The sequence below is a fragment of the Triticum aestivum genome, chromosome 1A (assembly GCF_018294505.1).
Source record: "Triticum aestivum cultivar Chinese Spring chromosome 1A, IWGSC CS RefSeq v2.1, whole genome shotgun sequence".
Classification (NCBI taxonomy): domain Eukaryota; kingdom Viridiplantae; phylum Streptophyta; class Magnoliopsida; order Poales; family Poaceae; genus Triticum; species Triticum aestivum.
Window position 1 is genome coordinate 459,926,588 of NC_057794.1, and position 72,089 is coordinate 459,998,676.

At 45.0% G+C, this 72,089-nt stretch overlaps 2 protein-coding genes across 2 annotated transcripts; both read right to left on the reverse strand.

Moving 5' to 3' along the window:
- Positions 1-30,422: 30,422 nt before the first annotated feature.
- LOC100136964 (MADS-box transcription factor 21) lies at positions 30,423-34,898 on the reverse strand. Its single transcript, XM_044479910.1, has 8 exons — positions 34,794-34,898; positions 33,737-33,932; positions 31,939-32,020; positions 31,596-31,660; positions 31,409-31,508; positions 31,254-31,295; positions 31,078-31,119; positions 30,423-30,963 (listed from the first exon to the last, which is right to left on the reverse strand). The coding sequence occupies exons 2-8, from the start codon at positions 33,916-33,918 to the stop codon at positions 30,721-30,723; spliced, it is 756 nt and encodes a 251-aa protein (XP_044335845.1). The 5' UTR covers positions 33,919-33,932; positions 34,794-34,898; the 3' UTR covers positions 30,423-30,720.
- Positions 34,899-40,224: 5,326 nt separating this feature from the next.
- LOC123056350 (uncharacterized) lies at positions 40,225-43,867 on the reverse strand. The gene is made up of 3 exons (XM_044479911.1): positions 43,564-43,867; positions 41,271-41,521; positions 40,225-40,477 (listed from the first exon to the last, which is right to left on the reverse strand). The coding sequence occupies exons 1-2, from the start codon at positions 43,655-43,657 to the stop codon at positions 41,310-41,312; spliced, it is 306 nt and encodes a 101-aa protein (XP_044335846.1). The 5' UTR covers positions 43,658-43,867; the 3' UTR covers positions 40,225-40,477; positions 41,271-41,309.
- Positions 43,868-72,089: the final 28,222 nt, after the last annotated feature.

A 72,089-nucleotide genomic window follows, 5' to 3' on the forward strand; every position in this document is an offset into this window, starting at 1 on the left:
CATTGATATCTATTGATGGGCATCTCCATAGCCCGTTGATACGCCTAGTTATGTGAGACTATCTTCTCCTTTTTTTTGTCTTCTCCACAACCACCATTCTATTCCACCTATAGTGCTATGTCCATGGCTCATGCTCATATATTGCGTGAAGATTGAAAAAGTTTGAGAACATCAAAAGTATGAAACAATTGCTTGGCTTGTCATCGGGGTTGTGCATGATTTAAATACTTTGTGTGGTGAAGATAGAGCATAGCCAGACTATATGATTTTGTAGGGATAACTTTCTTTGGCCATGTTATTTTGAGAAGACATAATTGCTTTGTTAGTATGCTTGAAGTATTATCATTTTTATGTCAATATGAACTTTTGTCTTGAATCTTTCAGATCTGAATATTCGTATCACAAGTAAGAAGAATTACATTGAAATTATGCCAACTAGCATTCCACATCAAAAATTATCTTTTTATCATTTACCTACTCGAGGACGAGCAGGAATTAAGCTTGGGGATGCTTGATACGTCTCCAACGTATCTATAATTTTTGATTGCTCCATGCTATATTATCTACTGTTTTGGGCAATATTGGGCTTTATTTTCCACTTTTATATTATTTTTTGGACTAACCTATTAACCGGAGGCCCAGCCCAGATTTGCTGTTTTATGCCTATTTTAGTGTTTCGAGGAAAAGGAATATCAAACGGAGTCAAAACGGAACGAAATCAACTGGAGAAGTTATTTTTGGAAGGAAAACCACCTGATAGACTTGGACCCACGTCAGAAGATATGGGAGGTGCTCCACGAGGGTGGGGGGCGCCCCCCCTAGGGCGCGCCCCTGCCTCGTGGGGCCCCCGTGGCTCCCCTGACGTACTTCCTGCACCCATATATACTCATCGTACCCTAAAACTTCCAGAACGGAGAATAGATCAGGAGTTCCGCCGCCAGAAGCCTCCGTAGCCACCAAAAACCAATCTAGACCCCGTTCCGGCACCCTGCCGGAGGGGCAATCCTTCTCCGGTGGCCATCTTCATCATCCCGGTGCTCTCCATGACGAGGAGGGAGTAGTTCTCCCTCGGGGCTGAGGGTATGTACCAGTAGCTATGTGTTTGATCTCTCTCTCTCTCTCTCTCGTGTTCTTGAGATGATACGATCTTGATGTATCGCGAGCTTTGCTATTATAGTTGGATCCTATGTTTCTCCTCCCCCTCTCTCTCTTGTAATGAATTGAGTTTCCCCTTTGGAGTTATCTTATCGGATTGAGTCTTTAAAGATTTGAGAACACTTGATGTATGTCTTGCCGTGCGTATCTGTGGTGACAATGGGATACCACGTGATTCACTTGATGTATGTTTTGGTGATCAACTTGCGGGTTCCGCCCATGAACCTATGCATAGGGGTTGGCACACGTTTTCATCGTGATTCTCCGGTAGAACTTTGGGGCACTCTTTGAGGTCCTTTGTGTTGGCTGAATAGATGAATCTGATATTGTGTGATGCATATCGTATAATCATACCCACGGATACTTGAGGTGACATTGGAGTATCTAGGTGACATTAGGGTTTTGGTTGATTTGTGTCTTAAGGTGTTATTCTAGTACGAACTCTAGGGCTGTTTGTGACACTTATAGGAATAGCCCAACGGATTGATTGGAAAGAATAACTTTGAGGTGGTTTCGTACCCTACCATAATCTCTTCGTTTGTTCTCCGCTATTAGTGACTTTGGAGTGACTCTTTGTTGCATGTTGAGGGATAGTTATGTGATCCAATTATGTTATCATTGTTGAGGGAACTTACACTAGCAAAAGTATGAACCCTAGGCCTTGTTTCCTAGCATTGCAATACCGTTTACGCTCACTTTTATCACTTGCTACCTTGTTGTTTTTGTAATTTTAGATTACAAATACTATTATCTACTATCCATATACCACTTGTATCACCATCTCTTCTCCGAACTAGTGCACCTATACAATTTACCATTGTATTGGGTGTGTTGGGGACACAAGAGACTCTTTGTTATTTGGTTGCAGGGTTGCTTGAGAGAGACCATCTTCATCCTATGCCTCCTACAGATTGATAAACCTTAGGTCATCCACTTGAGGGAAATTTGCTACTGTCCTACAAACCTCTGCACTTGGAGGCCCAACAACGTCTACAAGAAGAAGGTTGTGTAGTAGACATCAAGGAGATTCAGTTTTTGAAGTAAATTTCTCAGCCAACTTCACAAATCTGACTTTGGCTCCAAGTCAGTCAGTGCGGTAGACGTTGAATTCATCACTGAGTCCTTTGATCTCAGTTTGTATAGCAACAAGTTCATCAGTTGTCATGTTGACAAAATTTTTCTTCAGAAAACGCTCCTTCTTGTACTGTGCTTTCTTCAATTGTCTGGCCTTCTCAAATTTCCACTTTTCTTCACCAATGAAGGCGGTCAGCATGTGACTTTGGTCAGAAGTGAGATTGAAGTCAGGCAAAGGTGTGTTAGGGCTGACAATAGAAGGAACGTGGAGACACACCTTTGCCTGACTTCAATCTCACTTCTGACCAAAGTCACATGCTGACCGCCTTCATTGGTGAAGAAAAGTGGAAATTTGAGAAGGCCAGACAATTGAAGAAAGCACAGTACAAGAAGGAGCGTTTTCTGAAGAAAATTTTTGTCAACATGACAACTGATGAACTTGTTGCTATACAAACTGAGATCAAAGGACTCAGTGATGAATTCAACGTCTACCGCACTGACTGACTTGGAGCCAAAGTCAGATTTGTGAAGTTGGCTGAGAAATTTACTTGAAAAACTGAATCTCCTTGATGTCTACTACACAACCTTCTTCTTGTAGACGTTGTTGGGCCTCCAAGTGCAGAGGTTTGTAGGACAGTAGCAAATTTCCCTCAAGTGGATGACCTAAGGTTTATCAATCCATAGGAGGCGTAGGACGAAGATGGTCTCTCTCAAGCAACCCTGCAACCAAATAACAAAGAGTCTCTTGTGTCCCCAACACACCTAATACAATGGTAAATTGTATAGGTGCACTAGTTCGGCGAAGTGATGGTGATACAAGTGCAATATGGATAGTAGATAATGGTTTTTGTAATCTGAAAATATAAAAACAGCAAGGTAACTATGATAAAAGTGAGCGTAAACGGTATTGCAATGCGTTGAAACAAGGCCTAGGGTTCATACTTTCACTAATGCAAGTTCTCTCAACAATAATAACATAATTGGATCATATAACTATCCCTCAACATGCAACAAAGAGTCACTCCAAAGTCACTAATAGCGGAGAACAAACGAAGAGATTATGGTAGGGTATGAAACCACCTCAAAGTTATTCTTTCCGATCAATCCGTTGGGCTATTCCTATAAGTGTCACAAACAACCCTAGAGTACGTAGTAAAATAACACCTTAAGACGCAAATCAACCAAAACCCTAATGTCACCTAGATACTCCAATGTCACCTCAAGTATCCGTGGGTATGATTATACGATATGCATCACACAATCTCAGATTCATCTATTCAAACCAACACAAAGTACTTCAAAGAGTGCCCCAAAGTTTCTACCGGAGAGTCAAGACGAAAACGTGTGCCAACCCCTATGCATAGGTTCATGGGCGGAACCCGCAAGTTGATATCCAAAACATACATCAAGTGGATCAATAGAATACCCCATTGTCACCACGGGTATCCCACGCAAGACATACATCAAGTGTTCTCAAATCCTTAAAGACTCAATTCGATAAGATAACTTCAAAGGTAAAACTCAATCCAAGACAGTAGAGGGGGAGAAACATCATAAGATCCAACTATAATAGCAAATCTCGCGATACATCAAGATCGTACCACCTCAAGAACACGAGAGAGAGAGAGAGAGAGAGAGAGAGAGAGAGAGAGAGAGATCAAACACATAGCTACTGGTACATACCCTCAGCCCTGAGGGAGAACTATTCCCTCCTCATCATGGAGATCGCCGGGATGATGAAGATGGCCACCGGAGAGGGATTCCCCCTCCGGCAGGGTGCCGGAACGGGTCTAGATTGGTTTTTGGTGGCTACGGAGGCTCCTGGCGGCGGAACTCTCGATCTATTGTGCTCCTCGAAGTTTTTAGGGTATATGGGTATATATAGGAGGAAGAAGTACGTCGGTGGATCACCGGGCTGTCCACGAGGTAGAGGGGTGCACCCCCACCCTCGTGGGCAGCCCGGGACTCTCGTGGTCCATCTCCGATACTCCATGGGCTTCTTCTGGTCCAAAAATAAGTTCCGTGAAGTTTCAGGTCAATTGGACTCCGTTTGATTTTCCTTTTCTGTGATACTCTAAAACAAGGAAAAACAGAAACTGGCACTGGGCTCTGTGTTAATAGGTTAGTCCCAAAAATAATATAAAAGTGTATAATAAAGCCCATAAACATCCAAAACAGATAATATGATAGCATGGAACAAAAAAAATTATACATACGTTGACGACGTATCAGCATCCCCAATCTTAATTCCTGCTCGTCCTCGAGTAGATAAATGATAAAAACAGAATTTTTGATGTGGAATGCTACCTAACATATTTATCCATGTAATTCTCTTTATTGTGGCAAGAATATTCAGATCCATAAGATTCAAGACAAGAGTTCAATATTGACTTAGAAATAATAATACTTCAAGCATACTAACTAAGCAATCATGTCTTCTCAAAATAACATGGCTAAAGAAAGCTATCCCTACAAAATCATATAGTCTGGCTATGCTCCATCTTCACCACACAAAGTATTTAAATCATGCACAACCCCGATGACAAGCCAAGCAATTGTTTCATACTTTTGATGTTCTCAAACTTTTTCAATCTTCACGCAATACATGAGCGTGAGCCATGGACATAGCACTATAGGTGGAATAGAATGGTGGTTGTGGAGAAGACAAAAAGGAGAAGATAGTCTCACATCAACTAGGCGTATCAACGGGCTATGGAGATGCCCATTAATAGATATCAATGTGAGTGAGTAGGGATTGACATGCAATGGATGCACTAGAGCTATAAATGTATGAAAGCTCAACAAAAGAAACTAAGTGGGTGTGCATCCAACTTTCTTGCTCACGATGACCTAGGGCACTTGAGGAGGCCCATTGTTGGAATATACAAGCCAAGTTCTACAATGAAAATTTCCAACTAGTATATGGAAGTGACAAAACAAGAGACTCTCTATCATGAAGATCATGGTGCTACTTTGAAGCACAAGTGTGGAAAAAAAGGATAGTAGCATTATCCCTTTTTTTATTTGTCCTTTTTTTGGGACAATGCTCTATTAATGATGATCATCACACTTCTATTTATTTGCAACTCAAAGATTACAACTCGATACTAGAACAAAGTATGACTCTATATGAATGCCTCCAGCGGTGTACCAGGATGGGCAATGAATCAAGAGTGACATGTATGATAAATTATGCATGGTGGCTTTGCCACAAATATGATGTCAACTACATGATCATGCAAGGCACTATGACAATGATGAAGTGTGTCAAAGTAAACGGAACGGTGGAAAGTTGCATGGCAATATATCTCGGAATGGCTATGGAAATGCCATAATAGGTAGGTATGGTGGCTATTTTGAGGAAGGTATATGGTGGGTGTATGATACCAGCGAAAGGTCCGTGGTATTAGAGAGGCTATCAATGGTGGAAGGGTGAGAGTGCGTATAATCCATGGACTCAACATTAGTCATAAAGAACTCACATACTTATTGCAAAAATCTATTAGTTATCGAAACAAAGTACTACGCGCATGCTCCTAGGGGGATAGATTGGTAGGAAAAGACCATCGCTCGTCCCCGACCGCCACTCATAAGGAGGACAATCAACAAACAAATCATGCTCTGACTTCGTCACATAACGGTTCACCATACGTGCATGCTACGGGAATCACAAACTTCAACACAAGTATTTCTCAAATTCACAACTACTCAACTAGCATGACTCTAATACCACCATCTCCATATCTCAAAATAATTATCAAGTATCAAACTTCTCTTAGTATTCAATGCACTTCATATGAAAGTTTTTATTATATCCCTCTTGGACGCCCATCATATTAGGACTAGTTTCATAACCAAAGCAAACTGCCATGATGTTCTAAAGACTCTCAAAATAATATAAGTGACGCATGAGAGTTCATCTATTTCTATAAAATAAAACCACCACCGTGCTCTAAAAATATATAAGTGAATCACTAGAGCAAATGACAAACTACTCTAAAAGATATAAGTGAAGATCAATGAGTAGTCGAATAATTATGCAACTATGTGAAGACTCTCTAACATTTAAGAATTTCAGATCTTGGTATTTTATTCAAACAGCAAGCAAAACAAAAGTAAAATAAAATGACACTCCAAGCAAAACACATATCATGTGGTGAATAAAAATATAGCTCCAAGTAAAGTTACCGATGAACGGAGACGAAAGAGGGGATGCCTTCCGGGGCATCCCCAAGCTTAGGCTCTTGGTTTTCATTGAATATTACCTTGGTATGCCTTGGGCATCCCCAAGCTTAGGCTCTTGCCACTCCTTATTCCATAGTCCATCGAATCTTTACCCAAAACTTGAAAGCTTCACAACACAAAACTTACTAGAAAACTCGTAAGGTCCGTTAGCGAAAGAAAACAAAACACCACTTCAAGGTACTGTAATGAACTCATTCTTTATTTATATTGGTGTTAAACCTACTGTATTCCAACTTCTCTATGGTTTATAAACTCTTTTACTAGACATAGATTCATCAAAATAAGTAAACAACACATGAAAAACAGAATCTGTCAAAAACAGAACAGTCTGTAGTAATCTGGATCAAATGTATACTTCTGGAACTCATAAAATTCTCAAATAAATTTATGGACGTGAGGTATTTATCTATTAATAATCTTCAAAAAGAATTAACTAAATATCACTCTCCAATAAAAAATGGCATCAATTCTCGTGAGCGCTAAACTTTCTGTTTTTTACAGCATGATTGCAAAGACTTTCCCCAAGTCTTCCCAAAGGTTCTAGTTGGCACAAACACTAATTAAAAGCATAAAACCACATCTAAACAGAGGCTAGATGAATTATTTATTACTAAACATAATCAAAAAGCAAGGATCAAAAATAAAATTGGGTTGCCTCCCAACAAGCGCTAACGTTTAACACCCCTAACTAGGCATGATGATTTCAATGATGCTCACATAAAAGATATGAATTGAAACATAAAGAGAGCATCATGAAGAATATGACTAGAACATTTAAGTCAAACCCACTTCCTATGCATAGGAATTTTGTGATCAAACAACTTGTGGGAACAATAATCAACTAGCATAGGAAGGTAAAACAAGCATAACTCCAAAAATTTAAGCACATAGAGGGGAAACTTGATATTATTGCAATTCCTACAAGCATATGTTCCTCCCTCATAATAATTTTCAGTAGAATCATGAATGAATTCAACAATATAACCAGCACCTAAATCATACTTTTCAAGATCTACAAGCATGGAAATTTTATTACTCTCCACATAAGCAAAATTCTTCTCAAACGGAATAGTGGGCGTATCATAAGAGACTCGAATACTATAAATTGTTTCCACATTAAAAGAGTAATGTTCATAAAAAGGGTAATCATAATAATGACAAGTTCTATAAATATAATCATCACTATTTTTATAGAATATGTATCATCACAATAATTATCATAAGTAGCAACTTTGTTCTCATCATAATCGATTGAAACCTCTTCCAAGATAGTGGAATCATCACTAAATAAAGTCATGACCTCTCCAAATCCACTTTCATAATTATCATAATAAGATTCAACATCCTCCAAAATAGTGGGATCATTATAAGTAGGAGGCATGCTATCATCATTATAAATTTGCATATCAAAACTTGGGAGACTAAAAATATCATCTTCATTAAACGTAGCATCCCCAAGCTTGGGACAAACATTAATTGCAGCAAATATATTCTCAAAAACATCATATTCATCAAACATAGCATCCCCAAGCTTGGGCCTTTTCATATCATAAGCATAATCACCCTCATCATTAATAGTATGGATAGCACCAATAGTATAGCAATTATCATATTCTTCCAAGCAAGTGCCAAAAAGATTTTCAAGATCATAAGAAGTATCATTATCTTCCCAATCATAATCATCACAACAAGCAATAGGCATAACGAGATCATCATCAATTGCATCATCTTCCACAATTATATTTTCATGAGGCACAACAGTAATAGGACCAGCATTATTTGGGAGAGATATCTTTTTACCTCTCTTCCTTTTTCTTTTCTTCTTCTTCACCACATCATGTGTGGGTTCAATCCTCCTTTTGGAGCTCCTTATTAATGAGATTGGTTGAATAGAAGGCTCCTCCTCGTTACATGATTCATCATAAGAAATAATAGGAGGATATTGGGAAGTCTCTTCCCTTTTATTAGTATTCTCTTCATCTTCTATTTGTTTTCTTTTCTTTATGTAGTTGGCAATATAAGGATTATCAATACAATTCACTGCACAATACATATAAATTTCCTCTAGATCAAAACCAAGAAGTTTATCACGGGCAAATACTGGAAGATAGTTGGTTATACATTTCATTTCTTCATAACCCATAAGCAAACTAAGTTCATTATGATGTGCAAGAGAAATCAAGTCATCACAATTTTTGGAAACGGTTATATCATGAAACAATTTGCATCGGATGGTTAAATGACCACGTTCATTGCAAAGTTCACAAGTACGGCCAAGAAAATTTAAATTTTCAGCACAAACATCTAGCCTTTCTTGCAACCATTTAGTTTCTAAACGCTTATGCCTCTTGCAATATATATCTTCCCTATTTGGTGTGTTCTTGCAAACCCAATGCACTCCACAAAAATTGACATGTTTATAGGAGGCATTTTCATCATAACTAGTGCAATCATTATTAGTACTATGGATATTCAAAGAGTTCATACTAATACCATTGCAATCATGCTCATCATTCAAAGATTTAGTGCCAAACATTTTAATGCATTCTTCTTATAACACTTTGGCACAATTTTCCTTTCCATCATACTCACGAAAGATATTAAAAAGATGAAGCATATGAGTCAAACTCAATTCCATATTTTTTTGTAGTTTTCTTTTATAAACTAAACTAGTGTTAAAACAAGAAACAAAAAGATTCTATTGCAAGATCTAAAGATATACCTTCAAGCGCTAACCTCCCCGGCAACGGCGCCAGAAAAGAGCTTGATGTCTACTACACAACCTTCTTCTTGTAGACATTGTTGGGACTCCAAGTGCAGAGGTTTGTAGGACAGTAGCAAATTTCTCTCAAGTGGATGACCTAAGGTTTATCAATCCGTAGGAGGCGTAGGATGAAGATGGTCTCTCTCAAGCAACCCTGCAACCAAATAACAAAGAGTCTCTTGTGTCCCCAACACAACCAATACAATGGTAAATTGTATAGGTGCACTAGTTTGGCGAAGAGATGGTGATACAAGTGCAATATGGATAGTAGATAATGGTTTTTGTAATATGAAAATATAAAAACAGCAAGGTAACTAATGATAAAAGTGAGCGTAAACGGTATTGCAATGCGTTGAAACAAGGCCTAGGGTTCATACTTTCACCAATGCAAGTTCTCTCAACAATAATAACATAATTGGATAATATAACTATACCTCAACATGCAACAAAGAGTCACTCCAAAGTCACTAATAGCGGAGAACAAACGAAGAGATTATGGTAGGGTACAAAACCACCTCAAAGTTATTCTTTCCGATCAATCTGTTGGGCTATTCCTATAAGTGTCACAAATAGCCCTAGAGTTCGTAGTAAAATAACACCTTAAGATGCAAATCAACCAAAACCCTAATGTCACCTAGATACTCCAATGTCACCTCAAGTATCCATGGGTATGATTATACGATATGCATTACACAATCTCAGATTCATCTATTCAAACCAACACAAAGTACTTCAAAGAGTGCCCCAAAGTTTCTACCGGAGAGTCAAGACGAAAACGTGTGCCAACCCCTATGCATAGGTTCATGGGCGGAACCCGCAAGTTGATCACCAAAACATACATCAAGTGGATCAATAGAATACCCCATTGTCACCACGGGTATCCCACGCAAGACATACATTAAGTGTTCTCAAATCCTTAAAGACTCAATCCGATAAGATAACTTCAAAGGTAAAAATCAATCCATTACAAGACAGTAGATGGGGAGAAACATCATAAGATCCAACTATAATAGCAAAGTTCTCGATACATCAAGGTCGTACCACCTCAAGAACACGAGAGAGACAGAGAAAGAGAGAGATCAAACACATAGCTACTGGTACATACCCTCATCCCCGAGGGAGAACTACTCCCTCCTCGTCATGGAGAGCGCCGAGATGATGAAGATGGCCACTGGAGAGGGAGGGATTCCCCCTCCAGCAGGGTGCCGGAACGGGTCTAGATTGGTTTTTGGTGGCTACGGAGGCTTCTGGCGGCGGAACTCCCAATCTATTGTGCTCCTCGAAGTTTTTAGGGTATATGGGTATATATAGGAGGAAGAAGTACGTCGGTGGATCTCCGGGATGTCCACGAGGCAGGGGCGCGCCCCCACCCTCGTGGGCGGCCCGGGACTCTCCTGGTCCATCTCGGATACTCCGTTGGCTTCTTCTGGTCCAAAAATAAGTTCCGTGAAGTTTCAGGTCAATTGGACTCCGTTTGATTTTCCTTTTCTGTGATACTCTAAAACAAGGAAAAAACAGAAACTGGCACTGGGCTCTGGGTTAATAGGTTAGTCCCAAAAATAATATAAAAGTGTATAATAAAGCCCATAAACATCCAAAACAGATAATATAATAGCATGGAACAATCAAAACTTATAGATACGTTGGAGACGTATCACTCCTCAGGGTGAAGCATCTGCTCAAACGACTGAAGAACATGCCAGCACCGCCGATGAAAATCAGGCTGCTGAAGAAAATGCTAGTACCAGGGCTGATGACTACATTACAGCCGCTAATGACATTGCGAGGGTAACCACTAGTGTTGCACCTGAAGAACAAGCCAGGCCAGCTGAGGCATCAACCGTTGAGCCTGAAGAATCTGAACCAACCAGGCAAAATGAAACAGTTGTGCCTGAGGAAACTGAACTTATTTCCTCTGCTCCTCCTGCACCAACACCAAGTACAATTCTTCCTTGTGCATCAGAAGCGAAGACAACTAGAGCTGCGGAGCAAGCAGCAGTGAAAAAGAGGAAAGCACCTGCTTCATCAAATTCTTCAGCCCCAAAGAAGATGAAGATATTGACAAGCTCTTTTGAGAATCCCATAGATGTTGTTCCCGTTTCAAGCATGCCATCAAAGGAACTCGTTCCCTTTGGTGAAGATTATGAGATCCCAAGCGGATCTGATGAAGATGTTCCTTTTGCTGCTTCTTCAGAGCAGTTGGACGAAGAAATTGAAGTGGATAATATCCCTTCAACCCCAGTTACCTCATCGCCTATGCCTCAGTTCACAACTGAAGAGGTAGGCGTTGAAGAATTGAATGAGGAAGACGAAGACATGGACACTGGGTGCTCCCCTCCAGTGCTGAATGATGACTATTGGGATAGTCAGCACCCCAACTCTCCACTCTTCACCCCACTGCAACAAATCCCTCAGTCCCCAGTACACACCGAAGTTTAAATGGGCTCTGCAGGTCATCACTCCACTCCTTCCATCCATGAAGAAATTCCAGGTGTTGATGTCAATGTTGATGAAGAATTGAAGGCCCGGGCTACTACTGAAGTAGAAATTGAAATTCCTCAGCCTGTGGTTCCGGAGATTGTGATGCCTGAGGCTGTGATGACTTTGACTGACACTCCTCAGCTCAAGCCGAAGAATCCCTTCTCCAAGAAGCAAAAATCCAAGGCTGCTGACTTCTTCCATGAGCACGTATTCTTCACATATTACAACCCATATGACTCTGATTGTCTTAGAAGGGAGCATTTCTGGACTGCCAGCCAAGCAAACTTCTATTCTTCACTCCTTTTTGATAAGGACAAAGTCTTCAACCATGCGCATATTCCTCATGTGGACGTGGAATCAATGCCTTGCTTCACGCCAGTCCTCAGTGTTCTTCACGATGCTGGACTGCTCAACTTCTGCACTGATATATGTGATTGGAATGAAGAACTAATTCTTCAGTTCTATGCAACGCTGCACATCATAGGAAATGCTGAAGATGTGAACTCTTGGGTATTGGACTGGATGACAGAGAATACTCACTTCAAAGCACCGGCCTCTAAATTGCTTCATGCCCTGCCTGTCAGTCCTCCCCTTGAAGGTGTGTGTTGTATATATCATGAACCTAAACTTACTGACCACTATATGCAAGTGTTGATGAAGTCGCTGAAGCCTGGTCAAGCCTCAAGGACCAAATTCCTCGTGAAGGAATTGTTGTATGTGCCACGGACTGTCTATCGCATCTTGACCAAGACTTTGAGTCCAATCAAGGGCCACGACTCTAATGAAGAAGAGGTCGTTGGTATCATGAAGAATCTGCTTTTCAACATCATTCATGGCATTCCTGTTAACTACCATGATTTCTTCATGAGGACTCTGGCCAATGTTGCGTTATCGCCTTTTGAATTGAAGCCTTACGCTCCCTGGATCATGAGATTCCTTAGATCAAGGTCTTTAATCAACTACAAGGCTGATTTGCAGAATCACGTCAGCTACTTGCCCCCAATAGAAGTCCTCAAGCGGACATTTTCCTCAGCTGATGAAAAGGGCAAGGCTACTGCTGTTATTGATGACAACATTCGTCCATTGGATGGTAAGTTTCGCAAAGCTGCATCTTACTCCATCAATGACGACTCTGCCACTCATGACGCTTCCGCCAATGCCTCAAAGGAAAATCCTCAAGGCACAGCTCCCAAAGTGATGACTTATCGTGAGCTTCTCCTCAGTCTTCACCAGAAGGTCGATCGCAACCACAAATAGGTTAAGCGTCAGTTTGGTTCCATTCTTCACAACATGACTGCTACACACAATGTAGTGAAGAAGAACCACTTCTACCTCCATGAAGTATTCAATCGCACCTGGGCTGTTCTGTCTCATCTTTATGGTGAAGAAGATCTGAAACAAATGGGCTTCAAGCAGGACTTTGACTGGTCTCAGCCACCGCCAAAGAAATTCAAGAAAATCAAAGTTCCTTCCTTGGTAGCCAGATCATACTCTTCCTCGCGCGAGACTGATGAGCATGAAGATTTGGACGACACTGCGGCGGGCCCTACTCCAACAACCGACCCCAACAACGCTGGCGCTCCTCCATTGACTCAGTGATGATATTCTTCAGGGGCGTTAGTCCTCACTTTTCATCCCTTTTGGTCATTCGATGACAAAGGGGGAGAAATTTGAGTTAGTTTTCAAACGGGTCTACTTATATGGGCGTTTTTTTGCTAAGTTACTGTTGGGTAACGTAGTAATTTCAAAAAAATTCCTACGCACACGCAAGATCATGGTGATGCATAGCAATGAGAGGGGAGAGTGTGATCTACGTACCCTTGTAAACCGACAGCGGAAGCGTTAGCACAACGCAGTTGATGTAGTCGTACGTCTTCACGGCCCGACCGATCAAGCACCGAAACTACGGCACCTCCGAGTTCTAGCACACGTTCAGCTTGATGACGATCCCCGGACTCCGATCTAGCAAAGTGTCGGGGAAGAGTTCCGTCAGCACGACGGCATGGTGACGATCTTGATGTTCTACCGTCGCAGGGCTTCGCCTAAGCACAGCTACAATATTATCGAGGAGTATGGTGGAAGGGGGCACCGCACACAGCTAAGAAAATGATCACGAGGATCAACTTGTGTGTCTATGGGGTGCCCCCTGCCCCCGTATATAAAGGAGTGGAGGAGGGGAGGGCCGGCCCTCTCTATGGCGCGCCCTAGGGGAGTCCTACTCCCATCGGGAGTAGGATTCCCCCTTTCCTAGTCCAACTAGGAGTCCTTCCATGTAGTAGGAGTAGGAGACAAGGAAGGGGAAGAGGGAAGAGAAGGAAGGAGGGGGCGTAGCCCCTCCCCCTAGTCCAATTCGGACTAGGCCTTGGGGGGGCGCGCGGCCTGCCTCTCCCTCTCCCCTAAAGCCCAATAAGGCCCATATACTTCTTCTCCCGTATTCCCGTAACTCCCCGGTACTCCGAAAAATACCCGAACCACTCGGAACCTTTCCGATGTCCGAATATACTCGTCCAGTATATCGATATTTACGTCTTGACCATTTCGAGACTCCTCGTCATGTCCCCGATCTCATCCGGGACTCCGAACTCCTTCAGTACATCAAAACTCATAAACTCATAATATAACTGTCATCGAAACCTTAAGCGTGCGGACCCTACGGGTTCAAGAACAATGTAGACATGACCGAGACATGTCTCCGGTCAATAACCAATAGCGGAACCTGGATGCTCATATTGGCTCCCACATATTCTACGAAGATCTTTATCGGTCAGACCGCATAACAACATACGTTGTTCCCTTTGTCATCGGTATGTTACTTGCCCGAGATTCGATCGTCGGTATCTTAATACCTAGTTCAATCTCGTTACCGGCAAGTCTCTTTACTCGTTTCGTAATACATCATCTCGCAACTAACTCATTAGTTGCAATGCTTGCAAGGCTTATGTGATGTGCATTACCGAGAGGGCCCAGAGATACCTCTCCGACAATCGGAGTGACAAATCCTAATCTCGAAATACGCCAACCCAACATGTACCTTTGGAGACACCTGTAGAGCTCCTTTATAATCACCCAGTTACGTTGTGACGTTTGGTAGCACACAAAGTGTTCCTCCGGCAAACGGGAGTTGCATAATCTCATAGTCATAGGAACATGTATAAGTCATGAAGAAAGCAATAGCAACATACTAAACGATCGGGTGCTAAGCTAATGGAATGGGTCATGTCAATCACATCATTCTCCTAATGATGTGATCCCGTTAATCAAATGACAACACATGTCTATGGTTAGGAAACATAACCATCTTCGATTAACGAGCTAGTCAAGTAGAGGCATACTAGTGACACTTTGTTTGTCTATGTATTCACACATGTATTATGTTTCTGGTTAATACAATTCTAGCATGAATAATAAACATTTATCATGAAATAAGGAAATAAATAATAACTTTATTATTGCCTCTAGGGCATATTTCCTTCAGTCTCCCACTTGCACTAGAGTCAATAATCTAGTTCACATTGCTATGTGATTTAACACCAATAGTTCACATCATCATGTGATTAACACTCAAAAGGGTTTACTAGAGTCAATAATCTAGTTCACATCGCTATGTGATTAACACCCAAAGAGTACTAAGGTGTGATCATGTGTTTGCTTGTGAGAGAAGTTTAGTCAACGGGTCTGCCACATTCAGATCCGTATGTATTTTGCAAATTTCTATGTCAACAATGCTCTGCACGGAGCTACTCTGGCTAATTGCTCCCACTTTCAATATGTATCCAGATTAAGACTTAGAGTCATCTGGATCAGTGTCAAAACTTGCATCGATGTAACCCTTTACGACGAACCTTTTTTTTCATGTCCATAATCGAGAAACATATCCTTATTCCACTAAGGATAATTTTGACCAATGTCCAGTGATCTACTCCTAGATCACTATTGTACTCCCTTGCCAAACTCAGGGCAGGGTATACAATAGGTCTGGTACATAGCATGGCATTCTTTATAGAACCTATGGCTGAGGCATAGGGAATGACTTTCATTCTCTCTCTATCTTCTGCCGTGGTCGGGTTTTGAGTCTTACTCAACTTCACACCTTGCAACTCAGGCAAGAACTCCTTCTTTGACTGTTCCATTTTGAACTACTTCAAAATCTTGTCAAGGTATGTACTCATTGAAAAACTTATCAAGCGTCTTGATCTATCTCTATAGATCTTGATGCTCAATATGTAAGCAGCTTCACCGAGGTCTTTCTTTGAAAAAACTCTTTTCAAACATTCCTTTATGCTTTGCAGAATAATTCTACATCATCTCCGATCAACAATATGTCATACATATACTTATCAGAAATGTTGTAGTGCTCCCACTCACTTTCTTGTAAATACAGGCTTCACCGCAAGTCTGTATAAAACTATATGCTTTGATCAACTTATCAAAGCGTATATTCCAACTCCGAGATGCTTGCACCAGTCCATAGATGGATCGCTGGAGCTTGCATATTTAGTTAACACCTTTAGGATCGACAAAACCTTCTAGTTGCATCGTATACAACTCTTCTTTAATAAATCCATTAAGGAATGAAGTTTTGTTTATCCATTTGCCAGATTTCATAAAATGCGGCAATTGCTAACATGATTCGGACAGACTTAAGCATAGATACGAGTGAGAAACTCTCATCGTAGTCAACACCTTGAACTTGTCGAAAACCTTTTTCGACAATTCTAGCTTTGTAGATAGTAACACTACTATCAGCGTCCGTCTTCCTCTTGAAGATCCATTTATTTTCTATGGCTTGCCGATCAACGGGCAAATCCATCAAAGTCCATACTTTGTTCTCATACATGGATCATATCTCAGATTTCATGGTCTCAAACCATTTCGCGGAATCTGGGCTCATCATCGCTTCCTCATAGTTCGTAGGTTCGTCATGGTCTAGTAACATGACTTCCAGAACAGGATTACCGTACCACTCTGGTGCGGATCTCACTCTGGTTTACCTACGAGATTCGGTAGTAACTTGATCTGAAGTTACATGATTATCATCATTAGCTTCCTCACTAATTGGTGTAGTAGTCACAAGAACAGATTTCTGTGATGAACTACTTTCCAATAAGGGAGAAGGTACAATTACCTTATCAAGTTTTCTACTTTCCTCCCACTCACTTCTTTCGTGAGAAACTCCTTCTCTAGAAAGGATCCATTCTCAGCAATGAATAACTTGCCTTCGGATCTGTGATAGAAGGTGTACCCAACATTTTCTTTTGGGTAACCTATGAAGATTTACTTCTCCGATTTGGGTTCGAGCTTATCATGTTGAAACTTTTTCACATAAGCATCGCAGTCCCAAACTTTAAGAAACGACAGCTTAGGTTTCTTGCCAAACCATAGTTCATACGGTGTCGTCTCAACGGATTTAGATGGTGCCCTATTTAACGTGAATGTAGCTGTCTCTAATGCATAACCCCAAAACGATAGCGGTAAATCTGTAAGAGACATCATAGATCGCACCATATCAAGTAAAGTACGATTACGACGTTCGGACACACCATTACACTGTGGTGTTCCAGGTGGCGTGAGTAGTGAAACTATTTCACATTGTTTTAACTGAAGGCCAAACTCGTAACTCAAATATTTTACTTCTGCGATCATATCGTAGAAACTTTTATTTTTGTTACGATGATTCTCCACTTCACTCTGAAATTCTTTGAACTTTTCAAATATTTCAGACTTGTGTTTCATCAAGTAGATATACTCATATCTGCTCAAATCATCTGTGAAGATCAGAAAATAATGATACCTGCTGCGAGCTTCAATATTCATCGGTCCACATACATCAGTATGCATGATTTCCAACAAATCTGTTGCTTGCTGCATTGTTCCGGAGAATGGAGTTTTAGTCATCATTTCCATGAGGCATGGTTCGTAAGCATCAACTGATTCATAATCAAGTTATTCCAAAAGTCCATCAGCATGGAGTTTCTTCATGCGCTTTACACCAATATGACCTAAACGGCAGTGCCACAAATAAGTTGCACTATCATTATTAACTTTACATCTTTTGGTTTCAATATTATGAATATGTGTATCACTACGATCGAGATCCAATGAACCATTTTCATTGGGTGTGTAACCATATATGTAAACAGAACAACAATTTATTCTCTTACTTAAATGAATAACTGTATTGCAATAAACATGATCAAATCATATTCATGCTCAACGCAAACACCAAATAACACTTATTTAGGTTCAATACTAATCCCGAAAGTATAGGGAGTGTGCGATGATGATCATATCAATCTTGGAACCACTTCCAACACACATCGTCACTTCACCCTTAACTAGTCTCTGTTCATTCTGCAACTCCCGTTTCGAGTTACTACTCTTAGCAATTGAACTAGTATCAAATACTGAGGGGTTGCTATAAACACTAGTTAAGTACACATCAATAACATGTATATCAAATATACCTATGTTCACTTTGCCATCCTTCTTATCTGCCAAATACTTGGTGTAGTTCCACTTCCAGTGACCAGTTCCTTTGCAGTAGAAGCACTTAGTCTCAGGCTCAGGACCAGACTTGGGCTTCTTCACTTGAGCAGCAACTTGCTTGCCGTTCTTCTTGAAGTTCCCCTTCTTCCCTTTGCCCTTTTTCTTGAAACTAGTGGTTTCGTCAACCATCAACACTTGATGTTTTCTTGATTTCTACCTTCGTCGATTTCAGCATCACGAAAAGCTTGGGAACCGTTTCTGTTATCCCTTGCATATTATAGTTCATCATGAAGTTCTACTAACTTGGTGATGGTGACTTAGAGAATTCTGTCAATCACTATCTTATCTGGAAGATTAACTCCCACTTGATTCAAGCGATTGTAGTACCCAGACAATCTGAGCACATGCTCACTAGTTGAGCGATTCTCCTCCATCTTTTAGCTATAGAATTTGTTGGAGACTTCATATCTCTCAACTCGGGTATTTGCTTGAAATATTAACTTCAACTCCTGGAACATCTCATATGGTCCATGACGTTCAAAACGTTTTTGAAGTCCCGATTCTAAGTCGTTAAGCATGGTGCACTAAACTATCAAGTAGTCATCATATTTAGCTAGCCAAACGTTCATAACGTCTGCATCTGCTCCTGCAATAGGTCTGTCACCTAGCGGTGCATCAAGGACATAATTCTTCTGTGCAGCAATGAGGATAAACCTCAGATCACGGATCCAATCCGCATCATTGCTACTAACATCTTTCAACACAATTTTCTCTAGGAACATATCAAAAATAAAGGGAAGCAACAACGCGAGCTATTGATCTACAACATAGATATGCTAATACTACCAGGACTAAGTTCATGATAAATTAAAGTTCAATTAATCATATTACTTAAGAACTCCCACTTAGATAGACATCCCTCTAATCCTCTAAGTGATCACGTGATCCAAATCAACTAAACCATGTCCGATCATCACGTGAGATGGAGTAGTTTCAATGGTGAACATCACTATGTTGATCATATCTACTATATGATTCACGCTCGACCTTTCGGTCTCTGTGTTCCGAGGCCATATCTGTATATGCTTGGCTCGTCAAGTATAACCTGAGTATTCCGCGTGTGCAACTGTTTTGCACCCGTTGTATTTGAACGTAGAGCCTATCACACCCGATCATCACGTGGTGTCTCGGCACGAAGAACTTTCGCAACGGTGCATACTCAGGGAGAACACTTCTTGATAATTAGTGAGAGATCATCTTAAAATGCTACCGTCAATCAAAGCAAGATAAGATGCATAAAAGATAAACATCACATGCAATCAATATAAGTGATATGATATGGCCATCATCATCTTGTGCTTGTGATCTCCATCTTCGAAGCACCGTCGTGATCACCATCGTCACCGGCGCGACACCTTGATCACCATCGTAGTATCGTTGTCGTCTCGCCAATCTTATGCTTCCACGACTATTGCTACCGCTTAGTGATAAAGTAAAGCATTACAGCGCAATTGCATTGCATACAATAAAGCGACAACCATATGGCTCCTGCCAGTTGCCGATAACTTGGTTACAAAACATGATCATCTCATACAATAAAATTTTTGCATCATGTCTTGACCATATCACATCACAACATGCCCTGCAAAAACAAGTTAGACGTCCTCTACTTTGTTGTTGCAAGTTTTACGTGGCTTCTACGGGCTTAAGCAAGAACCAATCTTACCTACGCATCAAAACCACAATGATAGTTTGTCAAGTTGGTGCTGTTTTAACCTTCGCAAGGACCGGGCCTAGCCACACTTGGTTCAACTAAAGTTGGAGAAACTGACACCCGCCAGCCACCTATGTGCAAAGCACATCGGTAGAACCAGTCTCGCGTAAGCGTACGCGTAATGTCAGTCCGGGCCGCTTCATCCAACAATACCGCCGAACCAAAGTATGACATGCTGGTAAGCAGTATGACTTATATTGCCCACAACTCACTTGTGTTCTACTCGTGCATATAACATCAACACATAAAACCTAGGCTCTGATACCACTGTTGGGTAACGTAGCAATTTCAAAAAATTCCTACGCACACGCAAGATCATGGTGATGCATAGCAACGAGAGGGGAGAGTGTGATCTACGTACCCTTGTAGACCGACAGCGGAAGCGTTAGCACAACGTGGTTGATGCAGTCGTACGTCTTCACGGCCCGACCGATCAAGCACCGAAACTATGGCACCTCCGAGTTCTAGCACACGTTCAGCTTGATGACGATCCCCGGACTCCGATCCAGCAAAGTGTCGGGGAAGAGTTCCGTCAGCACGATGGCGTGGTGACGATCTTGATGTTCTACCATCGCAGGGCTTCGCCTAAGCACCGCTACAATATTATCGAGGAGTATGGTGGAAGGGGGCACCGCACACGGCTAAGAAAACGATCACGAGGATCAACTTGTGTGTCTATTGGGTGCCCCCTGCCCCCGTATATAAAGGAGTGGAGGAGGGAAGGGTCGGCCCTCTCTATGGCGCGCCCTAGGGGAGTCCTACTGCCACCGGGAGTAGGATTCCCCCTTTCCTAGTCCAACTAGGAGTCCTTCCATGTAGTAGGAGTAGGAGACAAGGAAGGGGAAGAGGGAAGAGAATGAAGGAGGGGGCGCAGCCCCTCCCCCTAGTCCAATTCGGACTAGGCCTTGGGGGGTGCACGGCCTGCCTCTCCCTCTCCCCTAAAGCCCAATAAGGCCCATATACTTCTTCTCCCGTATTCCCGTAACTCCCCGGTACTCCGAAAAATACCCGAACCACTCGGAACCTTTCCGATGTCCGAATATAGTCGTCCAATATATCGATCTTTACGTCTCGACCATTTCGAGACTCCTCGTCATGTCCCCGATCTCATCCGGGACTTCGAACTCCTTCGGTACATCAAAACTCATAAACTCATAATATAACTGTCATCGAAACCTTAAGCGTGCGGACCCTACGGGTTCGAGAACAATGTAGACATGACCGAGACATGTCTCCGGTCAATAACCAATAGCGGAACCTGGATGCTCATATTGGCTCCCACATATTCTACGAAGATCTTTATCGGTCAGACCGCATAACAACATACGTTGTTCCCTTTGTCATCGGTATGTTACTTGCCCGAGATTCGATCGTCGGTATCTTAATACCTAGTTCAATCTCGTTACCGGCAAGTCTCTTTACTCGTTTCGTAATACATCATCTCGCAACTAACTCATTAGTTGCAATGCTTGCAAGGCTTATGTGATGTGCATTACCGAGAGGGCCCAGAGATACCTCTCCGACAATCGGAGTGACAAATCCTAATCTCGAAATACGCCAACCCAACATGTACCTTTGGAGACACCTGTAGAGCTCCTTTATAATCACCCAGTTACGTTGTGACGTTTGGTAGCACACAAAGTGTTCCTCCGGCAAACGGGAGTTGCATAATCTCATAGTCATAGGAACATGTATAAGTCATGAAGAAAGCAATAGCAACATACTAAACGATCGGGTGCTAAGCTAATGGAATGGGTCATGTCAATCACATCATTCTCCTAATGATGTGATCCCGTTAATCAAATGACAACACATGTCTATGGTTAGGAAACATAACCATCTTTGATTAACGAGCTAGTCAAGTAGAGGCATACTAGTGACACTTTGTTTGTCTATGTATTCACACATGTATTATGTTTCCGGTTAATACAATTCTAGCATGAATAATAAACATTTATCATGAAATAAGGAAATAAATAATAACTTTATTATTGCCTCTAGGGCATATTTCTTTCAGTTACAACTCTCGTTCTTCTGAAGATTTATTGGATCGAGTTGTAAACTTAAGTCTGATGGTGGTTTGATACTTTTGCTATATTCCTGTGCATGATATTTCCTCATGTATGATAATGCATGCATGTTGTATTACATCAGCCACCATATTTCATCATGCATTTCAAATATTTCATATCATATGTTAAATGCGTGTATGAATTACAAGATATAGGGGGAGATCTCCATGATTCTACTCTTCAAATGTGCAATGCTTCAAAAGCAAATTCCTCACTATGCACATCTTCAGGGGGAGTTCTTCTATATCTTGCAATCAAATTCCTCAATATCAGTATTTACACTTCATATGTTTATCCCCGTTGAAAACTTAACCTATATTGTCATCAATCACCAAAAAGGGGGAGATTGTAAGTGCATCTAGTGCCCCATAGTGATTTTGGTGTATTGAAGACTTATAGGTTAAGGGACTAATGCATTTGTGAGTGTACACGGGTCTATAAGTCTGTGAGGAGTTTGATATTTATAGAGAAAGTCGGCCCCTAAAAATGAATGTCTTCGACTGAAGACTTTGGATTTCTAAAGACTTTCTGAAGACTTTGAAAGTGAAGAAATTGGTGTGACCACGAAGACTTGATATTCATGCGAGGAACATGAAGCGTGAAGACTTTTGTTTTTGTAGTTTCATTTTCTCTTTCTTGAGTCACAGGAAACATCATACTGTTAAAGGGGGTCGGGGTAAAACTAAGGAAAAGTTTACAAGTGATGCTCAACTCAAAATCCTACACCTACCAATCCCTTCGAGTGAAGCCATTGGAAATCTCATACAGTTCAGTCAATTTCTTCAGTGACGGAGACGAAGTTCTTCTGGTCTCTGAGGAATTTGTCCTGACTAAGGAGTTAGGAATTTGCCAGTGCGGATTGCCTACAAGTGAGGAACATGATAGCCCTGAAGGACTTGAACCTCAAATTTCCGACCGTTGCTGTTCTATGCGCCAGCTGTCCCAAAATATCTACCCACCTAACGGTCATATCATTGAAGGGCATTTATGTATTATCATGTCGGGCTGCTCCCTAGGCTATAAATAGTCGCCCCCTACAACCACTAGCTGGTTGGCTGCTCCACGAGAAACTGATACTTGTCATTGAGAGCATCCCATCCTCCGAGGACTTTGAGTGAAAATAATCAAGTGAGGAAAAACCCAAAACCCCAAACCAAATACCTACAAACCCAAAGTGATTGAGCATCACTAAAGAGATTGTTCCTGTGTGGAACCGACGCTTGTTACCTTTGAGGATTGTGCATCCTCCAGACGGTTAGGCGTCATGGTCTAGAGCATCCAAGAGGAAATTGTGGATCGTCTGGTGACCGAGTTTTGAAGGTTTGGAAGTCACTTGAATACTTACCACAAGTGATTGGGCGAGGTCTGTGTGACCTTAGCTCAAGGGAAATACGGTGAGGACTAAGTGTCCTGAACTGTGTGTTCAGGATTGTGTGTCCTCAGGTTTGAATACCTAGCCGCCCTAACCAGACGTACAACTGTCACAATAGTTGGAACTGGTCTACCAAATCATTGTCTTCACCGAGCTAACTGGTTCTATTTCATCAACCCTTTCATTTACTCATTACTGTGTTGTGATCTTGATTGTTACTGTTTGAAGACTTTGACTGAAGACTTTCTCAATTTTCTCAGCTCAATTTCTTCAGTCAGTTTGTCTTAAGCCTGCTTATGTTGTGCTTACGCTTTCTGTACTCTGTGTTTATTTCCTATTCATCATGATGTCCATGCTTATGTTATGTCATGTCTGCATCTGAGTACTTATTCCGCTGTAAGTAGTTCTTCGCTTAGGAATTTCCTCACCCTGAAATTCCTCAGTGAAGAATTTTAAAAATCGCCTATTCAACCCCCTCTAGTTGACTTAACGCACTTTCAGTTGGTCCTCTTGCGCTGCCTTGCTTGTGCCTGGAAATAGCCTGTATTTCGATCGCCAACATGTAGCCACAACACATGAGACCTTTGTTTGAGCCAAATATCTTCTTGCCGGAGGGCCTCCCTCAGTTGCAAGGCAACAACCTTCTCTTCATCATTTGGACCGCGCCCTACCGCTGTAGTTCAAAGATGCTCAAGTCTTTTCTGAAGTTTGCGAACTCGACGTTCCATGTTCCCAAACTCTTTATTTCCCGATGATCCAAGCTCGCTCTGGACCATGGAGAGGGCATCAACAATGCCTTGTAGTCCTCTCTGACCTGCTCCCGTTTGCCACATGTTCCGTACTTTCTCATCATAGTCGGCGTGTGACTGCCAAACATTTTCGTAGCGGAAAGAGTGGTTCGTGCGGGGCCAACCCATCGTTGCCATAGCTCGACACTCAGCAAGTAGGAAACAATGATCCGATTCTACACTGCTGATATGTTTGACAGTTGAGAACTCGAACAACTGAAGAAAATTGGCATTGGCAAAGGCCTTGTCTAGCCTTGCTTTCACGTTCATGTTCCCCTGCTGCCTATTATCCCATGTGAAAGGGACACCGTGCCACCCCAAGTCCTGAAGCGCGCAATCTGAAATCGCCTCCCGGAAGGCACACATTTGTGCTTCGGGTCTTGCCTGTATGCTAAAGTGCTCGTCCGGATGTAGGGTTTCATTGAAGTCGCCCATGCAAATCCATGCCCTATGCGTAACAGCAAAAATAGTACGAAGAAACCGTCAACTGTGGTGGCGGTTCTCCAAGTGTGGCTCTCCATAGAAGCTAGTAAAGCGCCAAATTTTATTATTCTGTTTGACCTTCACATCAATATGAGACTTGTTGAAATTATCCAAAGTAACTTCAACATCTTTTGACCAAAACAAACCGATACCTCCGCTTAGACCGTCACTATTAATGGCAAAGCAACCAGAAAAACCTAAAGTATGCTTCAAATCTTCCACACATTTCCCCCTAATCTTTATCTACATGACGAAAAGCATGGTAGGACCTTCTTGCTTCACTATCTTGCGAAGCTCATGAACTATCCCAGGGTTCCCAAGCCCTCGACAGTTCTAGCTCATAGCATTCATTGGCTCAGGCAAGGCTAACTTGCAGCCGCTGCCGATGATTCAGACGTTGGTGGGGTGGGCCTTTTCTTCTTCGGTTCCCTCTCAGGGAAAGTTTCAGTCAGGTTATCCGGAGCTTGAGCTGTAGGGTCGGACATGCCCTCCCCGTCGATGATGTTGGCATTAACCTCGCCGTGCTCTGTGATTGCCGTCGGTTGTTGCTCCACTCTGCGATACACCTGGGTGGATTGCGGTCTGCCTTTATGCTTTTGTGGCGCTGGGGTTTTGACAGGAGATGTCACCTCCGGCCCTCCCTTCTACTGAGAGCTTGACGACTGGGATTCCCTTGTGCTCTGTTGGTTATGGTTTCTACCCCTCATCGGGTTCTCTCCCAAGTTTGCCTTCTCGCGATCTTCCGATGCCCGTAAGGAGGAGTTGAACGGGAGATCGCCCTTCTCATCCCTAGTCCCAGGAGTCGGACAGAAGAGATCTGAATGACCCAGTCGGCCACACGAAAAACAGAAGTCTGGGATTTGCTCATATTCAATGTCATAGCGATCCGTACTCTTCCTCTTTGCCGAGTTGATCAAGATCCATCTACGGAGAGGTTTTTGTACCTCAATAGTTACCCTTGCTCATAAGAAACCTCCCACAGGATCAATTTGGACAACAGAAGCAGTCTTATCGATCTGTCGAGCTATTGCCAGGCCTCGAGTGTCATTCCTTAGGTTATAGGGTAGATTCACTACCCGATCCCAGACTGGTAGCTTATCAAATTTAAGCTATGAAGGTTGCATATGTTCCTCGAACTCCTCCAAGGTTACTGCATGCTTGTTGATGTACCATGGAGACCCCTCCCAGACCCGGTCTCGATCACGCTTAGACTCAAATTCCGCAGCAACATGTTTTCTCCCAGAGGACGAAAAACATGCCTCTAGGGTTTCCCCAGGCAGGGCAGAGCGCATTGGAGATTGTATATATGTGGAACAGATTTCTGAACAGCACCTTGCCCGCAAGAAGTCACTTCGGCGGAGCACCATCGTCGGAGTCATCGATCACCAAAGGTGTCGCTTCCTCCTCGGAGATATCCAACTTTCCAAGCGCCTCCTCCATCTGCGCTCGAGCCGAGCGGGGAGAGAGAACGCCGCCACCTAGTCGTCCGTTCCCAATGGACGCTAAAGCCATCGTCCCGTGGATTACCGGTGCACCCCGCCGATGAGATCTGCGGGCGCCGTCAAGTCAACCGAACCCTACTCGCCGCCAAGGGGTATTAGGGTCGAGGAAAAAAATTTACTGTATTTTCCGAGTTTGAATGTCCATCAATATTGTACTCTTCATACTGATACATGCGGACTCTCGATGAGTCACTATCCTCTCGAGGGATTGCCACTCGATCCACTATGGCTAGCTTCTTCCTCCACTTAGGAGATGTCAAGCTCCATAACAACTAAACAACACAACGCAAGCCTATTAAAAAACTTCATGAAGAGGTCACTAAACCAATGCCCCCAGACTGTTTAGGAGTTGGTTGCCTATAAAGGTAACAAGCTCTCAAACTCTCACTCGAACCAATGGACACAGACATCTCAAACTGATGGAAAAAAGAATGGAAAGAAACTCATGATCAAATTATCTCTCTCCCCCTCCCCTCCCCCCTCTCTCTTCCCCCTCTCCCTTTCTCTCGTAAATCTCACCCAAAACAACTCATGCAATGAAGAGATTAGAGAGGAGAGGAACAAAGGAGGAGGTCAACAAATGAGTCCTAGATCTAACCACCTGCCCTTCACTTAGATGGGAGATTATGTCTTTTAGGGAGGGCTAAAGTCCTCGCAAAAATGGGGAAAACTTGATCCCAACGCTCCTCTAGTTGGGGAAGAAGAACCCTATAATTAGAGTTCAGCAAATTAGCCATTACGCAAATTTGCAAGTATAACAGGACGATCCATATGTTAAGGTCTGGATAGTCCAACCCCCAAACCGAGCAACCACGAATGATAGCGCGGACGATGCGAACACTGGACAAACCAGTAGGAAAAATTGCATAGTTGGTTTAAATCTCCCCCAAAAAGACATAACTTACTAGTACAAAATTCCGCTTTCAATGATCTTGTGTGCGTTTTGAAGCTAACTACAACCTCTATGTCCTAGAACAGAGAACCATCCAAGATCAACAGAAATTGAAAGTGCAACACATGCAAAGGTTTGAACACTCTTTGCATGAAGCTACTCGTCGGACAACCCCTCTATATAGTAGGACTATCAAACGTATAATCTAGTCCCATCAGCTACCTTGGTACCAATAAAACTAAGAAAGCCTATCATACACTCTGTCATGTGCATTTCACATGAGCTTGATGACGTTCATGCTTGCCTCACCTCAAGTTTATTTCATGATCATCATGGTCACTTGTGGAAAACTCTCACCCCCCCCCCCTCCTTCCATATTCTCATACATACAAATATATATAGACACATTTTAAAGCGTAAATTTATTCATTTTGCTTCGTATGTAGTTTATATTGAAATGTCTAAAAAGACTTATAGTCATATTTAGAAACGGAGAGAGTATTTATACAAAAGGGTTCTTTTTAACATAAAGAAGCTCAATGTGGCACGCTACGTTATAGTCGTGGACTGGTGACGGTCGGTTGCGACCGAGCGAGCAGTGGAACGGATAGTATGGGCAGGTGGGTCCATGGCCCATTGGCCCCACGCCCGACAGACCACCCGTCACGGGGAGACTTGCCCATACGGCCGGCCGTATTCACACCGGCTGTCCGGCTAGTCCGCTTCAGCACGATAAAACTTTGCGGGACCCACACACCACACGGTGAAGTGAACGTTTTCTTCTTCAGCTTATCCTCCTTTTCTTCATTCTGTCTGTTATTTTTATTTTAAATAAAAAGGGCTCCAGTACTTAAATATCAGGCATACGTGCACCTATCAGGTGCGACCGACCAAGGCACGTGTCGGACTCCGGGGGTCCAGCACTCCACCGGCCGAAACAACAGAGACCCGGGGTATGTCCAGTCGCATCCGCATGCACATTGCACTGGCCTGACACGTACTACGGCGAGGCTTGGGCTCCTGTCTGTTTCACGCACTGCATCCCATGGCCGGTCCAGTTCGACGCCAACATGTGCACGCGCTCAATGCAGTTTGAAGGTAAATACACCGGCAGACGATGACCAGTTTGATGCATAAATTTATAAAATACGTGTTTTTGAAGAAAGGTGCTTTGGTATATGGAAGCATATGCTTCTGGTTTTTAAAATGTGTTTAGTCATTTTTTGAAATGTCGCAAAATTCTTACAAAATGATTCCCAACTACATTTCGATATTCTAGGTGCATAGAAACTCGTTTTGCAGAAAACCAACAAATTTTGTGTCACATGTAAAGAAGACAAAATTTAGTGTTAAGAAAGGCTTTTCATGAGATATTATTTTGTCTTTTTTACACAAGGCGTATAAAATGTCGGGTTTTTTTATAAAACTTGACGTGCACACATATAATATTGAGATGCATACGTCAAATTTATGTTTGGAAAATTTTGACATTTTGAAATATACTTTTCAGTGGCAAGAGCATATGCTCCCATGTGTCAAAGTGAATTTAGGGTGTTTTTGTCATTAAACTTGGACGGACGTTCATATACGATCACATTTCGCGTATGCGGACGTGTCCGTGGCCTACGTGGCATGCGAGCGTGGCCAGGGTCTGTTGTCAGCGACTGTCGTATGATAGATTTGTAGAAAAGGACTTGCCTTTTTTATTTACGTATTAAGTCGCTAAAATAAAATGAAAAACAAGTGATGGTGGGGTTTCAAACCCGCGACCTGCCCCTAGTAAGCTCGGGTGGACAACCACCAGATCGGTGGCCATTCATGTTTTGATGTCACGACTAATATCTACTTCCTCCGTTTCTAAATATTTGTCTTTCTAGACATTTCAAATGACTACTACATACGGATATATGTAGACATATTTTAGAGTGTAGATTCACTCATTTTGCTCCATATGTAGTCATTTGTTGAAATGCCTAGAAAGACAAGTATTTAGGAACAGAGGGAGTATATCATATAAACATGGACCAAAAAATAAATTTAAAAAGAAATGCGTTTGACAACACAACATGTCCAAAAGGGATAAACATTTTTCATGTTGTTATTCCTTCTTGTTCTATGTAAGAAAACCACTTATATTCTTATGTTTGTGACATTTTAAAAATGTTCATGTGTTACAACAAAGAGGTACGTGACATTTAAAAAATGTTTACACATTGTCAAACATATTTGTGCATTTAAAAAGACATATACATTGTATTTAAAAATGTTTACGCATTTCAAAAAACTGTTCATGACATTTTTACAAATGTTTATACAATGTACAAAAATGTTCACGTAGTTTAAAAAGTGTGTTGTCCCACCAAAAAGTGTTTCTTACCATCCAAAAATGTTGAACACTTATTTGCAAAAAGTTTCAAAATTTTGTATTTGAAAAAATGTAAATCATATGTTCAAAAACTATTAAACGTCTACAAAAATGTTTTTAGATGTATACTTGAAAAAAATAGACGTCAAAAAATATAATTTTTTCAAATTATGTTTAACATTTTCCAAATACATGGTTAACATATTTTAAAATATATGTACAGATGTCTATTTTTTGACACATATGTTTTACAATGTTTAGACGTTTTTAAAATGTCGCATACCTTTTTTTGTAACACATAAGCATTTTTTAAATGTCACAAACACAAGAATATAATTTGTTTTCTTACATAGAACAAGAAGGAATAACAACATGAAAAATGTTTATTCCTACATGACATGTTGTGTTGTCATAGCCTGGAGGTAATCTTAGTTAACATCAACCACGAGGTCACATGGTTGAGCCACGGTGCTCCCTTTTTTCGGGTTACATTCTTTTTAAATTTATTTTTAGGTCCCTGTTTATTCGATATAGATATTTGTCATCCAAACATGAATAATCATCAGTCTGGTGGTTGTTCACCCGAGCCTACCAGGGGCAGGTCGCGGGTCGAAACCCTTTTGAAACAGGCTTTCGCTCTGCTTTATATGTAAAAACCTTGGACTTTAATCAAATTTGTGCAGGTTTGATCTTTTGCAAAGTCGTCATGATACAGAAGGTGGAATTAGAGATGACAACTTCAAGGTCTTCAATGTAATTTTTTTACTATATCAAGGACATTCGTCTTTATAGTGTGTTTTATTTTCTTTGATATATTGAAATATCAGGTCATTTACTTCAAATTTCATTGCCACATATACTAGTTAAGCATTTTTGTGTAATTTTAATCGTTTGAAAAATAGTAATACTTGGCTATATAAATCACTCATAAAATGTAAGACCCTATCTAGCCTTGACGCACAAGTGCACTTGCTCACAAATGTGATATATAAAAGGCCAGGTCATTCTTCACAATACGCACACGCTCTCGTACTCACTAGCCACGTCCCGTACGTACTACATACACTTCCTCGCTTCGCACACATCACGCAATTATTTAGGTAGCATACCGCAATACAGTACTGTGGTAATAAAGTAGACGTACGTAGGTTATCCAGCAAACCTATCGAACTAGTAGAGGACATGGATCGGTCGACAGCGCGGGTGCTATCTCCCGCCGTGACGCGCGCGCGTCCCGAGCCGCCGAGTGGAGCTAGCTAGCGGTCGATCAGTTCAGTTGGCCCCCCTTAATCTGGTAGCCGAGGTGAAGAGCGGTGGTCGCCGCCGCCGCCGCCGCCTGGGACGACTGGGAGTAGCGCGAGGAGGAGGAGGCCGCCGCCGCGTCCTGCAGCATGCTCACTGCCTGGTGGTGGTAGTAGGTCCTCGCGTCGAACGTCGGGAGCACCTCCAGCTCCGCCCCGCCCGACGACGGCGGCGGCGCCGCCAGGGCCAGCCGCTCCGCGTCCGCCACCTGCTTGCATACATGGCCGACGATCGAGCAACACATTACAACTATTAGAGATCAACACCAGACGATCTTTGGTTACAGTACACTGAGAAGCATGCAGGAATGTGCCGTGCGTACCTTGGCTCGGAGATACATGTTCTCACTCTGCAGATCCGCCTCCTGCGTGCATGCATGGATGGATGGTGCAGCGATGAACAAGAGGAAGGAAGGGTCGATTAGCCAAAACGCACCAGGAGGATAATCATATTTTGAAATGGAGTCAACCGGTATATGCATATGGATGGATGAATTACCAGCTTCTGCATGTATTCGATCTCCGCGAACAGCAGCTCGTGCTGGCGACCAAAAGTGCATATGGATATTGGTTAACTTGATTGATGACTGGAACGGTGAAAACTAGTACTGTACATGTAAGTGTGTAACTAGTTAATCACAAAGCAAAAATCACCTTCTTTGCTCTGATCCGGCCGATGCCCTTGTCGAGCCTGTTCTCCAGGCTCTTGAGCTCCTTCAGTGTCAAGTTGCCGACGGATTCGCCCATCAGGTTCCTGAAGAAAATTAAGTATAAATATTAGGTGATGATCAAAGGATGAGAAAGTGAGCCTCGGCCTGGTGACTCCAACGTACGTACATACCTGTTTGCATTTTGCAGGGACTGTATCTGATGGCGCAGTTTCGCTGATTCTTGCTGAAAGTATTGCTGGTGTACGTACGAAATCAAGTAAATCGACTGGAACCAGTTACTAGTAGCTAACCGACCACATCAGATAGCTATTGTTATTTTACAAGCGTGTTAATCTACAACAGGCGATCACACATCTGCAGACGGTACGGACACAGTTATATAGTACTAGCGGGCATTGGTTCGTCAGACAGAATTTTCAGAACGCCGTGAGCTGTGTTTTGTACTGAATCAAACGTAATCCATATGATCACAAGTTAAACAGCGTGTTTGGGACTGCAAACAGAACCGCTCACCTGAGAATTGACGTCTATAGCTGGAGCAGAGCCAGAAGCGCTTGCAGAAGCCTTCTTGTACCTGTCGATCGTCGTCCTCGTGCTGAACAGAATATTCAGAAACACAAAAGGACAGTTAGCCAGCCTAGATCTACGTACGTACTACAAATTAAGCTATCCTATAATTTCATCAACAACAAAATATATATAGAGAGACATAGAAAGAGGCATGTGCGTGCGTGCGTGCATGCATCTGATGATCTGAATCTCGAGTGGAGGAGCTCTTTAACACCCTTAGCACGGCAGAGGAAAGGGAGCAGGCGGGAAGAGCCAACCTGGGTTTCCTTCACCATGCAACCATCGACCGAGCATGCATGCACTGCACCCATTTACTTTGTTGATGACAACACATGTACATATCCACATCCACATCTCACCCTGCCCGGTGCACATGAACGAAACTCGAAACCACCCTTTATTTCAGGGGCGTGTGTGCCATGCCATGCCTACTGGCTGCTGCACGTGCTGACGCATCCAAGCCATTATACGCATGGTCACACGTACGTATACGGCGACTGCAAAGACAACTGAAGGTATACGTATACGTACTCTTGGATCTTAATTAAACAAAACTCTTTATACCTTTGAAAATGAAAATGAGAAGGCAAATGCAGACTATAGTAACAAGCCATGGAATGAGTGTACACTGCCATCAATTAATTCATGAGAAGGGATGAATTATACCAACAATGATGCGTTCAAATTATAGCGTTGTTCCAGAAAGTGTTTTTTTTTGCCAAAGTGTGATACTAGTATTATTCCACCATTAGAACTACAGTATATCGTTGAAATTTAAATTATACTAGTATAATAATGCATTTGATGAAGTGCCCAAACCTACTAAAAAAATTGCTCACTATTACTTTTGGTGCACTACAAAAATAAAGTATTGTGCCTAGCACATACTTCTTGAATGCAGTACTGCTTGAACGTACACATATTTGTTTTTGGGTGAAGCATGAAAATACACAATTTTCTGCCAAAATTTATGGGTCGTATATCACCAAATAGTATACGTTTTCAAAGCTTGTACATCAGTACATGGGTGAACTCACCCAATGCACCTGGCCCTATCATTTTCCATCTAAAGACTAGCTAACTAAAGTTTAGCTTATACCAGGTCCTTACATACAGTGGCTGTGCCAGGACTCAAACATTATCGCGCCGAATACATATGATTATCAACACATTTTGCACAATTTCCCGGCTTGTTAAAAATTAAAAAAAATTGTTTCATAATCTTGCTAAAGAAAATCTGCGGTCAGCTGACCATACAGCCTCTAGTCATTTGATTTCATCCACACAGCAGAAGCATATATGACATGGTCTAGTTTAATTCTTAGTGTTATTACACGCAGACGGTTAATAGCCTGGGATTAAACCGGACCTTAGGCAATACTTGAAGGTTCGAAATGAACTTTCTCTGATTCTCTCCTTCTAAAATCCTGGACCAAATAGAAGCACTTCTAGAGTTCATTTTTGTGTGACAGTGGACACGCATGAGATTGATCATCCCCCCGTGCATGCAAAAAACAGCATGCTTGACCAATGGCCTCGCAGACATATATAGGGGTAGACAGATCAAACACAAGCACATCATTGCAACTAAAAATTCAGAACTCAAATTTTACCAAAAGAAAGGGAAGAAACTAACAATTAATCCAAAAAAGTAGCATGCTAGCTTCTCGAAATCACGTCACGTCTAGCTTGACAAGCTTCTTTTCGGGCGGATATTGGGTAGCTACGTGCCCATGCGTACCTGTTACTAGCATACTCGTAGAGGCGGCCGCGGGCGGAGAAGACGATCAAGGCGATCTCGGCTTCGCAGAGGACGGAGAGCTCATAGGCCTTCTTGAGCAGCCCGTTCCTGCGCTTGCAGAAGGTCACCTGGCGGCTCGTCGTGTTCTCGATCCTCTTGATCTCGATCTTCCCCCTCCCCATGGTAGCAAGCAACTCTAACCTTGAAAGAATACAACAAAGATGGCCTTAAAGATACTGATGAGATCGAGTTTAATTAGGACGGGAACAAAACAGTAAAATTAACAGTTGCATGCATGTATAGTGTGTAGTCTATAGATCGTGGGTTGATGTTGAACGTCTGCTGAGAATAATAGACCTTGATGAACTTGATTAGGACGCAGTTAGCCTGAACCTTTAGACCAAAATTCAGTTGCCTAAATCACGAGTTTGAATCAAGTCTAGTACTATTGGCTGGATCTAGTTGTGCGCAAAAACAAAATTTTGAGCTTAAACAATTAAGAACAGAATATCATGCAAAGAAATGAAGAAAAATAAAGATGTTATACGTAGTACTAGTAGATAGATAGAATCTTTCATAGATCTACCCTCGAAACGAAAGTAGATAGATCTGAAACATGCACCGAAACCTTGTGCTAATCCTGAGCTAGCTGGTACGCATGCAAGCAACTGCGTGCAAGGAGAACACACAACCACATGCATAAAACCAAGTCGAGAGGGAAAGTATGTCTACAGCTTTTACACACAAAGTTCGAGAGATTCCAAGAAAGAGAGAGGGAACCAAACACACACAAGAGGAAATTAAACTGCTTGACCTCCTTGCAACAAAAATCACCAGAGCTACAAGAGAAACAACAGGAATCTGCATGCGCCGAGATCGATCTCAAAGCAAGCCCTAGATTGAAACCCCCAAAATATGAAGATGTCTACATGTGACCAAGAGCTAGAAAGAGATCTAGTGAAAAGGAGGGCTTCTCTCCCGTTTCCGGAACAAGAAGCCCCGCAGATTGAGGAGCTAGGCAGAGGTGTAAGGAAGACGAAGCAGCGATCGACCGTACCCAGAGTCCAGTCCTGAAGCGGAGGTGATGGACGGGACAGGGGGGGGGGGGGGGGGTGAAATCAGGAAGCTGCAGCCAAGAGGGCAAGTGGAAGGGGCTGGTCTCGCTGCAGCTAGCAAGGTTTCCTTTTAAAGAAGGAAGGAGAGAGTGGTATGGTGTGTGGCGTGCCTGCGGAGTTCACTGACTTTTCTAACGTGACGAGCTCTTTTTTACGGCAGTCACATAGCAAAGACCATGAATATGTGCGTCGTGAGAAATAATCTCCACCATAACTGGAAGACACCGGGGGAAGGGGAAGAGCTTAATCCCTACGCAATCTCTTTAGGCTGCCAATACTTCACAGCTATTATGTGCTTAAGAGGGTCTATAATGGGGCGCCTCAAACCGATCTTAAACACCCGGGCGGTCCGGCCGGTCACTGACCGGTTGAAAAACTCAACCCTCTCGCCTCAAACCAGCCTCAAACGTCTGGGCTGACCACCACCCCTCATATCCAGCCTAAATGTAGGGCGGATATGTTGAGGCCCGAGAACGTCCGCCACATCGGACTGACAGCCGGGTCACACACGAAATCGCCTGAAAACCCAACGGCCCGTCGGGCGTCTTCTCCGGTGGGAGTGTGAACGCCTCGTGGCGTCGCTCCAACTCGCCGCCCGATGCCAAAGTCTGGATGTTGAAGCCGGACGGCGTCCCCCTGCCCTAGCCACATCCTCTTCCTCCCTCTCCGCGTCGCTAGCCTGAGCTCATTCATATCTTTTTGTCTCCCTATTCCCTCGTCGTCCGCCTCCGCCATTTCCCAGCGGAAGAAGATGACTTACAATATGCTAACGCCAGATCGCCGGTTCTTCAGGAGGAGATCCGGGTGAGGTGCGCCGCCCGGGTCGCAGCTGGCCTGCCTCCGGACTCGCCGGAGCCGGAGGAGAAGGACATGGATAAGGAAGAGGAGGGGAGCAGCAGTCGAAGCCCATGGAGGTGGCGGATCCCGAGGAAGAGGAGCCGGTGCCGGTTGCAGGCTTCACCATGAAAGACGCCATGGCGGAGTTCGACGGAGACCGACGTGCTTTTCGACAAGGTGGAAGTGGAGATGGAGGCCACCGTAGAGCCGGAGTTGCATCTGCTGGCCACGTACCCGGAGCCCGGAACGGAGATAGTGGACATCTCCAACGACGAGTAGTCTAGCTTAGGTTTAGTTGATCTACGACTACGTAGATGTTTACTTTGCATGGTTTGTATGGTCTTAGGGACTGAAGTATGAAGTATTCATATACAGAGATGAAATTTTAAGGGATGCCCGATCATTGCCCGCGGACGAACCTAGGCACGTCCGTGGGCATTTAAGAGGCCAGATTTGTAGATGCTCTAACCATGTATGGGCAAACTCTCCTGGCCATATTAAGGAAGGAAGTGATGTTCGTCTCTGGTTTTCTTAACTTGATCAAAATTTTGCCGTTAATAATTGGGAAAAACATTGCTCTTTTATTAGATAACTAAAATCTCAAGCTTTTATCGAGTCTTTGCAACCACAAGTCTTTGCAACCACATCAATAGATGATACAATCATAAGATTTCAACTCTCGGCCTACGCATCTAGGAGGCACACAAGAAAAATCACACATGGAAACAATATCGACGGGAGATGATATGTATAGGTGTAAATATCTCATAGAAGAGAACTTTCCTCTTATCAAAGACAACCATGCATGTTCCTGAAAAAATCATAATTATCAACAAATGGTAGCTGTCTCAAACTGTGGATTAGAGCCCACAATGTTTTGCATAATCTCCGCGATCAACGGCCAAACATATTGGCAACACCACAAAGGGTTTTAATGAGCAACCACCATGAACTTTGTCTTTTCATATAGAAGGGATTTTTGATAGTTAATAAAGAAAATTGGCTGAATAATAAAAGCCAAGTGCGCCACATAGACTGAGCAAAATGACATTTGAAAAATGAATAGACTGGAGTCGCAAACAATATGAATTTTTTTCTTTATAGCTAGAGAAACAAAGGAAGCTACTGGTAGCTGCTTATTTTGTCTTTAGGAAGTCGGCCATATGCATCAACACAACTAACATTCAAGAAAGGTACTTGTCATACATATAGATCATCTTACTTTGACATTTGTAGCGAATCCCCCAAGGGTGCATGCATGATGCAAGGTTATTGAGTCGTCCTTTTTCAGAAGGAGGTTGCCTCTCCATCAATGTGATGCATACATCTATATTATTAAAGTACAAGTAACATCATTCGGCATTCGGTACAAAGAGAACACATCAAGGACATATAAGCCACAATCGGAGTCTAACAGGAGTACATGCATGGGCACCAGGGAAGGGAATGACTTAACCCCTACGCGATCTTTATAAAAGATGTGTCTGCCACTACTTGGCAACTACGCTTAACCATGCACGCCCAAACTCCCCTGGCCATATGAGGGGAATGTTGTTTATGTCAGCTTCTTTACTTAACTTGATCAAAGTTTTGAAGTGAGAATCATATATTCAAAATTGCGCAAACATTGCTCTTTTAAATAACTCGAGCTTTTATTGTTTCTTTGCATTTAGGATGCACACAACCACTTGTACATCAAGACAATATCAACGGGACATGGCCGATGAAAAGCCACTCGGAAAAGAGAAGTAGAAGAGAAACGTGATAAGGACCATTCCAGCTGATCACACGCCACTGCCAACAACCCCCAGTGATCCTCTAGTGTTTGAAGTCCTCGACCCAGTACGAAGATGCGGAGCCAATGCGTTCATAAGCAAATATTATGTGGCCGAGAAGCAAGCTTCGCCCTATGAAAGAAAAAAGTGTTTCTGCAAAATTAAAAAATTACCAACACAAGGCATATATCATCCAATTGAAAAACAGCCACATCATCCAATCGCAAGACATATGGGCGACACTACAAGGGGGCATAAACTCCACCCGGACAGCGAAATGACATTTGAAAAATGCACATGATCAGTCGCAAAGTAACAATGTGATTTTTTTTCTGTCATGTATAGGGAAGCAAAGCAAACTATCTACATGTGACACAACTAACATGACAGGAAAAAATGAACATATCCATCGCAGCCTAATTTGTCTTCCGAAGTCGGTCAAGTGCATCAACACAACTAACATTCAAGAAAGGTACTTATCACACATATAGATCATCTTACTTTGACATATCTAGCTAAGGGTGGGTGCATGCAAGACGATGATGTAGGCTCAAGTGCTTGTTGTTTTTTCTACGTGTGTACGCACATCTAGACCGGAGAGACACAACACAAGTGATCGTTCTCACGAGCTAGGTAAGGTTATCCAGACCGCGGCAGTCACAACTAACCATCCTAACTCGGAGAGAGGTGCATGCACATGGCCGCTAGCGCCATGGGCATCTGCTCTAACTTTGTTCGGGCTACCGGCAGCACGATCCAAGTCGTGGCCGTCGCTCTCGCGGCTTCCGTTATCGAGGGCGAGGACCACGGCCTTCACGCCTCCCCATCTCGGCGCAAAGCCGGCCAGCGGGCCGCAGGCGCGCGGATTGCCATCTCTTCCTCAACAGGGAGCTTTGCTTCTGCCGTGAGGCAGCTCCGTTTCGGGAGCCCCTGCCCCGGATCGGAAACGCCGGGACCAACCATTTATACCCCCTTCAAGAGCGCGACGGCGACCCGCGCCCGCGCGCGCTTGATCGAATCCATCCATCGGCACCATGCATGGCTCTGCGTGCCCGGGTGGTGGCCATTCGGGCGATGCCACTGCGCGAAGATGAGGCAAAAGAGGAAACAAGTGGTTAAGCACCACCCACCGGCTACGTGCAGAGAGAGTAATTGTGTTTGGAACACTCTGGTGGTGAAGGGAAAGGAACTGTTTTCGTTGAAAAGTACACTTCTGATCTCAGGATTAACACTAAAATCGAAACAAATGAAAACAAATTTTAAAAAATATTGTGGCAAACATTGACAAAAGTTTTGTGCGCCTGTAAATTTCAACGTGAAATGATATTTGCAGAAGGCGTGGCGAAAAAACAAAATAGTCACTCCGAAGTGCTTTTGAAAGTGACACTTTTTTTAGCATTGATTTTTGTTTTTTTGGTCACGGCTTCTACAAATGTTATTTCACAATGAAACTTTGCAAGCATTGAAAACTTTTGTTAATATTTATCACAAAAAAATTAGCTTTTTTATTATTTTATGATTTTACTGTTCATCCGGGTTCATATGGGCTCGAGCTAAGAAACTCCATGTCATGTTATCGTGATCTTTACTAGTGGTAATTCGCGTCTAAGCTTGGGCTCATCTGCAACCGATAACCAGTAAATCCAAAAAATTCTGGATGTTTACACATTCGTGGACTTATGGGGGAAAATCAGGTCCAAACAATGATTTTTTTTCAATGTTTTTTTCATGTTTTTTTTTTTTTTTGCAACGACCTCCTCAAATGTGCAACACCAACTTCTGCATGCACATGGCGCATTCAAGCATCTTAGATACCGGAAAAAATTAGATTGTTTTGAATATTTCTATTTTATTTGAACTTGCTTTGCAGATGCACCTAGACACCGAATCGCTGCACTCACTTCACTAGCTGTTGCTACTTTATTTGTTTTTCTCCTGGTGGCAGCATGCAAGCAATGATCGATGGACCACACACGTTGTGGCCTTTTGTATAGAAGTATGCAGGCCCCCTTTGCATTTACCCTGCCAGCCCGTTGTTTATCTTGAGAAACGATGTTACAAAGTCGGCCTCAAAGAGACCCTGGCTCAAAAGGAGCATTGGGCTTGTTTCAGGTAAGAAGAAAGATATCCGTAATGATTCACCGAATCATTGCTTTCAAGCCATGGCCATGCGCAATATGTTGTCCGCATCAGTACATGTATATACTGGCTTGTTCATACAGGGGTCATGGGCATCACACATTTTGAGAAGACAACATCAAAGCTCAACATGAGCTGAACAATGGAAAGCGGTTAATTTCTGTCACATGCCTTAACAGTTTTTCGTTTTTCACTGGCATGCTCATGATATAGCAGCAAAAGCATAACATTTAGAAAATTAGTCCATATGGCAACCCTGCTTCAGATCAAACTAAATTTAAAACACCACGAATCATCTATGTTCCTTTTCAGTGAGCAAAAAATAACAGGTTTGAGCCATTTCCATTAAGCGGTACTGCTCTATCCCGGGGGCAGAGAAACAGATCACTAGATTAGGTATGATCATCATTATATCATTGAAAGTACAGTAATCTTGAGCGGATGCCTTAGGCTAATCCAGTAAGACCCTAAAAGTAAGTAAAAGGCTAATCCAGTAAGACCCTAAAAGTAAGTAAAAGTGGTATGGCACCAGAAAGCATCGAGTAGAAGAAAAGGTTGCATACAGAACTTAAACAGAACCCAGAGCCCGCTATACGCAATACAGCCAGGAAGCATGCTACAGTAGAAGAAATCACTGGCTGGGTTATGCCTTTTACTAGAGAGGTGTATATATATCAGAACCTGTTTTGCAACAAAAGAATGTTTTCGAAAACCTTGACACTTTGTAGAGCTATTTTCATGGATCGTGAATGTCAAGATATTCACCATATATAAAACTAAAGTACAGCAGACCTTCCTCGGTAGGCTGTCTGAGTTTAAATACAACAAATTCTTTACATTAACACAAAGATGATGTGATGATCTGCCAGCAAAACCTGTCAAGAACGAGAATTTGTATTAAAAAAGAGTAAAAAAAGATGTCTTGTGCTGCAGATTTTCTGTTACTAAATTCAAGACATATTGGTTATGTAAGCTGTTTAGATTCAAACGCAAGACAAGTTCACACATTTTCCACTAAATTGTGTGGCATCATGTACCATTATTTAGGATAATCAAACTGGTTATGCCTTTACATAATTGTGTGGCATCATGTACCGTAAATATCCTCATTGATTTTATTGGTCGCATGCATGCAAGTACACGAGAAGGAATGTTGCTTGGAATCAAAAGAGGTTGTCAATGAATCACAAAATTATTTGGTTTGAACATGTAATATTTGCATCTGCCAAAACTTTTGGCGCGTAATATGATAATACGAGGCTACAAGCAATGTCTAACTTTTCAATATTTAACTAATGTCTTGTATAGTCATCATAAGAACTTTGTGTAGTTAAACTACTAAAATGATTGTGTACATAGGTACCCCAAGGCCCAAACACCATATATCGTCATTAGGCAAGCACCTGTTTTGGCCTTTTTATCTTCAACTAGATTTTTGCTGGTCTAAAACTGTTCAACCAATAACTAATTAAAACTAACGAAAAAACTGAAGTCCAGCATTAAGATTAAGATCAGGGAAACTTATGTGAGCACATTAGGCAATGAAACATCACAGGACTAAGTACATGAAAAAAACACATGTAGATACGAAATCAAAGTGTCAAAGGAAGTACTACAATATACAGAGCGTTACATCAATCATATATGCTGCCGTAGTGATAGATATACCTTGTCAGCCAAGATACTTTTGCTGTACAGAGAAGATTATCAATCTCTAAGGCCAAGCTCGACCTCAATGTCATCATCCTCTTCAAATAACTTCAGCAGCCGTGCATGTTGCTCCTCTCTTTTCTTCTTCTGCCAATACTTGAAAAGGAAGAATGACAACAGACCGGCTGCACCAATTCCTAGCAGGACAAACAAAACTGTTTGGCCAGTGTGACCTTTTGACTCATCTTTAGATGCATCATCAGCTAGTCCTGCAAACATCGTAGATACATTTCAGTGATCTAAAATCTTGAGTGTGTACTTGGGCATATGGATAACTTAAGTGGTTTATTCAATCTATGTGTGCCCCAAGCTTGGAACAAACGTTAGGACCTTGAAAATAGAACAACAATGCAATACAGCAGCATCATTTTCTCAACAGAAAAAAAAAGCAACCATCATCGGAGGAACCCTGCCCACGTTTTTTCTTTTTTTTGGTTAAGAAGGAAATGAGAGGCACAGGAAACAGATCACACAAAATCTAACCATAGCGGCAAAATTCCGCACCCACCGGGAGTTAAACCCAGACCGATGTGGACACACTACAGCGCTTCCAACACTGGGCTACCACCCAGTTCTCAACAGCAACGTTTTCTCACTTTTACGGCTATTGCTTCAAGATCAATGAATCTTGCGCTATAGCATCCAACTGAACTGCATTTCTGCTATCCTGTGCTAGCATACATAACCATCACTATGTATGAAACTTGCACAAAACCATTTGCAACTGCTACCTGCTGGATACCAGATACATTTTCTAGTTGATTCCCAGTGGCAAGCAGTACAGGCAAGATCTTACTAGCTGGCAAGCTACAAATCCTATGATAACCTGGCTGACTTTGGCTGATTTCCATACAAACTATCATAAGTGACTGAGTTACTGAATCATCGTGTTGTTTAAATGGAAACCCTACAAAGTACATTAAAAGAACAAACTGAGATTGTTCAGACATGATGCTAATTGATCACGACTTATGCTATGATGTTGGTTCAGATGTTTCTAGACAACCTGGGATAAATAAACCCAGCCCCGACAATAATTTGCAGTAACTGTATAGCTAGCACAATTCTATTTTATCTTTCTTGGGAAATTTAAAGATCAAGCTAGAAAAAACTCGGTAAATCCGCTCAGCAAAGGAACAAAGTGAACGTAGCAAGAGATGGGGGGCTACATTACTAACAACTCTATTACACTATTCGGTTCTGCAGCAAGTTGCATCCTACTTAGGCTGCATCACCAAAAGTATGCAATGGTTATGATTTAGAGCAAGAAGTTAGTTTTTCTTTCCAATTTGAAGCTACTATAAAGTAATGGTCAGAAGTATGACCGCATGAGACCGCTACATTTTGGCACAACGCTTTACCATAATTTGGGCACACTAAAGTAAAATAATTGAGTCGGAGCTGGCCATAACCACCCATATGACACATGGTTCTATATTAAACTTCCTCTTTATCAAGGGCTATGCTGCTCTAGACTAAAAAACAGTTAATAGATATGAAATGGCTTGGCTTTTATCATGAAGAGAAATGATTGTAAAAGCAATAAAAACAATGCAATACTAAAGCCAGTGATGTGGTTCAGAGACAATAATTCTGTAACAGTCCTAGCAAAACGCGACAAATAATAAAGTGGTGTGCCCAACATATGAATCTTGCTTTTGCAGTTTCCTTTCTATGCAGTAGTTAGCCATTTTGCTAGTTCTTGATCGTCACCTCGATAAGGGGCGGAAATAGCAGAGAAATGCTAATATTTATCAGAGGCTCCAAGTGTGATGCATCAATCTGGAACTAACAGCTCTAATTTTCGGCACGCGTTTTCCGCAAATAGTTTCGACATCGATAGCAAGGAGCTGACTCTAGCGCATGCACCTATTTGTCCCATGTAATTTCTTATTTCGACTTCCAAGAGAAACGCTACAGCAATCCAATCGACCTGAGGCGAAAGGCCAAAAGTATTGGACTGAAATCAGGATCCTACGGTTAAACTGGTGAATTTATTCATGAAAATAAGTGAAACTGCCACGGGGATATCGCGAGCTCTTCGGCCTAAATACAAATCTTCATAATTAAATAGACTCGCAAACCATAATAATTCTGCACTTGACGATAATAACGGAATCCCGAATCCCCCAATCAGCGGGCCGGCGACTCTTCGCCGATCCCAAGCGACGCCCCTCAGCCAGATCTCCAACACCCCTCGCAGATCCCGGCGGGCTAGAGCAGATCGAGCGGGGCCGGAGGGAGCACGCACCTGTGGCGAACTGGGCGCAGATCGCGGCGGCGGCCAGGAGGAAAGCAGCGGCCGGGCTGGATCTGCTGCCGCATGCGCCGAGCGGCCGTCTCATCTCCGCCTCTCTTCCCGCGCCTGCGTCTGCCTGGCGACCGCGACGACGAAGCTGCCGACACCTCCTCCTCCGCCAAGAGCTCGAGCCGTGTTGGTGGTGGATCGGAGGTGAGGTCGGAGGCTTGGGTGCCGTTCGCCTTCGGTCCGGTGTTTTTGCTTTATTATTATTTGTCTGGTGGGTGGGTGTCGACCGGACGCGCTGTTCGTTCTTGCCCTCGAAGGCTCCGTTGCACGCACAGGCACAGCTGGGCGGTCGTTCTCGGCGTCTCCGTGCCGCTGCCAGTGGGCCCCCAGTGGGGGTCTGCCAGCGGGTTGTAATGAAAGGGTGTTTAGTTTGGGAACGTATCTTCTCAAAGAAAAATCTTCTGAAAAGAAGTTTGGGAACGTATCTAGCGAGCCATCGAGATAGCCATCCAAGAGGCCAAGATTCCCTAAAAAAAATCCAAGAGGCCAACAACACCTTAAAAGCATATGTTTTTTTTAAAAGATCCAGCTCGGCTGGCGTTTCATTCATTAAGCAGAGAGAAGGCGGGAAAACAAGTGTTGATCAAGTGATCATGGGGTGAGGGGGAGGTTACAGGCCTGCGTACAGGCAGCAGTCCTAAACTAGCGCTATTTCTCACGGTACATTCCTGAACGGGTGCTCCATGCATCTCGCTCCAGCGATCCTCCATTGCTCCATGTCTCGCCCGCAAGCCTCAGTGATACTTCTCACGCATACAGTCTTTCCTCTGAATGTGCATGCATTGCGTGCAAGCCAAATGTGCCAGCAAACAAGGGCCAACAGCGATTTTGTTCCCCGACGGAATCTTGGGGAGGCTTGGTCGATCATCCTTTTGACCTGATCAACAGTTGTTGTTCCTGAGCTCCAGCACGAATGTGCCAGGGCGCTGCATCCGCACCATGAGGCCACTTCGTCCCAGACTTGGACGGCGGTCGGGCACTCCCAAAAGAGGTGCGAGGAGGTCTCGAGGCTTCGGAAACATAACTGGCAGAAGTAGTTGTTGGGCCATCCGCGGCGTTACAATCTGTCGCAACACCATAACCTGTCCAGGTGCAGGAGCCAGAAGAAGATCTTGATCTTGCCTGGCGCCCAGATTTTCCAGACCGATCCTCTGAAATTCGTGGGCTCTGCAGCGGCTGAAGGTGGGAACTGGATGTCGTATGCTGATCGCGCCGAGTACTGGCCTGAGCTGCTGATCGTCCATCCGATCGTGTCTTCCACTCCGTCTTCCATTGTGATGTTGGTTGCACGGATTTCTCTAGCCATTTGCAACACCATGGGCATGATGCTCTCGTGGTCGCCGTGCCGCGGGTCTAGGACCCATCTGTCCTCGTGCAACGCGTCCCTGACCGAACGGTTTTTCCTGATGGAGCGCGCGAAGACTGCCGGAAAGGCCTGGCATAGAGGCCTAGCTCCTAGCCAGGTGGATTGCCAGAAGGAGGCCATGGTGCCGTTGCCGATGGTGACCGCGGTGCAGGCCGCGAACAGGGCCTGGTCAGTGGCGTCGCAAGGAGTGCCCGAGCCGACCCAGGGACGGTCCGGTCGCGTCCAGGAGTACCAGAGCCAGCGCAAGCGCAGCGCCCGAGCGAATTTGTCTAGGTCATGGATACCCAGCCCACCAATGCGCTCCGGCGAGGTGATCGCCGACCAGCGCACCTTGCATTTTCCACCAGAGATCTCCTCATCCTGCGCCCATAGGAAGCGCCGTCTTGCTTTGTCGACGTCCTTGAAGAATCGTTTCGGTGCTTGAAGGGCCGTGATGGCGAAGGTGGGCATGGCCGAGAGGACGCACCGCACCAGCACTCTTCTGCCAGCGATGTGCATGAGCCGACCTTTCCAACCGGCCAGCCGCGCTCGTATCCTGTCAAGGATGAACTGAAGGTGTACTAACCTAATTTTTCCCACAGTGATCGGTAGCCCTAGGTATGTAGTGGGCAGCGCTGCGACGACCCCCTGAAGCTAAGCAGAATCGCGCTGAGGTCTATGCTTTCACAAGCAATCGGGATGACTGAAGATTTTTCTAAATTCACTCGCAGTCCTGTAGCTTCACCGAAGAGGTGCAGGATGAGCATCAGCTCGTCTAGTTCTTGCTTGATTGGGTTGATGAAGATGACGGCGTCGTCGACGTAGAGGCTGGTGCACATGCGCGCGCCCATCCCCGGCACCGCGGTCAGGAGGCCTGCAGCGGTTGCAGCCTGAAGGAGCCGGTGCAGGGGGTCGATGCAGAGGATGAACAACAGCGGGGAGAGGGGGGCGCCTTGTCTCAACCCGCAGAGGTGCATGAACGCGCTGCCCGGGACGCCATTCAGGATGCAGGAGGACGATGACGTGGAGAGGAGCAGGGTTACCCAATCGCGCCAGCGCGCCGGAAAGCCCATTTTATCAAGCAGCTCGAGAAGAAATTCCCATGAGATATTGTCGAACGCCTTTGCAATGTCCAGCTTCAGCAACAGGGCCGGGGTTTTTAGGCGATGCAGAGATCGTACAGTGTTCTGAACGAATAAGAAGCTGTCATGGATGCACTTCGTCTTCTGGAAAGCTGACTGCGCTGGGGAAATGATCGTCCCAATGACCGACGCCAATCACATAGACAGTACTTTGGAGATCAGCTTGGCGATCGAATGGATGAGGCTGATCAGTTTGAAGTCGCGCATGCATGAAGCCCCGTCTTTCTTCGGCAGTAAAACGATCGTGGCAGAGATCAGGGCTGAGAAGTTGCCCCCCCAGGCTGTAGAAATGATCAAATACGGCCATGATATCATGTTTGGTTGTGCTCCAGCAGGTGCGAAAGAAAGTGCCCGAGAAACCAACCGACCCCGGCGCCTTGTCAGCGGGCGAGGCGATGACAGCAGCCCAAACCTCCTGCTCGGTGAAGGGATTATCCAGGCCGGCGTTGCTGACAGTGGGCAGGTCAATTCCATCCCAGTTTATTGCGCAGCCGCGGTCCCGCTTGGTGCCTAGCAGGTTAACAAAGTGATCATGGGCGACGGCTGCTTTATCAGCGTGCGAGGTTGCAGTGTGCGAATCAGTCTGTAGGGAGTGGATGAAGTTCTTCCTTCTTCTCGCGTTGATCTTGGCCTGGAAGAATGCAGTTTTGGCGTCTCCAGCCCGGAGCCAGGTGATTCTTGCAGCCTGCCTTTTGCACGCGCGCTCGATTGCTGCCAACCCCACGAGCCTCTGCTTGAGTTTCTTGCGCAAGTTGGATTCTGCCGTTGTGAGCTGGTGCTTTTCTTGTGCAACGTCAAGCCTGAGAATGATCTCTGCTGCCAAGTGGAACTAGACTTTTGCATCGCTGAACAATGACTTGGACCAAATCTTCAGATCATGGGCCGCTCGCTGCATCTTGATCTTCAGTCTGGCCAGGGGACATGTGCAGTCGACCGGCCGCAGCCAAGCCCGCTCGACCGTTTCCCGGAAGTGTGGGGACCGCGGCCAGAAAGACTCGAATCTGAATGTGGCCTTCCTGTTGGGCGCAGCCGCGTCTGCTAAAAGGAGAGGGCAGTGGTCGGAGCAAGCGGTTGACGCGGCCATGAGCATGTGCGAGGGGAAGAGATCATCCCATTCTGTGTTGCAAAACACCTTGTCAATGCTCACCATCGTCGGGTTAGTCCTCTCATTTGTCCAGGTGTAGCGCCTGTTCTTGCATTTTATCTCCTTCAGGCCTGCAGAATCGATTGCTCTCCTGAACTGCCCCATGATCCTCATGTTCAGATTTAGATTGCTCTTATCCCTGGCCTCGTAGATGATGTTGAAATCACCGTTTATAAGCCATGGTTGCCCTGCTAGAGGAGCTGTCTAAACCAGTTCAGCGAGAAAGGAATCCTTGAGGGCGTCGTCAACCGGGCCATACACCATCGTCAACCAGAAAGAGCAGTTTCTCTGAATGACTGGGACTCTGGCCGTGATGGAGAAGGCACCAACGACGTGCGTGACAAGGTCTAGCAACTGCTTATTCCACAAGATCGCTGCGCCACCACGGGCGCCCATGGCCGGCAGGACCGCACAGCCGTCCATGGTATTACCACCCAGCTCACGGACAATTTCAGCAGACTAGGCTTTGAGCTTTGTCTCTTGCAGGCAAAGGATACAAGTCCTGTGGGATTCAGCTAGTTCTTTGACAACAGCTCTTCTCGCTGGTGAGTTTAGTCCTCTGACATTCCAACTCATGATAGAAATGGGCGTGCTAATCATTGGGCACAAGTAGAAACTCCAGCAGCATTTGAATTTCATTGATGTAAAGCAAATACAGGTACACATCCAACCTATCACAGGCGCGCTAGAGACCACCAACAGGCCCCAAGAATCTCTGGCGCGAAGCGGGCCAACAAGTCCTGACACGGAGACTACAGACGGCTAACATTGATCCTAACTTGGAACGGCTTAAGGCCGATCGCTGCTGGCTAATGTTGAAACGATGATGATCTAACATAACTAAACAACTGTAGTTGCAGCTTCTCCGTCCGGGCCGGCCATGCCGCCGGCGATGCGAAGCGCCTCCGGGTCGAGGCGGGTGAGCTTGGCGATGATGGAGATGTCATCGTCAGAGAGGGGTTCGTCGAAATGGTTGATCAGCGCCTCGGCAACCTGAGCCGTCATGGCCTCCTTTGGCCCCAGCAAGCCCAGCTTCTTCACAAGCAGGAGCGCGGTGTGTTGTGCCACTGGCACCTTGGAGTTGGACGCAACCTGACGTGCACTCTGCCTGGTTGGGGTGGCACCGACTCGAGCTTTGGGGGGAGGGGGCGGAGGAGCGCCTGGCTGGAGCGGCGGGAAGGAGCAGAGCCGGGGCGTCGGTGAAGAGGGCGTGGCCTGGCCTTGGCGCGTCGGCACTGCTGTCAAGCTGGAGCTGAAGCACTTGTTGCGTCACCGCACCGACTTGGAGCCTGGTGGAGACGGCCGTTGGGGGGGCCTGGCAAGCCGCGGTGATGGAGACCGACGGGAACTCGAGGGGGCGGCAAGCGTGTCGGTGATGGCCTGATCGATCTCCTGGAGGTTGCTGTTGCTGTTGCCGGCGCGGAGAGGCGAAGGAGGGGCGTGATCGGACGATTCAAAGAAGGCCGCCATGGTGTCAGCGAGCCCCCCGATCTGCCGTCAACAGCAGGCGCCTCCACGGGGGGGGGGGGGGGGGGGGGGGGCTGGTCGATGAGGAGGGGCAGAGGAGGCGTGGCCTTGAAGGTGCAGTCGCTGTCGCAGGAGACGCGGCGGTCGCCCTTACTCCGGTGCCGGCTGACTAGCGTGCGGCTGCGGTGGCGGGGCGGGGGAGGAGGGCTCTGGGCCTCGACGGAGGCAACTCCTTTCCGCCCAGCCCACGGCCAAGGAGGGCGCTTTTCCACGACCTACGCCCCTGGTCGCCGTCTTGGTCGTCGCGGTCGCGGCGCGGGCCGAGCTGCAAGCCACCGCAGCCGGTGGAGGAGACCACCGCTGGATGGCGCCTGCCCTGCCCCTGCAAATGTCGCTGCTCAGCTTTCACATCGGCCCCGTGGCCACGCGCCCGATGAGTCGATGACCCTACGGCCCAAGCGGGCAAAGCAAACACCCAACAACATAGAAGATCTTCGGACCCGCCGCTCTGACTTTCACACTGGTCCCGTGGCGACGCATTCACATAGTTGACAACGACATTATAGGAGAACGTGAGCAACTCATTACTGGCAGAAGGCCGGACCTTCAAGACGGCGCCCCCAAAGGGGAAGCGACGGGTACACTGTTTGCCCGCTCTGCTCAAAACCGAAACTTGGGTTTTACCCGGAGAGCATCATATTTGAGTGACAAGGGAGGTCAAGGGGTTCCACCACAACTCCTCCAAGGAATACTATGTTGTCCAAGTGCATCGTCGTTGCCGCGCGACCCAAAGCATACAAATGTCATTTGTAGGATATCCGAAAAATACAGCTGGGTATTCCTTCTACCACGATACTGAGGGTAAAGTGATTGCCGCAAAGAATGGAGTATTTCTCGTGAAAGAGGTGAGTGGGAGGATCAGGATAGTACAGCTTAATGACATTACTGAATATTTGTGACAATTCAAAGGGCCGACGTGTCGAAAGTAGTTTCGGAAGTCATCCCTACAACTTAATCGGAAGCTCTTGAGTATGGTGCCCTACGTAACATCTGAACTGACAATATTTAGAACTTCGTAAAATTGTCATGAACTTCACATTTGATATTTTTGATTTGTTGTTATGCTAGGATGTATAAACTATGTAAGTAATTGAGATTGTGTAATAAAAGTATTTATCTATGATGAGACAGCATTCACATATAAAAGAAAAACATTATCATCTTTCGTGCTTGAGGGCGAGGACAACTTAAGCTTGAGAATGGTGACGTCTCAAAACACATCTATAATTTTATATGTTTCATGTCATTATATTATCATTTATACACACTTTGGGTATATTTTTTATCAATTTTTATTGGACTAACATATTAGTCAAGCGAACCAACCTGTGGTTGAATGGTTAGAGGGATAGTGGTGTCCCCAGCCCTCCAGGTTTCAAGTCCTGGTGCTCGCATTATTCCTGGGATTTATTTCAGGATTTCCAGTGATGTGCTTTCAGTGGGAGGATACATTTCGATCGATGAGAGGCACCTATGGTGACTTCATAAATCTCAAGATGCACTAGTAGAAAACAGGGCTTTGGTTCGGGCATGGCAAGCCCATTAGTCCCGGTTCAGTCACGAACCGGGACCCATGGGGGCATTCGTCCTGGTTCGTGAGCCCAGGGGGCGGCCGGGGCCTCGTGGGCATTGGTCCTGATTCGTATGGACCCATTTGTCCCAGTTCTAGGCACGAACCGGGACCAATGGGCCTCACTCCTGGCCCACAACCATTGGTCTCGGTTCTTGGCTTGAACCGGGACAAAAGGCTGGGCTTTAGTCCCGGTTCCAGCCTCGAACCGGGACAAATGAGTTGCCTATATATACCCCATCGCCACAGCAGAGCACTCCACAGTGCTCTGTTTTTTCTGGCCGGCGACGGGAGGGCATTTGGGTGCTCTAGCTCACCTCCTATGCACATGAGGTGTTCAATGAAATGTCTGAGCCACACTAGTTAATCGTTCTCCTCTCGAAACTCGACCTCCAAGCTCCATTTTCCCTGATATTTGTCTAGGTTTAGCGGTCCGTCACGTCCCGTCCCCGTCTTCACCGCCGTCGATCGACCGCGTCGATCTCGTCGCCGGCACCATCGTGGTGAGTCTCTTGTTCTTATCTTCTTTCTGAAAAAAAATTCTTACTTCAGATAGATACTTGTCTAATTTTCTTACTTTTATTATTCCTTGTTACTATATAGTGCGATGGTTTTGGTATCCGCCCCCGTCGGTCCTCGTCCTGTCTATGATTCGGATGTGGTATATATTATCTTTTTATAACTATTTGGTTCATTTATTGTTTATGACAATTATGCCGACCATCGTGACATAGATTTTATTTATCTAGGAGGTGGTTGAACCGAAAATTCCAACCGACCCTATTGTCGAGAGGTTAAATTTAGTTGAAGAAGAAAACAATTACTTGAAGGAAAAAATGAAAAAATGAGGAGGAGAAGATGATATTGGAGTTGCATGTTGCGGATGTCATGGATGATCACAAGATCAAGATGGATGCAATGCGGTTGAAAATTAGAAAGATTAGAAAATATGACATTCATACCGAGGCTGGGTATCATTATGCAGTTGGATCAATTGGTACCATGGTTGCGATTATGATTGCATTTGTTGTTGCATTGAAATGTTTTACATAATTTCAATGTATGCTTTAATTAGATGCTCTGGAGAGCTATATATTGTTCAATGAGAACTATGTATGTATTTTGGTTTTAATGTGATGATGAACTTCTATTAATTTGGTCACTTATCTATTCATGAGAGCTATATGTTGCCTTCAATTTCGGGGTTTTATAGATCAAAATAATCAGTAAATGCATGAAAAAAATAACAAATGAAGTCAGAAAAGGGTTGAAAATTGATGATGTGGCTTTGAATGGTGCATTTTGAACACAGAAAAACTATGGATTTCAAATAAGTTAAAAATATAAAATCCCTTTGTAACAGACGAGTTTCCGTATGAAACCCTCATACTTCAAAAGAGATTGTTCGTTTTGTACACGAAGTGCATCCAGTTTTTGTCGTAACCCTCTCTACTTTCTTGCACATGCTATGTGGATGAAATGATGATACCATGCCAACTTTCAACCTTTTCACAATTCATTTGAAATGCTTTTCAATTTCAGGGTCTTATAGCTCAAAATAATCAGTAAATGCATGAAAAATAACAAATGAAGTCAGAAAGAGTTGAAAATTGATGATGTGGCTTTGAATGGTGCATTTTGAACACAGAAAAACTATGGATTCCAAATAAGTTAAAAATATAAAATCCCTTTGTAGCAGACGAGTTTCCGTATGAAACCCTGATACTTCGAAAGAGATTGTCCGTTTTGTAAACGAAGTGCATCCAGTTATTGCTATAACCCTCTCTACTTTCTTGCACATGTTATGTGGATGAAATGATGATACCATGCCAACTTTCCACCTTTTCACAATTCATTTGAAATGCTTTTCAATTTCAGGGTCTTATAGCTCAAAATAATCAGTAAATGCATGAAAAATAACAAATGAAGTCAGAAAGGGTTGAAAATTGATGATGTGGCTTTAAAAGGTGCATTTTGAACACAAAAAAAGTCTGGAGTTCAAATAAGTTCAAAAAATGAAATCCCTTTGTAACACATGAGTTTCCGTATGAAACACTAATACTTCGAAAGAGATTGTTCGTTTTGTACACGAAGTGCATCCAGTTTTTGCCGTAACCCTCTCTACTTTATTGCACATGCTATGTGGATGAAATGATGATACCATGCCAACTTTCAACCTTTTCAGAGTTCATTTGAAATGCTTTTCAATTTCAGGGTCTTATAGCTCAAAATAATCAGTAAATGCATGAAAAATAACAAATTAAGTCAGAAAAGGGTTGAAAACTGATGGTGTGGCTTTGAATGGTGCGTTTTGAACATAGAAAAAGTCTGGAGTTCAAATAAGTTAAAAAATGAAATCCCTTTGTAAGAGACGAGTTTCCGTATGAAACCCTGATACTTCGAAAGAGATTGTCCATTTTGTACATGAAGTGCATCCAGTTTTTGTCGTAACCCTCTCTAGTTTCTTGCACATGCTATGTGGATGAAATGATGATACCATACCAACTTTCAACCTTTTCAGAGTTCATTTGAAATGCTTTTCAATTTCAGGGTCTTATAGCTCAAAATAATCAGTAAATGCATGAAAAATAACAAATGAAGTCAGAAAGGGTTGAAAATTGATGATGTGGCTTTGAATGGTGCATTTTGAACACAGAAAAGCTATGGAGTTCAAATAAGTTAAAAAATGAAATCCCTTTGTAACAGACGTGTTTCCGTATGAAACCCTGATACTTCGAAAGAGATTGTCCGTTTTATACATGAAGTGCATCTAGTTTTTGCCGTAACCCTCTCTACTTTCTTGCACATGCTATGTGGATGAAATGATGATACCATGCCAACTTTCAACCTTTTCAGAGTTCATTCGAAATGCTTTTCAATTTTAGGGTCTTATAGCTCAAAATAATCAGTAAATGCATGAAAAATAACAAATGAAGTCAGAAAGGGATGAAAATTGATGATGTGGCTTTGAATGGTGCATTTTGAATACAGAAAAAGTGTGGAGTTCAAATAAGTTCAAAAAATGAAATTCCTTTGTAACAGACGAGTTTCCGTATGAAACCCTGATACTTCGAAAGAGATTGTTCGTTTTGTACACGAAGTGCATCTAGTTTTTGTCGTAACCCTCTCTACTTTCTTGCACATGCTATGTGGATGAAATGATGATACCATGCCAACTTTCAACCTTTTCAGAGTTCATTTGAAATACTTTTCAATTTCATGGTCTTATAGCTCAAAATAATCAGTAAATGTATGAAAAATAACAAATGAAGTCAGAAAGGGTTGAAAATTAATGATGTGGCTTTGAATGGTGCATTTTGAACACAGAAAAACTATGGAGTTCAAATAAGTTAAAAAAATGAAATCCCTTTGTAGCAGACGAGTTTCCGTATGAAACCCTGATACTTCGAAAGAGATTGTCCGTTTTATACATGAAGTGCATCTAGTTTTTGCCGTAACCCTCTCTACTTTCTTGCAGATGCTATGTGTATGAAATTATGATACCATGCCAACTTTCAACCTTTTCAGAGTTCATTTGAAATGCTATGAAATAAATCTATGTTGAGAATTTACCTCCTATTGAAGATATACATGGTCTTAATTTGCCGCATGTTGAAGAAATCCATGGTCTTGATAACCCGACACAGGTAGTAAAGGTAAATTCTCTCTATAGATATGATAAAGCTGAAATCCCTCCTGCTAAGTTTGCTAGCCAATGTTTGGATGAATTTGATAAATTTACGGTTAAGCAAGAAGATTTTAATGCTCATCTTGGTAGACAATTGAAACATAATGCTTACATGATTGAACACTTGCACTACAAAAAAAAGACACATCCGTGACATTTTGGGCCGAACGAATTTTTTTTTCTGTCATACATATGACCCTTCTATGACGATAATTGTGACAAAACCTGGTATCATCATAGATGTGGTGGGCTCCTACTTCTATGACAAAAAATCATGATAGAAAATGGGCTTTTCGTCCTGGGCGGGCCGGAGACGCAGCTGCATGACATTCTTTGGGCCATCCATGACGGAAAAAACCATGGTAGAAGCGAGGGAAGGAAAATTTCGGGGAGTTCCCGGTTACGGTGGGAGGTCGGGGGCCGAGCGATGCGCGTTTCTCTCGTACACGTATGCGCGTGTGTGCGAGGCGTTGGCTCTAACTGAACTCGAGTGAGGTGTTGGGCTCTAACTAAACCCGAGCGATTGCACTGTAGGCTACGCGTTACTAAATCCGAGCGATCGATCGATGGATGTTAACTGAACCCGATCGAGTGATTCCTTAGCTACTGCTGCTAACTGAAGCCGTTCGATGCTGCCTCTGGATGAATAGTGAGCGTTGCCAGGGGGTTGGATGAACAGTTCCCGGTGGGGGTGGATGAACAGGACCCCGTGGTGTTGCCTCTGGATGAACAGGACCCCGATCAATCGAGCCGGTTGGGGCTGGATGAACAGGACCTCGTGGAGGGCTGGATGAACAGGACCACCCCATGGAGGGCGGGATGAACAGTAGATGGTGGAGGGCAGGATGAACAGTAGCCCGTGGAGGGGTGGTTGAACAGGAGCCCGTGGAGAGGGCTGGTTGAACAGTAGCTGGTGGAGTAGCGCGCGGTGGAGGCTGGATGAACAGGAGCCCGTGGATGAACAGTCACAGGTGGAGGCTGGAGGAGGTCGACGGTGGATGAACAGTAGCTCGTGGAGGCTGGAGGGGGTCGACGGTGGAGATGAACAGTATCCCGTGGAGTCCCGTTTTGCGGTACGCCACACCCCTCCCGATAACAGGACCCCCATTTCGACCATAGCGCTCCAACACAAGTCCGTTTCCTCCGTTTTGTGGTACGCCACACCCCTCCCGATGAACAGGACCCCCGTTTCGACCGTAGGAGGTCCGTTTCCTCCATTTTGCGGTACACCAGACCCCTCCCAATCAACAGGACCCCGTTCCGAACGTAGGAGGTCCTTTTCCTCCGTTGTGCGGTAAGCCAGGCCTCGTTTCCATCGCCTGTTCCATCCAAGCCCTCCCGATGAACACGGCCACGCATTCCGTTCTGACCCAGCCGGTTGGCTCCCACGCGTTCCGTTGCCTCCTGATGAACACGACGCATTCCGTTGCCTCCCCATGAACACGAGCATTTCGTTGCCTCCCCATGAACACGACGCATTCCGTTGCCTCCCCATGAACACGATGACGACGCTGTTTCTCCGTTTCGACCCAGCCATGTACACGAGCCCTCACCGTACGTATGCGCGAGTAGGCGTTCAAGACCCACCCCGTATGTACACATACGTGGCCATATTTTCTTTCTTGCACCCTGGCCGCTGTACGTACGTGTACATGCTACGTGCGCGCCTCTACTATGACACGTGCGCGCCTCTACTACGACACGTGCGCGCATCTACATCGACCAATATGTACGTATACGTTCGCGACCAGAATGACAACGCTACGTACGCTTCAACCAGGTGGGTCCCAACTGTCAGGCACTTCCTTGCCTGCGAAGATGTAGCTGGTGGGTCCCAGCAGTCAGGGGGCGAATCATTTTTTTGCCCGGACGCACTTCCTTGCGTGCGAAGATGTAGCTGGTGGGTCCCAACAGTTAGGGGGAAACATTTTATTCGCAAAATACAGTGGCCCGTCCGGTGGGTCCCAGCTGTCAGGTGGAGGAATCATTATTTTCCGCGTAATAAGGAGGCACTTCCTTGCTGCGGCCGTGGACCCAGCTGTCAGCCTCTCCACGTACATTCCACATTTGATGGAAGTCGTTCCTTGACCACGTTGACCACGCCGCGCCGAGAGCACCAGGGCGGTGGACGACGGCGAGGCCTAGGAAGGGGACGACACGGAGGCAGGGAAGACTCAGCAGTTGTTTCCCACGTGGAGGGGAGTACGACTGTACGAGGGTTTACTGGTTCATCTGCCATCACCGGAGAATAACAGTAGGTGTATGTGAGTAGAGGGATGGCTAGGCCAGCGATGGGAGTACGGTCGGGCGGTGAGGCCTGCGCGACAGCACAGCCGGCCGCGAGGAGGAGGGAGCAAGCAGTCCCGCCGGTGCTTGTTTGAGCGGCTGGAGCAGGAAGAGCAGAGATTGAAGAAGCACGACGGCCGTTCGATGGACATCCAACAGTCAGTGCTTGTGTGTCAACCTTTTTTTAGGAAAGCCTCAAATCTCTGGAAAACAGCATACAACCCATCTGCCATTATTTTTCTAATAATTTACAGCCCATTTGCTAATTCTTAAGGTTTTTTTTGGAGCCCATATTCTTTTTGTTAGCATTACAGCCCATATTGTGGCAACAGTTAAAAAATTATACGAAATTTTGCATATTTCGGTGCGGTCCAAACTATTTTTAATCCCGGAATTTCGACTCACATTCAAACTAATTTTAAAAATAAATGTATAACAATATAAAATCCAACAAATTCTCCACGCATAAAAATTAATGTAATTTAAAATCTTGAAATGAAAAAAAAGATATTTGAAACTAATTGCCGGTTTGATGTGTTTTAAAAATGTACAACCCATTTCTCATTATTGATGGGCCATTTTCTCGGCCAACCGAATGACAGCTCTCCTCGTCTTGAAAGATTTGCAGCCCAACAGGCCTGACAAAGCGACTTACTTGGCAAATCACAAAAAAACTGGGTTGTGGCCGTGGACCCAGCTGTCAGCCTCTCCACGTACAGTACTCTTCCGATGGAAGTCGTTCCTTGACCACGTTGACCACGCCTCATGGAGAGCACCACGGCGGTGGACGACGGTGAGGCCTAGGAAGGGGACGACGCGGTAGTGGAAGCCCGCGCGGAGAGGACTACGAGGGTTCACTGGTTCGGCTGCGGTGTGAGGCTGTCGTCGCTGCAGGGCCTGGCCAGCGGTGGGAATAGTAGGGGGCGGTTGTTGGGGAACGTTGCAGAAAATAAAAATTTTCCTACTCGTTTCACCAAGATCATCTAGGAGTTCATCTAGCAACGAGTGAATAGATGCATCTACATACCTTGTAGATCGCGAGCGGAAGCGTTCAAAGAACGGGGATGATGTAGTCGAACACGACGTGATCCAAATCACCGGAGATCCTAGCACCGAACGGACGGCACCTCCGCGTTCAACACACGTACGGAAACAGCCACGTCTCCTCCTTCTTGATCCAGCAAGGGAGGGAGGAGAGGTTGAGGGAGATGGCACCAGCAGCAGCACGACGGCGTGGTGTTGATGGAGCTGCAGTACTCCGGCAGAGCTTCGCTAAGCAATAAGGAGGTGGAGGAGGTGTTGGGGAGGGAGAAGGAGGCAACCAAAGGCCAAGGACTCAAGGTATGAAGTCCCTCCTCTCCCCCACTATATATAGGGGTGCCAAGGGGGGGTGGCCGGCCCTAGGAGATCCAATCTCCTAGGGGGTGCGGCGGCCAAGGGGGGTTTTCCCTCCCCCCCAAGGCACCTAGGAGGTGCCTTACCCTCCTAGGACTCTTTCCCCCTTAAACCCTAGGCGCATGGGCCTATGTGGGGCTGGTGCCCTTGGCCCAAGCAGGCCAAGGCGCACCCCCTACAGCCCATGTGGCCCCCGGGGATGGGTGGCCCCACCCGGTGGGCCCCCGGGATCCCTCCGGTGGTCCCGGTACAATACCGATAACCCCGAAACTTGTCCCGATGCCCGAAACAGGACTTCCCATATATAAATCTTTACCTCCGGACCATTCCGGAACTCCTCGTGACGTCCGGGATCTCATCCGGGACTCCGAACAACATTCGGGTTACTGCATATACATATCCCTACAACCCTAGCGTAACTGAACCTTAAGTGTGTAGACCCTACGGGTTCGGGAGACATGTAGACATGACCGAGATCGCTCTCCGGTCAATAACCAACAGCGGGATCTGGATACCCATGTTGGCTCCCACATGCTCCACGATGATCTCATCGGATGAACCACGATGTCGAGGATTTAATCAACCCCGTATGCAATTCCCTTTGTCAATCGATATGTTACTTGCCCGAGATTCGATCGTCGGTATCCCAATACCTCGTTCAATCTTGTTACCGGCAAGTCACTTTACTCGTACCGTAATGCATGATCCCGTGACCAAACACTTGGTCACTTTGAGCTCATTATGATGATGCATTACTGAGTGGGCCCAGTGATATCTCTCCGTCATACGGGGTGACAAATCCCAGTCTCGATCCATATAAAACAATAGATACTTTCGGAGATACCTGTAGTGCACCTTTATAGTCACCCAGTTACGTTGTGACGTTTGATACACCCAAAGCACTCCTACGGCATCCAGGAGTTATACGATCTCATGGTCGAAGGAAGAGATACTTTGACATTGCAAAAACTCTAGCAAACGAACTATACGATCTTGTGCTATGTTTAGGATTGGGTCTTGTCCATCACATCATTATCCTAATGATGTGATCCCGTTATCAATGACATCCAATGTCCATAGCCAGGAAACCATGACTATCTATTGATCAACGAGCTAGTCAACTAGAGGCTTACTAGGGACATGTTGGTGTCTGTTATTCACACATGTATTACGATTTCCGGATAACACAATTATAGCATGAATAAAGACAATTATCATGAACAAAGAAATATAATAATAATGCTTTTATTATTGCCTCTAGGGCATATTTCCAACAGTCTCCCACTTGCACTAGAGTCAATAATCTAGTTACATTGTGATGAATCGAACACCCATGGAATTCTGGTGTTGATCATGTTTTGCTCTTGGGAGAGGTTTAGTCAACGGATCTGCTACATTCAGGTCCGTATGTACTTTACAAATCTCTATGTCTCCATCTTGAACATTTTCACGGATGGAGTTGAAGCGACGCTTGATGTGCCTTGTCTTCTTGTGAAACCTGGGCTCCTTGGCAAGTGCAATAGCTCCAGTGTTGTCACAGAAGAGCTTGATCGGCCCCGACGCATTGGGTATGACTCCTAGGTCGGTGATGAACTCCTTCACCCATATTGCTTCATGTGCTGCCTCCGAGGCTGCCATGTACTCCGCTTCACATGTAGATCCCGCCACGACGCTCTGCTTGCAACTGCACCAGCTTACTGCCCCACCATTCAAAATATACACGTATCCGGTTTGTGACTTAGAGTCATCCAGATCTGTGTCGAAGCTAGCGTCGACGTAACCTTTTACGACGAGCTCTTCGTCACCTCCATAAACGAGAAACATTTCCTTAGTCCTTTTCAGGTACTTCAGGATATTCTTGACCGCTGTCCAGTGTTCCTTGCCGGGATTACTTTGGTACCTTCCTACCAAACTTACGGCAAGGTTTACATCAGGTCTGGTACACAGCATGGCATACATAATAGAACCTATGGCTGAGGCATAGGGGATGACACTCATCTCTTCTATCTCTGCTGCCGTGGTCGGACATTGAGCTGAGCTCAATTTCACACCTTGCAAAACAGGCAAGAACCCTTTCTTGGACTGATCCATTTTGAACTTCTTCAAAATCTTATCAAGATATGTGCTTTGTGAAAGACCTATGAGGCGTCTTGATCTATCCCTATAGATCTTGATGCCTAATATATAAGCAGCTTCTCCAAGGTCCTTCATTGAAAAACTCTTATTCAAGTAGGCCTTAATGCTGTCCAAAAGTTCTATATCATTTCCCATCAAAAGTATGTCATCTACATATAGTATGAGAAATGCTATAGAGCTCCCACTCACTTTCTTGTAAACACAGGCTTCTCCATAAGTCTGTGTAAACCCAAACGCTTTGATCATCTCATCAAAACGAATGTTCCAACTCCGAGATGCTTGCACCAGCCCATAAATCGAGCGTTGGAGCTTGCACACCTTGTCAGCATTTTTAGGATCGACAAAACCTTCCGGCTGCATCATATACAATTCTTCCTTAAGGAAACCATTAAGGAATGCCGTTTTGACGTCCATTTGCCAAATTTCATAATCATAAAATGCGGCAATTGCTAACATGATTCGGACGGACTTCAGCTTCGCTACCGGTGAGAAAGTCTCATCGTAGTCAACCCCTTGAACTTGTCGATAACCCTTAGCGACAAGCCGAGCTTTATAGATGGTCACATTACCATCCGCGTCTGTCTTCTTCTTAAAGATCCATTTATTTTCTATGGCTCGCCGTTCTACGGGCAAGTCAGTCAAAGTCCATACTTCGTTTTCATACATGGATCCTATCTCGGATTTCATGGCTTCTAGCCATTTGTCGGAATCCGGACCCGCCATCGCTTCTTCATAGTTCGAAGGTTCACCGTTGTCTAACAACATGATTTCCAAGACAGGGTTGCCGTACCACTCTGGTGCGGAACGTGTCCTCGTGGACCTTCGAATTTCAGTAGGAGCTTGATCTGAAGTATCTTGATCATTATCATTAACTTCCTCTCTAGTCGGTGCAGGCACCTCAGGAACATTTTCTTGAGTTGCGCCATTTTCTGGTTCAAGAGGTAATACTTCATCAAGCTCTACTTTCCTCCCACTTACTTCTTTCGAGAGAAACTCTTTCTCCAGAAAGGACCCATTCTTGGCAACAAAGATCTTGCCTTCGGATCTGAGGTAGAAGATATACCCAACAGTTTCTTTAGGGTATCCTATGAAGACGCATTTTTCCGATTTGGGTTCGAGCTTTTCAGGTTGAAGTTTCCTGACATAAGCATCGCATCCCCAAACTTTTAGAAATGACAGCTTAGGTTTCTTCCCAAACCATAATTCATACGGTGTCGTCTCAACGGATTTCGACGGGGCCCTATTTAAAGTGAATGCGGCAGTCTCTAAAGCATAGCCCCAAAAAGATAGTGGTAAATCGGCAAGAGACATCATAGATCGCACCATATCTAATAGAGTGCGATTACGACGTTCGGACACACCATTACGCTGAGGTGTTCCAGGCGGCGTGAGTTGTGAAACTATTCCACATTTTCTTAAGTGTGTACCAAACTCGTGACTCAAGTATTCTCCTCCACGATCTGATCGTAGAAACTTGATTTTCCTGTCACGTTGATTCTCAACTTCACTCTGAAATTCCTTGAACTTTTCAAAGGTCTCAGACTTGTGTTTCATTAAGTAGACATACCCATATCTACTCAAGTCATCAGTGAGGGTGAGAACATAACGATAGCCACCGCGAGCCTCAACACTCATTGGACCGCACACATCAGTATGTATGATTTCCAATAAGTTGGTTGCTCTCTCCATTGTTCCTGAGAATGGAGTCTTGGTCATTTTACCCATGAGGCATGGTTCGCACGTGTCAAATGATTCGTAATCAAGAGACTCTAAAAGTCCATCAGCATGGAGCTTCTTCATGCGTTTGACACCTATGTGACCGAGGCGGCAGTGCCACAAGTATGTGGGACTATCACTATCAATCTTACATCTTTTGGTACTTACACTATGAATATGTGTAGCATTACGCTCGAGATTCATAAAGAATAAACCATTCACCATCGGAGCATGACCATAAAACATATCTCTCATATAAATAGAACAACCATTATTCTCGGATTTAAATGAGTAGCCATCTCGAATTAAACGAGATCCTGATACAATGTTCATGCTCAAACTTGGCACAAAATAACAATTATTGAGGTTCAAAACTAATCCCGTAGGTAAATGTAGAGGTAGCGTGCCGACGGCGATCACATCGACCTTGGAACCATTCCCGACGCGCATCGTCACCTCGTCCTTCGCCAGTCTCCGTTTATTCCGCAGCTCCTGTTGTGTGTTACAAATATGAGCAACGGCACCGGTATCAAATACCCAGGAGTTACTACGATTACTGGTAAGGTACACATCAATTACATGTATATCAAATATACCTTTGGTTTTGCCGGCCTTCTTGTCCGCTAAGTATTTGGGGCAATTCCGCTTCCAGTGACCACTTTCCTTGCAATAAAAACACTCAGTCTCGGGCTTGGGTCCATTCTTTGGCTTCTTCCCGGCAGCTTGCTTGCTGGGCGTGGCAACTACCTTGCCGTCTTTCTTGAAGTTCTTTTTACCCTTGCCCTTCTTGAACTTAGTGGTTTTATTGACCATCAACACTTGATGTTCCTTTCTGACTTCTACCTCTGCTGATTTCAGCATAGCAAATACTTCAGGAATGGTCTTTTCCATCCCCTGCATATTGAAGTTCATCACAAAGCTCTTGTAGCTCGGTGGAAGCGACTGGAGGATTCTGTCAATGACCGCATCATCCGGGAGATTAACTCCCAGCTGAGTCAAGCGGTTATGCAACCCAGACATAGTGAGTATGTGCTCACTGACAGAACTGTTTTCCTCCATCTTACAGCTGAAGAATTTGTCGGAGACTTCATATCTCTCGACCCGGGCATGAGCTTGGAAAACCATTTTCAGCTCTTCGAACATCTCATATGCTCCATGTCTCTCAAAACGCTTTTGGAGCCCCGGCTCTAGGCTGTAAAGCATGCCGCACTGAACGAGGGAGTAGTCATCGGAACGTGCCTGCCAAGCGTTCATAACGTCTTGTTCCGCAGGGAGAACGGGTGCGTCACCAAGCGGTGCTTGTAGGACATAATCTTTCTTGGCAGCTATGAGGATGATCCTCAGGTTCCGGACCCAGTCCGTATAGTTGCTGCCATCGTCTTTCAGCTTGGTTTTCTCTAGGAACGCGTTGAAGTTGAGGACTACGTTGGCCATTTGATCTACAAGACATATTGTAAAAATTTAGACTAAGTTCATGATAATTAAGTTCATCTAATCAAATTATAATGAACTCCCACTCAGATTTGACATCCCTTTGGTCATCTAAGTGTTACACGATCCGAGTCGACTAGGCCGTGTCCGATCATCACGTGAGACGGACTAGTCATCGTCGGTGAACATTCTCATGTAGATCGTATCTTCCATACGACTCGTGTTCGACCTTTCGGTCTCCGTGTTCCGAGGCCATGTCTGTACATGCTAGGCTCGTCAAGTTAACCCTAAGTGTTTTCGCTGTGTAAAACTGTCTTACACCCGTTGTATGTGAACGTAAGAATCTATCACACCCGATCATCACGTGGTGCTTCGAAACGACGAACTGTAGCAACGGTGCACAGTTAGGGGAGAACACTTCTTGAAATTTTGTAAGGGATCATCTTATTTACTACCGTCGTTCTAAGTAAACAAGATGCATAAAACATAATAAACATCACATGCAATTATATAAAGTAGTGACATGATATGGCCAATATCATATAGCTCCTTTGATCTTCATCTTCGGGGCTCCATGATCATCTTGTCACCGGCATGACACCATGATCTCCATCATCATGATCTCCATCATCGTGTCTTCATGAAGTTGTCACGCCAACGACTACTTCTACTTCTATGACTAACGCGTTTAGTAATAAAGTAAAGTAGTTTACATGGCGTTCTTTAATGACACGCAGGTCATACAAAAAATAAAGACAACTCCTATGGCTCCTGCCGGTTGTCATACTCATCGACATGCAAGTCGTGATTCCTATTACAATAGCATGAACATCTCATACATGACATATAGATCATTCATCATTCATCACAACTTTGGCCATATCATATCACAAAGCACTTGCTGCAAAAACAAGTTAGACGTCCTCTAATTGTTGTTTGCAAGTTTTACGTGGCTGAAGTAGGGTTCTAGCAAGAACGTTTTCTTACCTACGTGAAACCACAACGTGATTTGTCAACTTCTATTTACCCTTCATAAGGACCCTTTTCATCGAATCCGCTTCAACTAAAGTGGGAGAGACAGACACCCGCCAGCCACCTTATGCAACTTGTGCATGTTAGTCGGTGGAACCGGTCTCACGTAAGCGTACGTGTAAGGTTGGTCCGGGCCGCTTCATCCCACAATACCGCTGAAGCAAGATAAGACTAGTAGCGGCAAGAAAGTTGACAAATCTACGCCCACAACCAATTGTGTTCTACTCGTGCAAGAAGAACTACGCATAGACCTAGCTCATGATGCCACTGTTGGGGAACGTTGCAGAAAATAAAAATTTTCCTACTCGTTTCACCAAGATCATCTAGGAGTTCATCTAGCAACGAGTGAATAGATGCATCTACATACCTTGTAGATCGCGAGCGGAAGCGTTCAAAGAACGGGGATGATGTAGTCGAACACGACGTGATCCAAATCACCGGAGATCCTAGCACCGAACGGACGGCACCTCCGCGTTCAACACACGTACGGAAACAGCCACGTCTCCTCCTTCTTGATCCAGCAAGGGAGGGAGGAGAGGTTGAGGGAGATGGCACCAGCAGCAGCACGACGGCGTGGTGTTGATGGAGCTGCAGTACTCCGGCAGAGCTTCGCTAAGCAATAAGGAGGTGGAGGAGGTGTTGGGGAGGGAGAAGGAGGCAACCAAAGGCCAAGGACTCAAGGTATGAAGTCCCTCCTCTCCCCCACTATATATAGGGGTGCCAAGGGGGGGTGGCCGGCCCTAGGAGATCCAATCTCCTAGGGGGTGCGGCGGCCAAGGGGGGTTTCCCTCCCCCCCAAGGCACCTAGGAGGTGCCTTACCCTCCTAGGACTCTTTCCCCCTTAAACCCTAGGCGCATGGGCCTATGTGGGGCTGGTGCCCTTGGCCCAAGCAGGCCAAGGCGCACCCCCTACAGCCCATGTGGCCCCCGGGGATGGGTGGCCCCACCCGGTGGGCCCCCGGGACCCCTCCGGTGGTCCCGGTACAATACCGATAACCCCGAAACTTGTCCCGATGCCCGAAACAGGACTTCCCATATATAAATCTTTACCTCCGGACCATTCCGGAACTCCTCGTGACGTCCGGGATCTCATCCGGGACTCCGAACAACATTCGGGTTACTGCATATACATATCCCTACAACCCTAGCGTAACTGAACCTTAAGTGTGTAGACCCTACGGGTTCGGGAGACATGTAGACATGACCGAGATCGCTCTCCGGTCAATAACCAACAGCGGGATCTGGATACCCATGTTGGCTCCCACATGCTCCACGATGATCTCATCGGATGAACCACGATGTCGAGGATTTAATCAACCCCGTATGCAATTCCCTTTGTCAATCGATATGTTACTTGCCCGAGATTCGATCGTCGGTATCCCAATACCTCGTTCAATCTTGTTACCGGCAAGTCACTTTACTCGTACCGTAATGCATGATCCCGTGACCAAACACTTGGTCACTTTGAGCTCATTATGATGATGCATTACTGAGTGGGCCCAGTGATATCTCTCCGTCATACGGAGTGACAAATCCCAGTCTCGATCCATATAAAACAATAGATACTTTCGGAGATACCTGTAGTGCACCTTTATAGTCACCCAGTTACGTTGTGACGTTTGATACACCCAAAGCACTCCTACGGCATCCAGGAGTTATACGATCTCATGGTCGAAGGAAGAGATACTTTGACATTGCAAAAACTCTAGCAAACGAACTATACGATCTTGTGCTATGTTTAGGATTGGGTCTTGTCCATCACATCATTATCCTAATGATGTGATCCCGTTATCAATGACATCCAATGTCCATAGCCAGGAAACCATGACTATCTATTGATCAACGAGCTAGTCAACTAGAGGCTTACTAGGGACATGTTGGTGTCTGTTATTCACACATGTATTACGATTTCCGGATAACACAATTATAGCATGAATAAATACAATTATCATGAACAAAGAAATATAATAATAATGCTTTTATTATTGCCTCTAGGGCATATTTCCAACAGCGGTGAGGCCTCTGCGGCAGCACAGCCGGCCATGGGAGGCAGGAGCATGCGGCACAACCGGCGCTGCTTTGGGTGGCTGGAGCAAGAAGACCAGAGGTTGAAGAAGCACTACGGCCGTTGGATGGACATCGTACGGTCACTAGAGCTAGAATCGTTCATATTGACTAAGTTGACAAAGCCCTTCGTCCCCGTCAACTTAGTAGGCCCACAAGTCAGCCTCCCAGCAAGGTGGGTCCCAGCTAGCTCGGGGAGTATTCATTTTTTTATGCATAATAAGGAGGCTCTTCCGGTGGGTCCGAGCTGACAGCGGGGGGGGGGGGGCGTTTTTTTTGCGAAATACGATGGCCTGTCCGGTGGGTCCCAGCAGTCAGGGGGAAACGATTTTTTTCGCAAAATACTGGTGGCCCGTCCGGTGGGTCCCCGCTGTCAGGTGGAGGAATAATTATTTTGCACGTAATAAGGAGGCACTTCCTTGCTGCGGTCGTGGACCCAGCTGTCAGCCTCTCCATGTACAGTCCACGTCCGATGGAAGCCGTTCCTTGACCATGTTGACCACGCCGCGCCGAGAGCACCAGGGCGGTGGACGACGGCGAGGCGTAGGAAGGGGATGACGCGGAGCCGGGGAAGACGCACAGTGGATGCCCACACGTCGACGAGTACGAGGGTTCACTGGTTCACTGCGGTGTGAAGCTGCCATCGCCGCAGAATAACAGGGGGTGTGGGTGAGTAGAGGGATGGCCTGGCCAGCGGTGGGAGTAGTAGGGGGCGGTGAGGCCTCAGCCACATCGCAGCCGGCCACGGGAGGCAGGAGCACGAGGCACGACCGACACTGGTTTGGGCGGCTGGAGCAAGAAGACCAGAGGTTGAAGAAGCACTACGGCCGTTGGATGGACATCGTACGGTCACTGGAGCTAGAATCGTGCATATTGACTAAGTTGACAAAGCCCTCCGTCCATGTCAACTTAGTAGGCCCACAAGTCAGCCTGCCACCAAGGTGGGTCCCGGCTAGCAGGGGGTATTCATCTTTTTTTGCGTAATAAGAAGGCACTTCCGGTGGGTCCAAGCTGATAGCAGGGGGAATGTTTTTTCGTGAAATACGGTGGCCGTCGGGTGGGTCCCAGCAGTCAGGGGCAAACGTTTTTTTCACGATATACTGGTGGGCGTCTGGTGGGTCCCTGCTGTGAGGTGGAGGAATAATTATTTTCCGTGTAATAAGGAGGCACTTCCTTGCGGCTGCCGTGGACCCAGCTGTGAGCCTCTCCACGTACAGTATTCTTCTGATGGAATTCGGTCGTTGACCACATTGACCACGCCGCGCCGACAGCACCACGGCGGTGGACGACAGCGAGGCCTAGGAAGGGGACGACACGGAGCCGGGGAAGACGCGATAGTGGATGCCCACGCGGAGAGGAGTACGAGGGTTCACTGGTTCGGCTGCGCTGCCGTCGCTGTAGAATGACAGGGGGCGTGGGTGAGTGGAGTGGAGGGATGGCCTGGCCAGCGGTGAGAGTAGTATGGGGGCGGTGAGGCCTCCGCGGCAGCACAGCCGGCCACAGAGGCAGGAGCAGGCGGCACGACCGGCGCTGCTTTGGGCGGCTGGAGCAAGAAGACCAGAGGTTGAAGAAGCACTACGGCCGTTGGATGGACATTGTACGATCAGTCGAGTTAGAATCGTGCATATTGACTAAGTTGACAAAGCCCTTCGTCCCCGTCAACTTAGTAGGCCCACTATACTGGGTCCCAGCTAGCAGGAGGAGTATTCATTTTTTGTGCGTAATAAGGAGGCACTTCCTTGCGTGCGAAGATATAGCTGGTGGGTCCGAGCTGTCGGCGGCGGTAACATTTTTTTCACAAAATACAGAGGCCGTTTCAGTGGGTCCCAGATGTCAGGTGGAGGAAATCATTATTTTGCGTGTAATAAGGAGGCATTTCCTTGCGTGCGACCGTGGACCCAGCTGTCAGCCTCTCCACGTACAGTCCACTTCAGATGCATGTCAGTCGTTGATTACGCCACGCCGAGAGCACCAGGGCGGTGGACGACGGTGAGGCCTAGGAAGGGAACGACACGGAGGTAGGGAAGACTCAGCTGTTGTTTTTGTTTCCCACGCGGAGGGAGTACGACTATATGAGGGTTTACTGGTTCGTCTGCCGTCGCCGGAGAATAACAACAGGTGTGGGTGAGTAGAGGGATGGCTAGGCCAGCGATGGGAGTACGGTGGGGCGGTGAGGCCTACGCGGCAGCACAGCCGGCCGCGGGAAGGAGGGAGCAGGCAGTCTCGCCGGCGCTTGTTTGAGCAGCTGGAGCAGGAAGAACAGAGATTGAAGAAGCACGACGGCCGTTGGATGGACATCCAACAGTATACAGACCATTTGTGGAAAGCCTCAAATCTGTGGAAAACAGCATACAACCCATCTGCCATTATTTCAAATAATTTACAGCCCATTTGCTAATTCTTACGGATTTTTTTGGAGCCCATATTCTTTATGTTAGCATTACAGCCCATATTGTGGCCACGGTTAAAAAATTATACAAAATTTTGCATATGTCGGTGCGGTCTGAACTGTTTTTAATCCCAAAATTTCGAGTCACATTCAGACTGATTTTAAAAATAAATGTATATCAATATAAAATCCAATAAATTGTCCACGCATAAAAATCAATGCAATTTAAAATCTCGAAATGAAAAAAGATATTTGAAAATAATTGCCGGTTTGATGTGTTTTAAAAATGTACAACCCATTTCTCATTACTGATAGGCCATTTTCTCGGCCAGCCGAATGAAGCTCTCCTCGTCTTGAAAGATTTGCAGCCCAGCTGGCCTGATAAAGTGACTTACTTGACAAATCACAAAAGAATTGGGCTAGCCATTTTCAGAAAGAAAAAAACTACTGGGCTGGTCTGTGGTAAACATAAAAGAAAAGGCTGTCTAGACAGGCCAGAGTGTCCCGCACAACCCAATTGCCACCCTGCTTCTGTCTCAAAAACAAATTAGATAAATGCCACTCCAATTATGGCGATTCATAAAAATGCCACTGCAATTTCCAAACTTTGAAAAATGCCACTGCAATTTTTGCAAACTTTGAAAAACGCCACTGCAGTTTGCAAACTTTGAAAAATGCCACTCCAGACTTCGAAAAATGCCACTAGAAATGGCATGAAATGGCATTTTTCAAAGTTTGGAAATTGCAGTGGCATTTCTCGGATACACCAGATTTGGAGTGGCATTTATCAAATTAACCCAAAACAAAAATAACTGGGCGAGCTGCTGGGTCCCTGGTGTCAGCCGCTCGTTGTGCAATTCTCTCGTTTATTGACTACGTTGACAATGGCATGGGACCCAGATGTCAGAAATCCACTAGGAGGAGCCATTTTTTTATTGGCTTGAAATAAGGAGGCACTTGCTTGCGTACTGCCATGACCTTGGCGGGTCCCTGCTGTCATCCTCTCCATGTACAATACCAGTTAGTCGTGCTTCAAAACTGATCGGCACGCCATTAAAAAAATAAAGGTCGATAACTAATGCGACACCTCGGGCCAACGCGGCTAGATCGCATTTTGCACGAGAAATTACACACCATGTTTCGTTGACATGTGGTCCCGTTCCAACATATCAGTGAGACGACGGCGAGTAGTAGGAGTATTTCCGAACGGACGTGTAGGCCGGGGCGCCTCTTCGTGAACCGTGGCAAACTCGCAACCGTCCACCGACTCTTCGCCTTTCCCTCTCGATTTGGAACTGCTGTCGCACGCTCTTCCTCTCCCTCCTCCATTTTCCTTCAGCCCTTCACCCTTTCTTCTGCCATTGTTCGATCGTCTTCTCCATGGAGGGAACAGGCCGGAAACGACCCCGTTATTCTTGCCCCGATCTGAAAGATGACGTGGTGGAGGAACTCATTGATCGGTGCGACGTCATCACCTCGGCTAGCATGGCAGGTTCGTTCAAGCCCATTCTCGACTCAACTAATAACATCATTACAAAGAACCCAAGAGTCAAGGAGCGGTTTGATCTCCCCTATCTTCTTCGCCGTGACCCTGATGACTGGCGCCGGCACGACGGAGGCCTCGCCCTGTGCCAGTTGATGCCGCTTGATAATGATACGTATGATGTTAAGATGCCATCGCTCGAGGGCAAGGCTTGGGCGGGCGCAAATGGAGATTGGGTTGTTTACATTGGGTCCAACTGCGAGTGGGAACTTGTGAATGTGTACACTCGTCACCGGGTTCCACTTCCAAAAATCTCAGCACACTGCCCAGAGGTTGAGCACACCGGTAATGTACGCACGTTCAAATACGATCATGGTGACTGTCTTCTACGGAAGATAGCAATTTGTCGAGTTCCCAACCGCTCTTGGAATTACAACAACTATCAAGTTGTTGCTATCTTCGACAAGCTTGTTGCCGTCCTTTGTGGTTCGACTCGATGGATATTGCTCAAAAATTAGTTTCTGTACACGGATGAGTACTGTGATGCAATTCAATACGAGGGCCTTGTGTTTGCTGCCACCACTCGTGGCACTGTTTTTGCATGGCATCCTAGTAGTTTCGGTACATTTATCTTCCACTGTAATTATAATTGTTTCATCCACATGCATGCGGGTTAGCAAGTTTCCCTTTACTAATTAACCTTCTTCTTGTGTTTCCAAGGTCCTGTGAACATCCCACCACCTATACTTGAAAATTTTATAACCAAGGGGGAGATGACGATGGTGATGATCACGAGCATGAGGACGAGCAGCGCCGATATACTCTGTGGCGCCTGGCAACTAATTCCAATGGATCACCTCTTCTTGTGTGTATACAGCCCACTGATGATGTTACTGCTAAGGAAGCAGGTGTCTCCCATGGTCGCACTCTCCGGACCTATTCCAACACCCGTTGCATGGTATTCGGGATGGATACTAGTGTGCTAGCGCCAACTCCTTCTCCCTGGCACAGAATTGATAGTCTTGGAGAAAACTCGCTCTTCCTTGGACAAAACTATCCGATGATGGTGAAAGGCGATCCAACTGCTGTTGACACATTTATGAGAAGCAACTGTGTCTATACCTCGGACATTTGGGTGGTTCCCTACCCTCGTACTGATATAGTAGGCCGCTTCAGCCTGGATGATCGGTCCTGTGTTGGTCTCCAGATCGACAACAGATGGCCCGTCCCAGAGAATCACTTGTGGTTCAAAGCAAGCGTTTCCAACGCCGCGGAATGGTTGAGTTGAAGTTCATTTCATGGCTTGTTATTTGTTGTGTGGTGAAAACTTTAGTATTTATAATGTATCCTCGTTTTCGATGTGGGTTGATGACCTGTTGTATGTAATAAAATGATATGTCTATGATAAACTTACTAAATTTATGAATGGCTTTCGAGTCGCTTCTCTAAATTTGTACTAGCTTCACATGCTTCGCGCGTCGGGCGGGTGTTTTTACTGTAGCCATATGTTAATGTGTTCGTTGTACGTAACCAGCACCTCGAATCCTCGATACTAGTATACTATATACTAGTAGGAGTAAGTAGTAGGAGTAGTAGGGTGGCATGGGCCAGAACAAGCATTCACGTCCAGGAGTACGGCACACGTCACCACCACGACATCCATCTGACACCATATTATTTCTTGGAGTCCATGCTAGAGCAATCTCTCCAACCTCGTCGTTTCTCTAACTTCAGCCATCGCGGGGCGGGCGAGGTGGGGGTTTGCCGATAGTTGGTTTCCTTAACTGCGGTCCCACTTGTAAGGCCAACTCCAACGCACGACCCCAAACGGACCTCCGTTTTGCACGAACTCCAACGATAATTTTGACTAGAAAAGCAAGACCAAAGAAAACAAGAACCACAAGAATACATTTTACTACTCCTGTAAGTTGGATTAGTGCCTTCTCGATGCATTCATTGTTGATCTGCGGAGGCTCGATCTTGCGTGCTTCTTTCTTCTTCGAGTGTAAAGAAGTAGACGTTGCTTCCTCGCATCTAGTCTCATGTCTAGCCTCTATTCTAGTAGGAGTATCAACAAGTGCACTAATCTCATCCGATAGCAGAACCGAAGATTTGGTCGGG

What these genes read in the sequence shown, in the direction of transcription:
- LOC100136964 (XM_044479910.1), bottom strand. Translation starts at nt 33,918, where the DNA reads ATGGGGAGGGGGAAGATCGAGATCAAGAGGATCGAGAACACGACGAGC. An exon ending in TCCCTGCAAAATGCAAACAG is followed by an intron (nt 31,509 to 31,595) that starts GTATGTACGTAC and finishes AATTTTCTTCAG; the next exon opens with GAACCTGATGGGCGAATCCG. An exon ending in TCGAATACATGCAGAAGCTG is followed by an intron (nt 31,120 to 31,253) that starts GTAATTCATCCA and finishes GCATGCACGCAG; the next exon opens with GAGGCGGATCTGCAGAGTGA.
- LOC123056350 (XM_044479911.1), bottom strand. Translation starts at nt 43,657, where the DNA reads ATGAGACGGCCGCTCGGCGCATGCGGCAGCAGATCCAGCCCGGCCGCT. An exon ending in CTGCGCCCAGTTCGCCACAG is followed by an intron (nt 41,522 to 43,563) that starts GTGCGTGCTCCC and finishes CGATGTTTGCAG; the next exon opens with GACTAGCTGATGATGCATCT.